At 52.6% G+C, this 69,963-nt stretch overlaps 2 protein-coding genes across 3 annotated transcripts; one reads left to right on the forward strand and one right to left on the reverse strand.

Moving 5' to 3' along the window:
- Window positions 1-25,286: 25,286 nt before the first annotated feature.
- DGCR6L (DiGeorge syndrome critical region gene 6 like) lies at window positions 25,287-30,516 on the forward strand. Its single transcript, XM_059139059.1, has 5 exons — window positions 25,287-25,487; window positions 25,567-25,727; window positions 28,467-28,567; window positions 29,352-29,492; window positions 29,974-30,516. Exons 1-5 carry the CDS (start codon window positions 25,378-25,380, stop codon window positions 30,055-30,057), a joined length of 597 nt encoding a protein of 198 aa, XP_058995042.1. The 5' UTR covers window positions 25,287-25,377; the 3' UTR covers window positions 30,058-30,516.
- Window positions 30,517-31,128: 612 nt separating this feature from the next.
- On the reverse strand, window positions 31,129-54,124 carry PRODH (proline dehydrogenase 1). Of its 2 annotated transcripts, none has more exons than XM_059139058.1 (14): window positions 53,909-54,124; window positions 48,402-48,610; window positions 43,034-43,068; window positions 42,384-42,533; window positions 40,818-40,882; window positions 40,537-40,653; window positions 40,003-40,082; window positions 38,551-38,632; window positions 37,784-37,876; window positions 37,543-37,689; window positions 36,508-36,683; window positions 35,254-35,352; window positions 31,810-31,898; window positions 31,129-31,735 (listed from the first exon to the last, which is right to left on the reverse strand). In XM_059139058.1, exons 2-14 carry the CDS (start codon window positions 48,557-48,559, stop codon window positions 31,548-31,550), a joined length of 1,479 nt encoding a protein of 492 aa, XP_058995041.1. In that variant the 5' UTR covers window positions 48,560-48,610; window positions 53,909-54,124; the 3' UTR covers window positions 31,129-31,547. The 2 variants fall into 2 exon arrangements, with proteins under 2 accessions (XP_058995041.1, XP_058995040.1); XM_059139057.1 differs by lacking the exon at window positions 53,909-54,124 and adding an exon at window positions 52,970-53,268.
- Window positions 54,125-69,963: the final 15,839 nt, after the last annotated feature.

Below are 69,963 nucleotides of genomic sequence, written 5' to 3' on the forward strand. Positions count from 1 at the left end.
ATAGAAAGGAAAGAAATCGAGGAGGCCTGGGACAAACAACTAAAAACCCAAGAGAATAGGCCCAGATTGATTAAATGTCATGAAACATCCCAAGGATATTGGGATCCTTGAGGGGATGGAGAGAGAAAGAGGACTAGAAGGTATGTTGAGCAAATCATAGCTGAGAACTTCCCTAATCTGGGGAAGGAAACAAGCATTCAAGTCCAAAAGGCAGGGAGGACCCGTCCCAAGATTAATGAAAACAGACCAGTGCCCTAGCATATAATAGTAGGATTTATAAATCTTACCAAGGAAGCCCTTCTAAGAACAGTTAGGGGGAATAGATTCCTTATATACAGAGAGAGGAACATTAGAATAACATCAGACCTGTCCACAGAAACATGGAAAGCCAGAAAAGGCTAGCAAGACATATTCAGGGTACTAAATGAGAATAACATGCAGCCAATAATACTATATCCAACAAGACTGTCATTCAGAATGGATGGACAGACAAGGAGCTTCCAGGACCAGCAGAAACTGAAAGAATATGTGACCATGAGAAGAGTCAAGATGTGGAGAAGTAGCAGGCTGAGACGACATCAGGTAGCAGGAGATCAGCTAGATAGCTTATCAAACCATTCCAAACACATACAAATCCAACAGGAGATCAAAGAGAAGAAGAGCAACAATTCTAGAAACAGAAAACTGACCACTTTCTGAAAGGTGGGACCGGTGGAAAAGTGAATCCAAAGTAACAGGAAGATAGACTGCGGGGGGAGGGGCCAGTTCCTGATGAGCAGCGGAGCAACAGAGCACAAAATCAGAATTTTAAAAGTCTGCTTCACTGAGGGACCTTGCTCCAGAGGCTAAGCCAAGGTAAAGTCCACTCAGGGAAAGCATGGTCTCAGGTCCTGTGGGGTCATAGAATGATCGGGGGAATCTGAGTGTCACAGAGCTCACAGAGCGGGGAAGCCAGCTACAAAGACAGAGCCAAGGAGTGAGCTCTCAACTCAGGGTTACTTTGAACCAGGATCCATGGCACAGGCCACTGCTCTGTGAGCGGGGACCCCACAAGATCCGGGGAGACCCCCCCTGAAGAGCTCAGGGATCTGTGGAGTTTAGAGACTCCAGGCGAAGTTGTGTGCCAGAAACAGAGATGCTTGGTCACAGGCTGGGTGAACTCACGCAGCCGGAGGCCAGGGAGATGGGGGTAATTGAGCGCTTTTCTCCGAGGACACACTGAGGAGTGGGGACCCGAGCTCTTGGCTCCTCTGGGCCAGAGTTTGGGAAGCTGCTATTTTCACTCCCATCCTCCAGAACTCTATGGAAAGCATTCAGAGAACAAAAGCTCTCGAAAGTGAATGCAGCAAGAAGATTACTTAGCCTGGCCCCTGGTAAGGGCGGTGCAATTCTGCCTTGTGCAAAGACACTCAAGAATCACTACAACAGGCCCCTCCCCCAGAAGATCAACAAGAAATCAAGCCAAGACCAAGTTCACTTACCAAGGAGAAACAGCAGAATTCCAGAGGAGGAGAAAGTAAAGCATGGAATTCATGGCTTTCTCCCCATGATTCCTTAGTCTTGCAAACTTAATTAATTTTTTTATCTTTTTTTTTCTGCTAATTTTTTTTAACTTTTACCCTTTCCTCTTTTAACATTTCTTAACTAGTTTATCTTAACAATAACTTTCATTAAAAACAAAAAATCTTTTTTGAAACTTCATTATTATACTCATATTTTATCCTTCATTGTATCTAACTTTATTTTTTTGTATACACATAGGGTTTTTTCTTCCAAAAAAAATTGGAGATACAACTTCTTCTAATAGATCAAAATATACCCTAAATCTAGCACAGGGCTTTTATTTACCCTGAGCATTCTCTCCACTTTCTTTTTCTTTATTCTCCCAACCAACTTATAAACTCCTTTTTTAGAAATTTTTTTAAAGATTTTTTCATCTTTATAGTCATATTCCATCCCTTCATTGTGTTTACCCTTATATATGTTTTTCATTCTTAAGACCAAAATACTCCCAAAATTAAGTGGGTGACCCTGTTCTTTCTAATCTAGTCTAATATATATATTTTTTTCTTTTTTATATATTTTCTTCACTTGTTTTCTTTTTTCAGTTTTTTTTTTCTGAACTTCTCTTTAACCCTCTTTCTCCCCACCATGATTTGGGGTCTCTTCTGATTTGGTTAAAGCATATTTTCCTGGGGTCTTTGCCACCCTTTTAGCATTTTATTCGCTCCTTCGTGTATTCTTATCTGGATAAAATGACAAGGCAGAAAAACTCACCACAAAAAAAAAAAAAAAAAAAAAAAAAAAGAACAAGAGGCAGTACCGAAGGATAGGGACCTAATCAATACAGACATTGGTAATATGTTACTTCTAGAGTACAGAATGACGATTCTTAAGGTTCTAGCTGGGCTTAAAAAAGGCATGGAAGATATTAGAGAAACAATGTCTAGAGAAATAAAAGCCCTGTCTGGAGAAATAAAAGAACAAAAATCTAACCAAGTTTAAATCAAAAAAGCTATTAATGAGGTGCAATAAAAAATGGAGGCTCTTACTGCTAAGATAAATGAGGCAGAAGAGAGAATTAGAAATATAGAAGACCAAGTGACAGAGAATAAAGAAGCTGAGCAAAAGAGAGACAAACGACTACTGGACCATGAGGGGAGAACTCGAGAGATAAGTGATACCACAAGACCAAACAACATTAGAATAATTGGGTTTCTAGAAGAAGAAGAGAGAGAGAGAGAAGCAGACGGTATATTGGAGAGAATTATAGTAGAGCATTTCCCTAATATGACAAAGGGAACAAGCATCAAAATCCAGGAGATGCAGAGAACCCCCCTCAAAATCAACAAGAATAGGTCCACACCCCATCACCTAATAGTAAAATATACAAGTCTTAGTGACAAAGAGAAAATCCTGAAAGCAGTCCAGGAAAAGAAGTCTGTAACATACAATGGTAAAAATATTAGATTGGCAGCAGACTTATCCACAGAGACCTGGCAGGCCAGAAAGAACTGGCATGATATATTCAGAGCACTAAACAAGAAAAACATGCAGCCAAGAATACTATATCCAGCAAGGCTATCATTGAAAATAGAGGGAGAGATTAAAAGCTTCCAGGACAAACAAAAACTGAAAGAATTTGCAAACACCAAACCAGCTCTACAGGAAATATTGAAAGTGGTCCTCTAAGCAAGGAGACACCCTAAAAGTAGTAGACCAGAAAGGGACAAAGACTGTCATTCAAAATAAAAGAATAAATAAACAGCTTCCAGGAAAGACAGAAACTGAAAGAATATTCCATTGTCTATATATACTACATCTTCTGTATCCATTCATCTATAGATGGACACTTGGTTTATTCCATATGTTAGCTATTGTAAATAATGCTGTTATAAACATAGGAGTGTGTGTATGCCTTGGAATTAGTGTGTTTCCACATTCTTTGAGTAAATACCCAGTACTGCAATTACTGAATTGTAGGGTAGTTCTGTTTTCTTTTTTTTTTTAATAATCATATACTTTATTTTTTTATTGTGTTATGTTAGTCACCATAGAGTACTTCATTAGTTTTTTATTTAGTGTTGCATGTTTCATTGTTTGTGTATAAAAACTGAGGGTTTCAGAAGGTAGTTCTATTTTCAACTTTTTGAGGAACCCCCTCAAATCTGTACTGTTTCCCACAGGGGCTGCACTAGTTTGCATTCCCACTGAGAATGCATGAGTGTTCCTTTTTCTCCACATCATCACCAATACTTGTTGTTCAAGAAATGTTTAATATGAAGATGATGGTTTAATTTGACTACAGGCCTTTGGTGACAGATCATCTGAAAGAAGTTCAGGCTCTTGTGTACATGGAATTGGTGAGTTTCTAATTCACACGTAATAGTCAAGGGAAACTTGCCTTTTGAATCTGCAGCTGGATTTTCTACAGGTAGGCCAGTGGGAGATACAGGAAATAAAGAACAAAAAAGTATATAAAGATACAATGAGAAATTAAGTGAATGTCCTGCAGGTTCTAGACTTTGCTGCTTCCTGACGGCACACGGGAGAGGAATGAGGCATAAACAAGTCAGTTGCAAGAGAAAGAGAGCAAGAGAAAGAAAGCTGTTCTACAACAGTAGAAAAGACTGTTGCCCCGAACAACTCTTCAGTCCCATTTTTATTAGATATAGACAGTAATCAACAAAGGAGCCAAAGAAGGCTACACATTTCCTTGTAGATAAACAAGAAGGAAGGCAAAATATATCTGGTCAAGCAGTATAAAGTTTATAGTTGAGCATGCACATTTAAAGGGCTCATTTAATTAGCCATAGGTGCTCTCATGAGGAAGGGTAGATAACGGAAAAATGAAGCAGGAGGCATTCCACCCTGAGCAAGCTGGGCATCCCCAGCTGCTCGGCTTCAAGGATGTATATCGTCCTCTCCCTCAGAGGCCTGTTGCCTGTATATGCTTTTCTTAGGGCTATATCTAAACATGCTTGGTAACTAGTATAATTTCTCATGGGTTATATGTTAAGTAATACATTGTTCTGAGGGACAGTTACAACACTTAAGGAGTAATTTAAAGAAGGAATGTCTAGGGGAAAATGAAACAAGATGAAACCAGAGAGGGAGACAAACCATAAGAGACTCTTACTCTCAGGAAACAAACTGAGGGTTGCTGGAGTGGAGGGGTTGGGAGGGGTGGGGTGGCTGGGGGATGGACAATGGGGAGGGTATGTGCTATGGTGAGTGCTGTGAGTTGTGTAAGACTGATGAATCACAGACCTGTACCCTTGAAACAAATAATATATTATATGTTAATAAAAAAATTTTAAAAAGAAGGAGTATCTGAGAACTGACATTGTAACTGCAACTGAAACTACTGGAATGCAGGCAGGGGTATGTGTATGGGTGTCAGGCTGGAAGTGAGTGGAGATAAAGGCCATGCTTAATTGTGTTGGTATGGTCCTGAGATCTATCAAAGATTAATCCCTGAATAAAGAGTAGAACCACAATTTAAGATTAGAGACTAGAGGAAAAGTAATTTTTATTTTGGAGAGGAATTTATTGGCTTTAGTGTGAGATGCATTTCTTTTTTTTTTTTTTTTTAGATTATTTATTTATTTATTTGTTTATTTGTTTATTGAACAGAGAGAGAGCACAAGTAGGCAGAGAGGAGGGCAGAGAGGGGGGTGGTGAAGTAGGCTCCCCTTCAAGCAGAGAGCCCAGGATCCTGAGATCATGACCTGAGCCAAAGGCAGAGGCTTAACTCACTGAGCCACTCAGGCATCCTGATGTATTTCATTTTAAGTGCCTGGTTAACATGCAATTATAGATGGCTCCTCAGAAATGAAATCCAGACATGAAATTTTAGACATTGTCACCATAAAGATAAAAGTGGAAAACTGGATTGCATGAGTTTTTCAGTCAGAAGTTTGAGATATCAAATAAGCCTAAGAAACATAAAGTTCCCCAAAGTTCCCCAAAGGAAGTCTCACAAGGGAAACATAAAGTTCTCCAAACCAACTGCTTTGGTTCCAAGTGGAAGACTGAGAAAAATTTATCCGATTTGATTATGGGAAGTAATGGTGTTGTCATGAAGATTTGTAAGTCTGCAGATCAAAATCCTCATGGAGCTCATCCTTAGCCCCCCAAAGGCTGAGGGAAGTCAGGAATTGTTGCTGGGTGCAGCTCTTTGGGTTCACTTGAAGAGAAGGAAATACACTGGGCATGAACTAGAGATAAACTGGTTCAGAGGAGGATCTGTTTCCAGAAAAAAGAGACTGAAGGAGTTTACAGAGTTGGATTGGGAAGAGGCTGGTAAAGGAGATTAGCTCCTAATTAATAATAAAACATTCTATAGAGAACAGGATAGAAGGGGCTACATTTGAGAAACTGGACTTATCCAGGGATAGATATGACCTTCAATGAGGAGGGATGCAGGGATATTTGTGGGTTCATGGCCATGAGCTGCAGCTTTGCTTCAGATGGTCTAATTCATCTGTGTAGTTGGTGGGGAACCCATTCTGAAAGTGAAGGAATGGGTGAGAATCTCTGAGATTCAAGACAATGTGAATATCTAAAATGCTATAAAGCAGGAAGAATAATTTAATTATCAAGGCCTAGAGGGATGCCATGTATTTATAGAATGTATTGGGGCTATGACAGATGCAGCCCTAAGACAGGGAGATATCCTGGTCCTCTGGGTTTGGGTCTGGACCAGCATGGGTACTGAGAGGTCATAAAGGCTGCGGATTGTCCCGGTGGGAGAGACTGATCTATGAACTGAGGAGAGAGATGGGGCTGGCTTAGGAAGTTAGGTCAGCACCTTGGAGAGTACTCTGTGGTGCGAGAAGCTGGGCACCTGGTGTCAGCATGTGAACGGTGAAGGGTGTGATAAGACCTTTCCCATCCCTGAGCTCTGTCCTACAGAGGTGACATATCCAGGGAAAACCTAAGTCTGGGACTCACCCTTTGGGACCAGCATGTTTGGGGATTGGAGATGCAGAGACAGGCAGAGCTGAGCTTACATGCCAGTTCTGTCATTTTCTAGACATGTGATTTCATCATTTCAATAAAGCTTTCTGAACCTAGCTCTTGTCCTTGTTAAAAGTATGACCAATCGATAACTAACAGGCTTATAATGAGGATTAAATGAGTAAATACATGTAAATCCCAATCAAAGGGTCTCAACACTACCAAAAATGGTTCCTTTTCTTGGTATTTCCCAGGTCAAAGGGTTATCATCTATGCCTGGTCCTGACACTCTAACAGTATTTGTCCATGCAGTCCATTTAATTATTAACATTGATTTAAGTAGCACTTCACAGTCCACAAGTGCTTTCAGCTACCACTTCATTAAGATATCTGAAGGAGTGAACACAATTTCCTCCCAAACTAAACTTCATTCTGTACTTGCCTGTCTGCCCCACAGGGATTGTGGTACCCAGAAGTAGACCCATGATGTTTGTCCTTCAGTTTCTTACCTATGCAAAGTCCTTTTAAAAAGTGCCTGATTTGCATGATGAGAGTCACCAAACCTCCAGCAAGAAATGAGTCCTTGGATTGTTCCTCCCACCATTAAATAGATCTAAAATAGCCTGACCATGTCCAAGGCTACGGAGGGCAGAACTGGGGTTGCTGTCCTGTTGCTGCCTGAAACCCACATGTGGACGAGCCAAGATGCATCCAGAGGGTAGGGGCAGGGCACAGCAGGGAGGAGGGCGGCTCCAAAGAACTAGAGTGGATGTTACAGAAGCAATGCATGTACATTTAACCAGGGATTATTAACTCAGAAATTCCAGAGTGAAGTCCTTACCTTGGAGACAAGAATCCCCATGTGACAAGTATAAAGGTTTCCTAGGATTTGGTGTTAATCTTAGAAATTAAGTGTTAATTGAATAATAATTTAGAACAGATCTAATTAAAGTATAAAACTCTATATATTAGTTTCCTGCGGCTGCCTGTAACAAAATGCAGTTGGCTGGATGACTTAACAAATATTTATTTCTCACAGTCTGGGGGCCACAAGTCCCAGATAAAGGTGCAGCAGATTTGGTCTCTCCTCGGCTTGCAGAGACTACCTTCTCACTCTGTCCTCTCATGGTCTTTCCTCTGTGTGCCCACACTCCTGGTGCCTCTTCCTCTTCCTATAAGGACACCAGTCCTATTAGATCAGGCCCTGCCTTATGACCTCATTTAATTTCAGTTGACTCCTTAAAGGCCCTGTCTACAGATATAATCATATGGAGGGCTTGGGCTTCAACATATGAAGTTTAGGAGGACATACTCTACTTCATACAAACTATGACTTTCATTTTGTTATCTGCACAATGGGGATATGAATGTTTTCCCTATATACAGAGTAGTCAATCCTTTCTTCCTTTTGACCCTGGGGAGAGGAGAGGCCTCACTCTCTGTCTGTCCCAGACCCTTCTGCGTATAACCTGTGGGTTGGGTTAGGAAGGGGTCACTCTAGGTGAATGTTTGTGGATTCAGGACTACCAATACTATCTATGTGGTCTTTTATGCTTTAAAAGACTGGATTCAGTCTTTTAGCTTCTTCCTCCTTTATCAGCTTTATCTGCTCAGTTTCCAGATGTTCCTGCATGAGAATGCAGAGGACAAGGGGTGACTGGGTTCCTGCCAATGAAATAATGAATAAGGACTTGCTCTTACTTCTGAGTTAATACACCTTTAGCCAAATGGTCAGGTTTTTTTGTGGGCCTGAATATTCTAAGCTCACCAAGGAAATGTCAATAATACCAGTTACATTCACCACCACATTAGCCATATGACAGGTCAGGGGCTGATGTGGAAATAATCTCTTTCTGAACATTTATGCTCACTTGTTCCATCTTCCATTAAGGTTATGACTTCACAGAACAGATAGGAGAGATTTTCTTCTTTCTCCCTTTTTTTTTTTCATCCAGCCCTTGTGTTCAGCAGAGAAATAATTCACCATGTCAGTGAATGAAGTGGCCTTGGGCATGTGGGGAACACAGAAGATAGAGATGAGTGAGAGAAGTTTCTAGACCAGTGGGAAGGCAGATGCTTCATCAGGTGAATCACAGGTGCTTGGGGGGAGGTTGTGCAGCCTGGAGGTGGAGGAAAGGGGAGAGGATGGACCAGAAGGAACCATAAGGGATTGTTTATCTACTTCCTCGGATTTTAAATATATTAAAATTTTTATATACTATACTCAAATATTTTGATAACTTTGAATAAGATAAATAAAATTCTCTTAACAAACTTGTTCACATCTGTTTCCCTCTGTTATTAAACTTTGATCAAATTTGAAAATTGAATACAATGGGTGCAGATTACTGTTGTTTTATTTTTGACTGTGCATTGAGGAGAAAGAGTAGAGTGGACAGAATAAAATGCAGGGTGCTGGTCAAGAAATGACAGACTATGGGGCGCCTGGGTAGCTCAGTGGGTTAAAGCCTCTGCCTTCAGCTCGGGTCATGGTCCCAGGGTCCTGGGATCGAGCCCCGCATCAGGCTCTCTGCTCAGCAGGGAGCCTGCTTCCTCCTCTCTCTCTGTCTGCCTCTCTGCCTACTTGTGATCTCTCTCTCTCTCAAATAAATAAATAAATAAAATCTTTTTAAAAAAAAAAGAATTCAACATATCATAAAATTAAAAAAAAAAAAAAAAGAAAGAAATGACAGACTAGGAAGCTCCAAGCCCCCACACCCTCCAGAGTAAAATCAGTAAAATAACCAGAATCTGTCTGAACCAGCTCGGGCCCAGGGGCCCAAGAAGTTGGGAGCCACTGCTTTTTGAAACATTTTCTACTCCCATGGTTGCTGCCCCCAGCAAGAGTACCAAAGTCCCCTGGGATGTGTGTATGTTTCTCTGTCTGTCTGTTTTTCCAGCTTTCTGCACAGCATCCCCAACCAGCCAAAATCTCCTCTATGGGTTTTGGGACTGTTTCATGAGAACAATAGTGATAAGCATGTCACTCATCCCTGAGGCCTCAGTTGGTCTCGTGTGCAAGAGCACATGAAGATTGTGTCCAGGTGCAAAAGGACTGTTGTCCCCTTGGCTTGTCCCCACCATGTGAAGGGAATGTCTTCCCATTGGGTAAGCGGTCCAATTCTTGAAAAGAGGACTATGGTGCAGTAGGTCTGGGCTGCTGGCCTCTGCTTTGGACAGCTGGGGCAGTGAGTGAATGACTAAGGGTGCCAGGTATGTGGGGTGATGCCAAGGACACAGGGAGTCCAGGCCTGCGGATTCAGGATCTGCCCACCCAGTTTGGCCCTGGGTCTGAGTGGAAGGAAGAGGAAGAAGGGCTGGGATGGGGCTGTTTGCCTGAGGCTGTGGTGGGCAGGGGCAGAGAAACAGGCAGGGTGGCCCACCTTTGTTTCTGAGGACATTCTTTTGCTGACTTCTAACACCAGGATCTTCTTCTTTTATCCCCATCTCTCAATGCTCCTTCACAGCACTGTTTGCAGTCATAGGCCCTGGGTTTTTAAGTTTGAAGTTCATGGGAGATCAACACTCGTCCTTATTCTTTTATAACTATGCTTTAAAGAAAAAAAAACTCTGATCTAGTCTACTTCTAAGGCCTTAATTATTAACTCTGTGCTTATAAAAACCCTAGATTTCTCATTCCATCCAGAATTCCTACATTTTCTGACTGAGATGTATTAACAGATATGACCTATTTTAAAAGTCCTACCAGGGGTGCCTGGGTAGCTCAGTGGGTTAAGCCTCTGTCTTTGGCTCAGGTCATGATCCCAGGGTCCTGGATTGAGCCCGGTGTCTCTGGCTCAGCAGAGAGCCTGTTCCCCACCCCCTACTCGTGTTGGCCATCTCTGCCACTGTCTCTGTCTCTCTCTCTCTCTCAAATAAATAAATAAAATCTTATAAATGAATGGATGAATGAGGTCCAAGCTGGGAAAATGAATAAAGGGAAACCTCACTAAAAGCAGTTGGACCGCCAGAAGGGGGAGCTCTCACGCCCTACCACGTGTGGCAAATTGGAGATCTCAATAGGAATAGATTCACCTTATATTTCCCAAAGGAAGAAATCTACTTTTCTAGCCCAGCAGGCAACAGCCCAGCCAATGAAAGACTATCACAACTCAGCCAATGAGGAGTCACTGTACTGCAGACTCCCAGTTTACTCCAGTGGACTTTTGTTTGTTTGTTTGTTTATTATAACAGACGTTCCCAACTCCTGTTTCCTCTATAAAATAGCACTCCTCCCCTTCATTCTCAAGACTTGCCTGTGGTTTTGCTGTAGCTTGGGTGCCCTGAATTGCAATTCCCTTCTATTCCCAAATAAATCCACTTTGCTGGTAAAGTAACTGACAGTTCTATTTTCAAGGTTAACAAACCCTTCTTCCGTGTCTTGGTGGTCCTCCTGACATCGCATCTAAATAGAATCTACCACTGTTCACCTAGCGACACCTAGCGACCCTGATCCAACCTCCCCAAACATTTATACATCCTGTATCTCCCCGTGTCCTAGACAATCCATTGTCCTCTCCTGTCCTTTATTCCTCTGATGCGTGTCTACAAACACTTCTCTCCATTTCCACAACTACCCAGTCGCCCACCCCTTCACCCAACTGTTCAACATTTCACTCTTTGAAGTACCTCTGTGTCATTTCCTGTTTGAGGGCTGTGATGAACAGAGTTGCTAAGAACATTCATGTCTGGGGGCCTGGGTGGCTCGGTTGGTTAAGCATATGCCTTCGGCTCAGGTCATGATCTCGGGGTCCTGGGAATGAGCCCCACATCAGGCTCCCCACTCAGTAGGGAGTCTGCCTGTCCCTCTACCTCTGCTCCTCTCCCTCTGCACAGCCCCACTGCCTGTGCACGCGCTCTCTCTCTCTCTTTCTATATAAATAAAATATAAATAAATAAATAAATAAATAAATAAATTATATTTATATATATAAATAATTTATATATAAATATATATTTATATTAATATATATAAATAATTAATATATAAATAAATAAAAATAAGTAAAAAGAACATTCATGTCCAGTATTTTGTGTGGACATAGGTTTGTTGGACTTGGGGGTGAGGTCCTCCAGACCACTTTTGGGTTGAATGCGTCACTCCCTAGAAAGACCCACGGTGGGTGGAGGGAGAGTGGTCCCTCCCTCTTTGGGAGCTTTGTACTATCTCTCAATGAACTTTGTTTTTCTTCCCACCACCCTTTATCTGGTCTACCTCTTCAATCTTCAAAGTGGCATGACCAAGAACCACGGACACCGAAGGAAAAGAAATTCTGCAACATAGTCATCCTGGGCCCCACACTGAGAAGTGCTACCTCATTTAGCCCCAAACACAATGACATAGAGAACAAAGGCAAAAGAAATGTGTTCATTTCTGGATTGGGGGGGCAGGGGCAGCGGGGAGAGACTCACAGGACTCTCACAGGAGTCCATGAAGGTGACTTTCTGGAGGTCAAAATGATTCTGCATGGCCCAAATCCCCTCTCCCCCACCACCACCACCGTAAGTCACTTTATTGGCTTCAACCATCCAAGACCCCAACATAACAAAGACACTCTTTTCAGGCAAGACATTCCAAGGGCTTAGAGATTTTCTCCCAGAAGCCAGGTGAAGATCAGACCTTTCTTTGGAATGTGCAAGTTCTAAACATACCAGACCCACTGAGTCAATCATTGACTGGCCTGAATCCATTTCCTTTCCTCTGGAATAGATGCCTGGGATTGAGTTTCTGGGTCGTACTTGCGTGTTTTTATCATTGTGGTTTGCTTATTTGTAGAGCTGGGGCCGGGGGGAGGGGCGGAGGGCGGGGGCCAGGGTGGAGGACCTCCTCCAGAGTAGCTATAATGTCTTTATACCCCTACCAGCAGTGCATGAGTGACCAGTTTCTCCACATCCTCACCAACATCTGAGACAGTTTTCCCACATTTTGTCCAAGGCATTCTGGTAGATATGTCATGATACCTCACTGTGATTTTAATTTTTTCATGTGCTCCTTTATCATCTGTATCCTCTTCAGTGACATGCCTCTTCATGTCATTTGCCCATTTTGTAATCAGACTGTTTGCTTCTCACCAGTGCATTTTGTGAGTTTTTGTAGCTTCAGATATCCACCCTTCGTTCGTGTGATTATTTGGTTGTGTAAACACTTCCCTTCAGGATGTACTTTGCTGTTTCGTCTTCTTAAAAGGATCTTTCATAGAACCTTGGTTTTTCCTTCTAATAAGCTCTAATTTGTCCATTTCTTTTGATGGGTCACACATTTGGTGTCAAGTCTAAAATCTCTTTGCCAGCCCTAGATCCCCAATTTTTCCCACAGACTTTTTTTCCTATGTTTTACATTTTATAAATAAGAGTTTTCTCTATTTGGTGCTAATGTTTGTATGAGGTGTGAGGTCGGGAGTTTCAGTGTAGTTCAGTTTGCCTGTGAGTGTCCCCTTACCCTATTTCCATTTGACGGAGAGACCATCTTTCAGCCCAGGAATTACTTGTGCATGTTTGCCAAAAATCAGTTGCACATACTTATTTGGGTTTCTACTGTTCCATTGATCTACTGCCAATACCACACAGAATTTATTAACTACATAAGAACTGTTAAGATACGGGAGATTTTATTCCTGATTTTCAAAATCGCTGTAGCTATTCTAATTCCTTTGCTTTTCCATGTAAGTTTTTTTTTAAATATTTTTATCTATTTATTTGGGACAGAGAGAGTACACACAAGAGCGGGGCGGAACAGAGAGGGAGAGAAAAGAAGAAAGAATCTGAAGCAGATCCCTCACACAGGGCTCAGTCCCACAGCCTGTGAGATCATGACCTGTGCTAAATCCAAGATCCAGCTGCTTAACCAACTGAGCCAGCCAGGTTCCCCCTCCCAAGTATTCTTTTACGTGCATTTTTTTTTTCCAAGAGAAGTTCTATTACTTGCTCTTTTCACTTAGCATGTCATCATCAACATCTTGTCAGTACCTCTAGATCTGCCTCTTCTAAACAGTAAAATTAAAAATAAAGTAAAACACAAATGCATGGTATTAATGTTCTGGAATTTACCTAACCTGGTCCCTCCAAAGGGCTAGTATTTTTCCCCCAGTTTTGTTATAATAAGTAATGCTGAAATCAATATCGTATTCTACATGTATTTGCACAAATGTTCCCCACCCCGTTGTCATTTGACTTTGCTTGTGCTGTGTGCAAAGACCTGTTTTGTTTAAACTTTGTGAGGTCAAGTTTATTGATCATTTGCTTTACGGCTTTCTGGCTTTAGAAAGATCTTCCCCACTCCATAATTATAAATGACAATATTCATCCATGTTCTCTAGGAGTACTTTCAACGCTTCAGTTCCCAGTCTTTGTTCTGCTAAGCCCCCCAAGAATGGACCAAGTCTGGTCCACCACCTGAGCACCACCTGAGTTGCTGGGAGCCTGGGCACCACCTGAGTTGCTCAGGAGAACCTAGGCAGCGTGCCAGGTCAGCTAGCCTCTCGGAGAAATGTTCCAAGTTCCCCTTGTGCTCCCAGGAGGACGCCCCTGGATACGTGGCACGCCCACAGCCCGCCCCTCCCCGCCGCCCCCGGCGGAGAGATGCGTGCCGGGGTGAGCCCTGAGGAGATGGAGCCTTTGGGTGGCGGCGGTGCACCCTTGCTGGCGGAAGATCTGGCGACGGCCCTCTGACGGTAACAACGGTTGTCGGGAGCCACCTGGCGGCCGCTTTTATATAGTTTTCCCCCGGAATACCGGAGAAATCGGCAAGAATGGGGTTTGGCCAACGCTCGATAGGCAGAACTCCAGAAGGCCGGTGGCGCTAGCGGAATCTTTTCGGTCCTGCTGGGTATCTGTGCTTTGGCGCGTCATCAGTTCGCCGGAGAATGCACAGGCAGGGTTTTGGGGGAATGACCATGTCGCTGTCCCCCCGGGTGCTGGTGTGGACCAGACCCTGCTGGTGCTCCTTCGCCCTCGAGAAGCAACCATAGCCACTGGGAGGTAATGAGAAAGCGTGTGACCCGGCCTTCGGGTCTTCATGCTATCCATTTTTTTTTTTTCCACTCTCCCTCCGGGAGGTGGGACCCGGCCATTCGGGGAGGACCGGATTGCTCATGGTAGGCTCAGCCGCAAGTCCGCGTGGATCCCAGCTGTCAGAGGCACCTGCTGAAATTGTTTTCGAAGCTCCCACTTGTAGTGGCATCTGGTAGGAGCCGTCTGTGAGGGACAGTACAGGGCCCTGGCTGCACTCAGTCCTTCTCGAGGTCCGGTGGTCAGAGGTGCCTCCAAGTTTTCCCAAGTTCCCCTTCAGAGACACGGACCGACCCTACCCACACAGATGGCCTGGAAGGTGTATCGGGGCCTGGAGGCGGGCCTGCGTGGGACCCCGTCACCGGACTTTCCCATCAGCTTTTCTGAGTCCCGTTCTGGAGGTGGGGACCAGCTTGAGCCGCACGGGTGAGTCTAGATAGGAGGCCCCATCCATTGTGCGTGTCTGTGTGGGACCCATTCTTCGGAACGCCCCCCAAATATTCCAAGTCCCTTCTCCGGAGCTGTGGCCTGGCCAGGATGACCGATACGAGGCCTGCGGAGGGCTTTACTGGGCCTCCACGTCTTGCTTCCCGTCATCTCGTCGTTGGGAACCGCAACGTGAGTCCAGGCTCACAAGGTTGGCGACGCTCCCTGGTGGTTCTGGGGACCCAGATCCACCGCGGTGCGGTCCACCTCAGTGGTACTGCGCCACCCCGCGGCCCTTTTATGTAGTTTACTCCCGGAGCTGGGGTTGAAAAAAAAGGTCGAGGGATCCTGACTGTGCTGCGATGCCCCAGGCAAAGCCCCGAGATACCATCGCAGAAGGCGGGGTCGCTCAAATGGCCTTCCGGAGCCGACTGGGAGCGAGCCCGGAGATTGGGCCTGCAGTTCTGGGAGGGAGTGCCCGTTCCCGCCACCCTCCCGACAGGCTTGCTGGCTTGGCGCTTTAAGGATCCACCAGCGCTAAGTGCCCTTCACCACAGTGGTCCACAGGCCCGGCCCTGTACTGCTGGACTCCAGTCGTTGGAGGCTCAGCTCAGAAAATTTTCCAAGACCCCATTCACAGGGCCGCCTTGAGTACTGGTGAAGGACCCCAGGTCAGAACTATAGTATAGCCTATAAGTTTTAACATTCTTTTTATAACCAGCTTATGCTAACTAAGAAACTGTGGCCAGCTGACCATAGATAAGGGAGTCAGCAAGCAGCATAACAGGATAACGAATAGCAAAAATCTGTGTTTAACCCAGCTGTTTCTGGCTTCTGTATAATAATGCTTCTAATGCTTTGCTAAGAAATGAAAAATTGCTTAAACCCTCGTTCGCTGTGTAATCAAATAAAGTTATACCCTTCCCCTGTTAAGAATTTCCCCTACTACTAAGTAAAATTGATAAGGGTTGCCTCCCGTACCAAGGCCGGACACGTACGGTTCAGCACGTACGCTAGCTGGAGACGTGCGGTTCAGCACATATACAGATAAAGGTTAGAAACGTGCAATTCAACACGTACCCTCTACTGTACACTACCTGAACGGTGACTGGCCAGAATGTATGGTTGGTTTTAAAGGATTGGCTACCTATGTGTAGGCCTTCCTATAATGCTTTGAAATTACTGGCTAGAAAAGTGAGGGCTCTGATGTAATGGACTGTAAAATTCTATATTAAGGCATTCCTGAAACAGATCGGGGCTCTCAGGCACTGACCCATCCTGGTCAAGTGTCCTTGGGAGTCCGAGCATGCCCGAATAAAATCCTCTTGCTTATTGCATCCAGTGGTCTGTGAGTGCGTCCTTGGGTGCGGGTCCTCTAGGGTCTTTCACTGGGAAGGGAACCCCCAGCGTGGCCACTGTCCCTTTTGGGGCCCGTTCTTCAGAGGCACCTTCTAGGGAACTTTTCCATGTCTCACTCCAGGGACACGGATCAGCCCTGCCCAAGGCAGTGAGTTGGAAGGACACTCCTTGCTGAGAAATACTGAGCTGGGCCGGGAGAAGCACTAGCATCCCTAGCGGACCCCGAGGAAAAATACATTATGAAGACAGGTGATTGAAGGGGTTTACTGGAATAGAGAATGGAAATCCTGAGATTTATGGGAATGACGATTGTTACTATTGACCTTACCGGCGTTCGTCATTATCGTAATTGTTACTGTTTTTTTCTGGTAAATCGTAGTTATAAAACATTGAAGTTTCTCCATCCAAGAAGACTGATTGACTTAAAATGATGAATCATGGATTCCGGTCCACGAATTTTTTTAAGAATTGAAATATAATTGACATGAACATTGTATATTAATTTCAGGTGTACAATGTACTGATTTGATCTTTGTATATTTTGCAAACAGATCACCACCATCCGGTTAATATCTGTCACCATACATACTTATAGGAATTTTTCCTATAATGAAAACTTTCAAGGTCCACTCTCCTAGATACTTTCATATAAGCAATATGTTATTATTAACTTTGGTCACCGTGGTGTACAATGCATCCCCATGACACTCACTTATATAATTGGAAACTTGTGTCTTTTGACTCCCTTCACCCATTTGGCCCTCCTGGAGCTCCCCCCACCCCACCATTCCCTCCTCAGGCAACCACCAATCTGTTCTCTATATCCATGAGTTTGCTTTTGTTTAGTTTTGTTTTTCTAGATTCCACATATTGTGAGATCCTGCAGTATTTATCTGTTTCTGCCTGACTTACTTCACTTAGTATAATGCCCTCAAGGTCCATCCATGGACCTTGCAGCACCAAAGGCAAACTTTCATTCTTTTTTATGGCTGAGTAATATTCTATTTGGTCCACAGAATTTACTTTTTTGTGTGTGTTAAGATTTTATTTATTTATTTGACAAAGAAATAGAGAGCACAAGTAGACAGAGTGGTAGGCAGAGGGAGAGGAAGAAACAGGTTCTCCACTGAGCAGGGAGCCCAAGGTAGGGCTCAATCCCAAGTCCCTGGGATCATGACCTCAGCCTAAGGCAGACTCTCCACTGACTGAGCCACCCAGGCACCCTGGTCCACAGAATATTCTAAATCCACTCAGGCGCCCAGGAATCTGCTTGCTCCAACTAGCAAGGCCTTGACCCACAAGCTGCAGCTCCCAGCCTGGAAGGTCAGACCACAGTCTCTGCAACAACTGGTCCCAAGTGGTCAGGTCTTGATCAACCCTTTCCTCAATATTGCTCTGTCTTCCAACACAGCAAATAGGAGAAAGCCAAATTTGCTCCGCCTCTCGAATCATGCCCCTCTTCTAGTGAGCCTGACCCTCCCATCAGGACATGCCTTCCTCTTTTTTTCCACCATAAATATTCCCCACTCCTCTGCCTGCCTTGGAGTGTCTGCACATGCTGGTGGCTGACCCCGGGGGCCACATAGGGCAAGCTCTGAACAAAGGGTGCTTGTTATCATTTGGGAGGTCTTCCTGGATCTCAGTAGCGGGGGCGGGGGGGGATCAGACAGAGAGTCATACCCATTCCCCAGGTGAACTATTTTTAAAAACATACATACATATTTATTTAACATCCAATTTTTAAAATTGAGATATGATCCCTATACCGTAAGATTTGCCCTCTAAAAACTGAGCAATTCAGTGGTTTGTAGTCGATTCACAAAGCTGTATAACTGTCCCCACTACCGAATTCCAGAACATTTCACCTCTCCAAGAAGAAACTGCCTCCCATGAAATATTTACATTCCATTCTACCCTCTCCCCAGGCCCTGGCAACCACCAATCTGTTTTCTTTCTGTATCTATGGATTTGCCTGGAGAGTTCATGAAAATGAAACCATACAATATATGGCCTTTATATCTGACCTCTTACACTCAGCATTGTAGTTTTGAGATTCATCTGCACTTTATTATAAATCAATGATTTGTTTGAACTAAGGATTTTACACTCTAAGCCATTAAGACATTTTCTTCCACATGCTACCACAAAAAAGTGGGGGGGGGGATTGCATATCATATTACATTTAGTTTTGTAACAATTTTTCAGCTTACCCTGCAGTGGCATTAAGTACAGCCCTTTTCCCCAGACCCAACCTGCCCTGCACACCTGGAGCCACCAGCATGCCCAGAGGACAGCCATCCACCCCAGTTACCCTGACTCAGAATGGTCATCCACCTGGACTAGGACCTCATGGGTGGGCTTTCCCAAGAGTATCCAAAAGGGGTGCTCTTAAAAGGGGAGGGACCCAGAGAGGCTCTGGGGAAGAGGGCAGCTCCCCCCACAGGAGGTCAGCCATGCAGGGCCTGGCCAGAAGGAGAAGGCTATGCCTTGAGGCTGGCAGTCCCCAGAGTATCCTCTAAGGTGTTCTCACCTCCAATCCCTGCCAGTGCTTGACCCAGCAAGAGCAGAGACAGATGCTGTTTGCAGCCTTTGGTAGGTACCTATTGGTGAGCCGCCATGCAGGCCTTCAGGATTTCAGAGTAAGGCCTGCAGATAATTACACTCCTTTTGAGAATCTGTTCTTGACCTGCTGCTGTGTCTCAGTAGAGACTGACTACTGAACTGTGACTACCAAGTCACCACGCACCCTGAGATGCCTGTCATGGATGTCATCTGATCCACCAAGCTGTAACAGGCATGACAGCAGCATCTCCTCATCAAGTGGAAGTGTACAGCTGTCATTGGGACTGATCATCCCAAAAGGCACAATAAGTTACATGAAGACATGGCCCGAATGCCCATGGTCCCCACTCCTGCTATAGCCTTCTCTCCCAGCCAGCACCCATGGCATGCATGGGGAGTTTCCAATACTGCTGATGCGGGTGTGGTTTCTAGGTGGTTCTGCACGATGGTCAGGCACCACCTGGAAATGGAGAGCAACATACTACAGACCCTCTCTGGGGCCCTCCCCGAAGGACAGTGGTAAAGGGAAACCCTCCCAGTGTGCAGTCCAGCAGTGCCCCTCATTGTGCATTTTGCTAGGAAGGAGAAAGGGTCAGATGTACCAGTACCAGTTCATGGGCTGTGGCCAATGGCTTGGCTGGATAGTCAGGAACTTGGAAGGAACACGACTGGAAAACTGGTGGAAAACGTGGGGAAAGAGGTATGTGGATACACCTTTCCGAACAGGCAAAAAATAAATAAAGATGAAGATACTTGTGTCCAATGTGAATGCTCACCAAATGGTGATGACCTCAACAGAGGAGTGTTTCATCATTGAGGGGACAGCATGATCCCTTCTCTGGATACCAGTCAGCCTGTTTGCCCAGCCACCCCTGTCATCGCCCACTGGGCTTGTGAACAAAGTGGCCATGGTGGCAGGGATGATGGTTATATATAGATTCAGCAAAATGGACTTCTACTTACCAAGGCTGACTTGGATATGGTCACCATTGAGTACCCAGTATGTCAGCATCAGAGACCAACACTGAGCCCCAATATTGTGCCACTATCCAGGGGTAATCAGCCAGCTTCCCAGTGACAGGTTGATTCCACTGGACTCCTTCCCCCATGGAAGGGGTGGCATTCTGTCCTTAATGGAATATACAGTTACTCTGGATACAGATTGCCTTCCCTACACAATGCTTCTGCCAAAATTACCACCCATGGACTTACAGAATGCCTTATCCACTGTCATGTATACCACCGCACATTGCTTCCAACCAGGAAACTCATTTCACAGCCCCAGAAGGGCAGTCATAAGCCCATGCTCATGGAATTCACTGATCTCACCATGTTCCCCACCATCCTGAACCAGTTGGCTTGACAGGATGCTAAAGTGGTCTTTTGAAGACTGAGTTACAGTACCAGCTGGGTGGCAATACCTTGTGGGGCTGAGGCATGGTTCTCCAGAAGGTTGTATAGTCTCTGAATCAGTGACCCACATATGGTACTGTTTGTTCAACAGCCAGCAGTCATAGGTCCAGGAAGCAAGGGATGTAAATAGGAATGTCACCACTCCCATTCCCCTAGGTCACCCACTAGCAATATTTCTGATTCCTAGTCCCACAGCCTCATGTTCTGCTGGCCAGAAGGTCTTAAAACACAAGGTAAGAAAAGCTCCCACCAGGAGACACAATGATTCCATTGACCTGGAGCTTAGGATTGCCACTCGGCGACTTTGGTCTCTTTATGCCTCTGAAACAATAAACAAAGGAAAGGAACTGTGGTGTTGCCTGGAGTAACTAATTCTGACTACCAAGGGAAAATTGCACTGCTACTCCATGATAGAAGTAAGATACAGTATGTCTGGAGTACAGGAGGTCCTTTAGGGCCTTTCTCAGTTTCACCATGCCCTGCGATCCAGGTTAATGTAAAACTACAATGACCCAAGTAACAGGCAGGAATGAAGGGTTGGGTCTACCCACTGGGTAAAGAACAAAACCAGCTGAAGCGCTCACTAAAGGTGAAGGGAATATAGAAGGGGAGAGAAAGAAGGTAACTGTAGGTACCAGCTAACAGCCCCATGATTGGTTACGGAAACGAGGACCATAATCATGAGTATTTCCTCCTTATTTTACTATTAATAAGTTTGTGTGTATCTTTTTTACCCTCTCTTGGGCTCTTGTCATGTAGCATAAGATGTACCAATTTTTATCATGGGATTGAAGTATGGCCAATTCCACCTCATTGTGTTTAGATTACATGATACCTTCTGAGGAGAAAAGTAAACATCACTCAAGGACCTACCTCCTCTTCTAGGGAAAGAGTTAGTGCCTTTTCCATTGTGCAAAGGTTATATTACGTTATATTACGGCAGAATCATGACCTCTTGAGATGTGTATGGATGTCACGTTGACAAGGAGTAGAACTGTCATGGCTAATTTTATGTGTCAACCTGACTGGCCACGGGGAGTCCAGATTAAACAATATTTCTGGATATGTCTGAGGGCATTTCCAGTTCAGAGCAGCAATTCCATTGAATCAATCGATTCCAAAACATATTGCCCCCCACCAGGTGTGTGGCCCCCATCCAACCCACTGAAGGCCTGAATAGAATGAACCAAAAGGGGAGGAAGGAGGAATTCAATCTTTTTTTCTTTGACTTGCCATTTGAGCTAGAACAACTCATTATTACATCTCTTGCCCTCAGAATGGGATTTACACCATCAGTTCCCCCATTCTCGGACCTTCAGACTCACACCAAATTACACCATCAGCTTTTCTGGGTCTCAGTCTTGTAGACGACACACCTGTCAGCTTCTATAATAACATGAGCTAACTCTCCACATACTAACTTCATGAAAATCTACAGCACACACACACACACACACACACACACACACACACACACACACACACACAAATCTACAGCACACATTGACAAACCAATCGCATGTTTGTTCTTGCCCCACACACCAAAAAGGATGACAAGGAAATAAAAGGGCCAGAAGCACAGCACAGGTGGTGGGACACCCCAGCACTGAGAAACCCATTCCTCGTGGCAGCAGAGGGTTTTACCAGCTGCAACTCTGTTCTGAGTGACTGGGCAAGGAGCACCCACCTCAGAAGAGCCCCTAGGGAATCAGGGGGTAAGTGACAAGCGGCCTTGAAAGAGGCCTCTGCAGGCCTCCTCCAGTGTTCTAGAAGGATCACAAATGTTCTGCCAATACTTACACCAGCTATGGTTCATGCCTTTGTCTGCATGTCCCATCTACATGCCAGCCCCCTGTTTCTGCAGACATACCTCCCAGGGTGTCAACACCACCAGCCCTAGGGATCCAGGAGTCTAGGAGCTAGGAGGGTCAGACCCTCCAGACCAGACCCCCACTGGTGACCCAGAGGAGGCCCAGGAATCTGCCAGCTTTGAGTGACCCATGACCTATGTCCACACTAGGGAGGGGTGCTGCTAATGCAGGTCAGGCCAGGGTTGCCAGAGTGGGCCTTCCTGCTCCAGCAGCAGAGCAAGGCTCTGGAGCAGCTTCCAAATCCAGACCTTACTGACTTTGCCCACCTGGACTTTCAGGATTTGGAGCAACCAGGTACACCAAGCTTGCCTGGGCAGAGGAGCTTTGGGGTCACCCACTTGGCCAGAGCAGGCTTCATGCGGGTGCCCTTCAAAGAAGGGGAACAAAGAGGTGGGCCCAGACTGAAATCCCAGCACCTCCCGCCATCTAGATCTCCTCCAGGACTCAGGTGGGCAGCCTCACCCAGATGCTGTGATTGCCCACGGCCAATGAGCTCCAGGGAGGTGACAGTGCCCAGGCCTAGACTCAGTCCGTTCCTGCAGCCACTCGCAGCTGCTCAGCTCCCCTATGGCAGCTCCGGCTCCTGTCACCAGTCAGAAGTACAGTGCAGGGTGCCCGGGTGCTCTCCGCTGTGGCTTGTGCCTGCTTGCCATTCATTCATTCTACTCATTCCTGGCTCCAGGCCCAAAAGGATCACAAGAACATGTGGGGAAGGGAGAGCCAACCCTGCCAGGACTGAGGAAGCACCCTGGAGAAAACTATGAGGACCATGTGGGGACTTCAGTAGAACCTCAGATGGCTCTAAAACCCTCCCATCTCCGTGTGCTGCCCTCCTTCCACCCGTCCCCACTTGAAGCCCTGTCACTTCAAATCCCACCATGGTGGCTGCCGAGTAACTTGTGAAAGGCAAATTTGATCATGCCTATGCCCCTAAACCTTTAGATCTCCCTATTGCTCTTAGGGCAAGCCCTCAGGAGCCTCTGGAACACGTACCCCAATACACTCTTCCTTTGGCTGCTGCCGCCCAGCCACATAAGTCCTCTTGAGTAGGGGGACAAAGAATTTGATCAGTTTCAAGGTCAATCAGATATCAAGGGTAAGGGTTTCTCTCTAAACTGACTTAACAGGATTCTTGCTACAACTGGACCAGGCAGGCTGAAGACAAGGCCAAGTGATATAGGAAAGAACAGTAGTGTTCAAAGTCCACGGCCAAGAAAGAATTCTTGAGACATCTTTGGTGCATAAAGGTGGTTTTATTAAAGCATGAGGACAGGACTCGTAGGCAGAAAGAGCTGCACTAGGGTCACGAGGAGTGGCCCATTATATACTTTCAAATAGGGAGGAGCTTAGGGATAGCGTTAAGCCTATAAAGAACTTAGAAGCAAGGCTTCCAGGACCTTGAGGGGGCCAGCTATCATTGGGAAAATGTCATTTATTACCTCTAATAAAACCTCGGTCATAAGACCCTTCAGATGTATAGCATCAGGTCATATGCTTGGGCCAACATGTACCTGGGTGGGGGCGGGCAGTTAGAGATAAAGGAAATTTCTAAAGGAATTTTTGTATGTTAAGTAGACTTACAGGATCCAGGGGCCGGGCGGAGGGAGGATTGGGCTAGGATTGGTTTTTGCCCCTTAGCAAAATATTAATATTGAGGCAGTTGAGTCCCTCTGTCACTCTGTCACTCTGCATGTTTCAAGGACTTGTCAATAGGCTGTAAGTAGTAAGAAAACTTAATTTTCGTCTGCCTTTGTTTCCCACATCATCAAGCACCAGGCCTAGTCAGAAGAGCACTCAGAGGAGCGTGCCCAAAGTTTGGTCAACGAGTCTTCATCAAGGGATCATCCTGGGGAATGACTTAAGTTAGGCTGACTCCTCTCCGTGGCCCTGACCCTACAGAGCCCCCAGGGGTTAAGCATGCCCTCTTCTCCAGAGGTCTGGGCTTTCTGTCCATGGCCAGTTGGATTTGTTTGCCTCAGTTAGCCACACAATCCCTCTTTCTGGTTGTCTTCTTCAGGAGTCTACCTACTTTTACATTTCGCTATACAGCAGCCCCATCCCTATTTTTGGCAGCACTGAACACCCTCCTCCCGCTGAGATGAGAAAGACACAGTGCGAATCCCCTGGCCCCACGAGCCCAGCAAGACATTCAGCAATGCAAACTTTGTAGATTTTTGTGGCTTATGAAAACCGTGATTGGGGCACCTGGGTGGCTCAGTGGGTTGAAGCCTCTGCTTTCAGCTCAGGTCATGATCCCAGGGTCTTGGGATCAAGCCCCACATCAGGCTCTCTGCTTGGCAGGGAGCCTGCTTCCTCCTCTCTCTCTGCCTGCCTCTGCCTGCTTGTGGTCTCTGTCAAATAAATAAATAAAATCTTTAAAAAAAAAAAAAAAAAAGAAAAAAGAAAAAAAAAAAAAAAAGAAAACCGTGATTGTGGATTCCAGGAAACTTATCTCAAGGCCGGACTGAGACACTGGGCCAGGTTTTCTTTGACATTTCACAACACTGATGGAGGCACAGGTGAGGCGGGGAACGGCATCCCCCCGGAAGGTGCTGGGGTTGGGAAAGGCAGTGGAGATCAATCCCCGCAGAAGCCAGGCGCTTCCTCAGCCAGGCGCTTCCTCCAGAGCGCAGGTGCCGCTGCTGCTGGAGCTCCCAGACCCCGCGCAGGTGTGTGTGTTTGGGGTGGGGGGGCTTTCTGGAAACGCAACACAGACAAATGTCCAATGAATGGAAAACAAGGAGACCGGCGCCTGAAGGTGACGAAAATGGCTCAAGGTCACACCGCTTGTATCGGCGGAGCTCAGCGATCAGTGACTCAAGCCCTTTTTGGAAAAAGCAAACGGGAGGAAACAGATTGCGACAGCAGTGGCCACCCGGCGCCCCAGCAGGGGCAAGCGCCGGACGGGGCCCCTCCCTACCCCCTTTTCCCCCCCCCAAAACAGGGGTCTACACCGGCTCTGCGCGGGCAGGGCGGGCTTCTTTGAGATCTCGCGATTTCAAGGCTGTGGTGTCACGCCCCTGAAGTCGCGAAGGCAAAACGGCACGGTAAGAGGCGGGGATAATGAAGGACCCTCCAAGGAACCTCGGGAAAGGGGCGGAGAGAGCCTCGTTCTGGAGGGCGAAGAGAGTGGCGGCGCTGTGCTTAACTGTCGTAAAAGGGGACGGGACGTACCGCGTTCCCGACGGACGTAAAGTGGGCGGGACGCGCCGCACTAGGAACGGACGCAGAGGGGCTTCACCCTGCTCCGGCCGGCGGCTGGCGGCGCCGGGGCACTATGGAGCGCTACACCGGCGCCTTCGAGGAGGCGGTGGACGGGGCCCGGCAGCAGGAACGGCACTACCAGCTGCTGTCTGCGCTGCAGAGCCTCGTGAAAGAGCTGCCCAGGTGCGCGGCCGCGGGGCGGAACGGGCGGCTGAAATGGCCCTGGGTCCCGCCCGCGCTCACCGCGCCCCTCTGCCCGCAGCTCCTTCCAGCAGCGCCTGTCCTACACCACGCTCAGCGACCTGGCTCTGGCGCTTCTCGACGGCACCGTGTTCGAGATCGTGCAGGGACTGCTGGAGATCCAGCACCTCACCGAAAAGAGCCTGTACAACCAGCGCCTGCGGCTGCAGAATGAGCACCGAGGTGCGCGGGGGCGGCGGGACGACGCACGCTTTTCCTCCGGGAGCTTAGCTCTCGGTCTCTGTGCAGGCCGAGCCCTAACCTGGGTGTCGCCCAGATGATATCCCTACAATTGACCAGGTCAAGGGCTTGGAGACTGCTAGCGGTTTTTGTGTGTGTGTGACAAAGGGGTTAAGGCAGTTAAATTTTTTTCATTTGCACAGCCCCTTGTTATCATAATATCCAGACACTCCTTGCCCGGACTTTCCTGTGTCTCCACCCTCCTCCAAGCAGGAAGGCCCAAGGCCTCCCTGCCTGGTCAGTCCACCGACAGATCCCCGGTAGTGGCGGTCAGCGGTAGAGGTTGACCACCCCCAGTGATGTCCCAAAGTGTTGACAGCTCTGCCGTGCCCTTTAGGGTGAGTTCCCCTTCGGCAGCGCAGAGGGCCACACCACCACCTGCTCATTGAGTTCCCCTGCGCTATGCCCTGTGGCACCCTTGGGACCCGAACCACACCCTAAGCCAAAGCCTCCTGAGCCTTAGCCCCGCCTAGGCATCCCTACTCAGGGGTCTCAGGGGTCTCCGGGAGCACCTTCCTCCAAGGTGTGTTGGGCATCTCTCCCTGCCCCGTCAGTTTCCCACCTTTGTTATTTTGTTTTTACCCAACTTATTTATTTAAAAAAAAGAAAAAAAAGTTAAAACATTCAGCTAAGTTGGAAGAGTGGTGTATACCTGTATCCTCTCCAGCCAGATTCAGTAATTAACATTTTGCCCAAGCCTTAATACCCCTAAATATATGTAACACCCTAGGGCTTCACCTTGAGTTTTCAGCATCTCTCTGGACTGAGGATTTCAACCGCAGCATTGCTATTTGTGGCTGAACAAGTCTTAATGGTAAGACAGTGTCTTGTGCATTGCAGGCTGTTTAGCCAGCATCCCTGGCTTCTACCCACTAGCTGACAGGGGTGTATTCCCCCAGTGACAAAGAGAACTCTCTTCATGCATCCTCGGTGATCAACCTTGGCCCAGGATTGAGAACCAGTGCTCTAGATCACGAACACTCTCCTATGTGAGCCCGGTGAATAGCATTAACTTAACCATTCCAGGGTGTCTTCTGACCTTCCGTCCACTGTCCTACTGTCCAACTTGTCATAAACTCGCTTCGTGAGGCCAGTGTGGGTTTATGCATTGTAGCTGGTTACTTTGGTCTCTGTGCTTCTGGAATAGTCTCATTCACTATGGTATTGACTTTTTGAAGAGTCTGGGGCACTCTACCTGTAGAATGTCCCCATTCTGGATCTGCCACATTGCTTCCTCGTGCTGTCATTTAACCGTTTCTCCACCCTCTGTGTTTCCTGTAAACTGGACAGCAGGTCAAGACACAATGATAGGCAGCTTAAACGTTTGTGGCAAAAACTAGTGTTTCAGGAGTGGACATTGGGTTTTGTTGCATCCCCTTTTCAGCATCTCTGGAGATGGGCACATGGCTTTTTGGTTAACTCTGGTCAGTTACACTCATTTGGTAATTCCTGGGATAAACTGCATTCCTGGGATAAATCCCACTTGGTCAGGATGCATTTCCCTTTTTGTTTATGTTGGATTTGATTTGCTAAACTATTGTTAAGAATATGTGCCTCTGTGTTCATAATGGACATTGATTTGTAGTTTCTTTTAATGTCTTTGGATGGGATATTAGGGTAAGGCTGGCTTCATGGAGTGAGTTGGGGAAGTGTTCTCTTCTGTTTTCTAGAAGAGTTTTGTTTTGTTTTGCTTTGTTTTGCTTTGTTTATAGAATTGGTATTACCTTTTTTCCTGCCTTGGGAATGGCTGTCTTTGTAAATATTTCTGGTGAGGTGTGGGATGCATACAGTCACAAGTCCAAAGAATATAGCTCATTATTCTTTGTAATGCTCAAACCGAGCCACATTTGGTCAGTGGGAGAGCTCTTGGGCTGCCGCCTCTGTCCTTTTGATGTGCCCCCATCATTCTTGGAGTACCTCCTTGCTTTCTTGTATAAGAATGTGTCTGGGATCATCTTTTCTTCTTCTTTCCCTGCCTCGGCCCCCCTCCAGCTTCTCCAGCAGCCTCCCGTCAGGATGCACCTTCCCCTTTGGCCACCGTAAAGCTTTCCTGCTTCCCGCTTTCCCAAGTCTCCTACCTGTGCTTGAGTCTCTGCCAAACACAGGCATGGTCACCTACTGTCTTACTGTCAGTGAGTAGTTCTTGTTCTCCTGTGGGTGATCTATGTTTATATCCACAGAGGAGTCCTTTTCCAGACTTTGCCTAGGTCATCTCCTGGACATCTCAGTGAATGTCCCATGGGTGATGGGCAGCTCACACCCAGGACTGCTGGCCTATGGCCATCTGAACCCAGAAGCCTCTGGACTAGTCTCCCACTTCTCTTAGTCTTCTGAGCACTGGCTACAGCCCTGGCCAGCCTGCCTTGTCTCACCCTCCTCAGTTGCCTTGCACCCTCCAGAGGAGTCCCCTGGACCCTTGCTGCTGGAGAAAGGCCCTGCCCTGGGTGAAGGCAAGACTGAGTGAGCCAGGGGATTAGACATTCCCCCAAACTCCACCCCGTTTCTAGTATAGAGTTTCATGCAGGCTGGGTCATCAGGCAGGGCTTCATCTCTGCACCTTGGCTTGGCTGCCCCATGGTGGGACAGCCAGGGTAGGTGCCGAGGTGAGACGTGTTCCCTGCCCGCCCCTCTCCATCTCACCCCCACCACCTGCTGGACTTCTCTGGTCTCCTCTCCTCCTAGTGCTCAGGCAGGCGCTGCGACAGAAGCACCAAGAAGCCCAGCAGGCCTGCCGACCCCACAACTTGCCCGTGCTCCAGGCAGCTCAGCAGCGTGAGCTGGAGGTAGGGGTGTGGGCCGGGTGGGTATCACCTGGGCTGTGCTGACTGGGCTGTGGTAGAGAGCTGCTCTGGGCCTCAACTTGGGTGGTCCATTGGAGGCCTGATGAGTCCCCAAATGTGGCTCTTTGCTGTGGGGGTTGGGATGTGGCAGGATCAGGTAGAGAGTGTGATTCCTCTGCGTCCCAAGACCGTAGCTCTTTAAGGGCTGGGCCTGTTCAGGGCAATTGTGGGATGGTGGGGCCAGCCAGCGGAGACCCAGTCTGCTCCCAAGTTGCTCAGGACAACTAGGAGACCCATATGTAAGCAAGAAACTATGGGTGGTGGGGGTGCATAGAAAGGCTTATGCAGGGTCCCAAGCAGCCTGGAGCCAGGATGCACAGGGAAGAGGTACTGAGCTGGGATTAGCGGGCGGCCTCAGTGGGGAGGGAACATATACAAAGGCCCAGAGATAGTTGGCAACTTGATGGTAAGCAGAAGTGGACCTGGCATCTGGCCAGCTCATGGTGGTCCCGAGCAGTCCTTGCTGGGCAAGGCCTGGCCCAGCAAAGGGAGGACACCTGGCTGGGGGTCCTGGAAAGGAGAGCATTCCGTGTAGGGCAGGGTAGCCCTTCTGCAGGGTTCATTTAGCCAAGAAGGGAGCAACCTGCATGCAGTAAGGGCACCATCAGTGGTCTTGGAGCCAGTGGGAGTGTGGAACGGTTGGAGGAAGTGGCAGGCCACCAGTGTGTGTTTGAGGTAGTGTGCGATAGGCAGGGGGCTGACCCCCTGAGCCGCCCTCACTGTGCAGGCAGTGGAACACCGGATCCGTGAGGAGCAGCGAGCAATGGACCAGAAGATTGTCTTAGAGCTGGACCGGAAGGTAGCAGACCAGCAGAGCACACTGGAGAAGGCTGGGGTTACTGGCTTCTATGTGACCACCAACCCACAGGTCGGTCCCTCGGGCCTGCCCTGGCCCAGCCCAGAGGGTGCTGGTTCCCAAAAGCCCAGTTCCCTCTAGGGTTTTATCACTGGCCCCTGGGGAGCCAGCCCCAGAGTGTGTGAGGAGAGGGGAGGAGGGAAGAATTAGTAAGGCAGGGCGCACTGCCTCTGCCGATAAGAGGGCAAGCCAACTGGCTGTGGGGGTACTGCCCGCCTTCCCCAGGCCTGCTCCTCACAGGACCCTCATGTGCTCCGCCCCTGCGTACACCTGTGTGCACCAGCCCAGGGTACCTGTGGGCCCTGTTGCAGGCTGACATCCCTGCTTCTGTCCCTTTCTGGCAAGCCATGGCCGGGAATCACTGGCAGGTTCACTTCCTGGCACTCTGTAGGCCCCAGTATCTGCCTCTGGGCCCCAGGGAAAAGGGGGCTTTTGCCAGGGCAGGAGAGACCGGGTGGCATTCTGGTGTCACAGCAGCCCTTCTGCGTCCTAGGAACTGACACTGCAGATGAACCTGTTGGAGCTCATCAGGAAGCTGCAGCAGAGGGGCTGCCAGGTGGGGAAGACAGCCTTGTGACCAGCAGGGCTCTCCACCAGTCACCTGCCGCCCATCATGGCTGAGAAGACAGCCCTGTTCCTGTCATCACAGGCAGCACAAAGCTGAGAGTGGGACTTATCTTCCCAACATCTGGCCACCACCTTCCCAGCTGCCTGCAGGAGAGGTCAACCCTCTGAGGAGAGGCCAGGGGGACCCTGGCTGCACCTGCCATCCACTTTTTTTTTTTTTTTGGCCCAGAGCTAGGATGGTGTGGTAAAGGAAGAGTGCGTCCATTCTGCTGGCTGGCCGCTCCAGACTCGGGAGAGTGGGGCTGGAGGTCCTAGCATCTTCTCACTCCACCGGACACATCCCCCCTTTGCCATGCCCCATGTTCTGGCCTCAGCCCCTTCCCTGGCAGGTGCAGCCTCAAACTAAGTGGGAGACACTGCAAGCGCCAAGTCCTGTGAGGCCGAGAGAAATAAATGTACCTCAGCTTGGCCTGCGTGTCACTTGTGTGCTAGCTCTTTGATATCTGCCATGACCAGGACCCAACTGGGGCCCTCACCTTGTAGCTTGTGGGGAAGAAACAGCAGATGCACCCCGCCCCACCCCCTTTGTCATGGAGGCTTCTCCCAGGGGCACCCCCTCTGGAGCTCCCTCATGGAGCTGCAGGCTCAGCAATGCCACATTCCCCCCAGGGTAAGCCCCAGGATTCTAGGACCACATCTAATCCACTCTGGGAGGTTGGAGGTGGGGGCAGGCAGCCATGAGTTTGCTCTGGTCAGAACAGTCGGAAAAGTCTGAGGGAGAGAATCCCCAGGTAGAGAAGCACCAAGCCCACCCCTAGGAGCATCCTGTCTGCACTGGTCCAAGCCCAGGGACCCTCCTGTCATCTTGGGTTGTGGAGTTGAGGGGTGGGAGTGTCTAGCACCCCACAGAGCCAAACCTGTGATAGAGCCTGAAGGAAGGGATTGGTGGGTCCACCCCACCCACGGTGGGCCTGGTCCCCAGGGACACATGGTGCCAGGGAGGCAGACCCATCAGAGCCACTCCATCTTTGCTGCTGACCCCACATGACGGTGCAAGGGAGAGGGCACTGCAGGCACAAAGTTAAGGGCTACAGTAGTGGTTTATTGACCAGGCTGGCTTTCCCAGCCTGGCGACTGCCCGCCTGTGGGGCTCAGGGGAACGTGGGTTGGATGAACCCTGGCAGAAGGTGGTACTTCAGGTCCAACGTCATGGGGGCAGGCAGAGATGGTCGTGCCCACTTGGTGAAAGGCAGTTCCTAGCAGTTCACGGTGGCTCTAGCAGGCATCAGACACAGCTTGAGCACCCACATCCAGAGCTGGGGCCAGAGGAGCCCTGAGGCCCCACTTCCAGCAGGTCTCAGTCAAGGCATGAAAAGTGAGTCCATGTGAGGTTGGGGTTGGGCTATAGCAGTGGCAATGGCCTGGGGCCGCCCAGAGCCCCTCCCAGGCCAGGGCTGGAGGCCAAGTGTGAAGGTAGATGACGATGGTTGCCCATGAACTCTAGGCTGGACGGTGGAAGAGGCTGCCTGTGCAGACCCTCCGCTTGAGCTCCTGCCACAGCAGCTGTCGCTCCCGCCGGGCGCCCTTCATAACACCGCTGTTCTCCATGGCACGGCGGGACAGGTAGGGTAGCACCTCCATCACAGGGCCATAGGGCACGTATTTGTACACAGGAAAGCCCGCCTGGCCTGTACACGGGTGCAAGCAGTGAGTCCCGGCCCCAGACATCCCCAGCCCTGCTCCCCAGGAAGGCCTAGCTCACCCAATGGGAAGCTGATCTGGTCGCACATGCCCAAGAGCTGTCCGAAGTACACCTGGCGATCCGCAGGGTACAAGCCCAGCTCCTCCATCCTGCAGATAGACGATGTGGCAGGTGAGCCCCTTCCCCGCCACCAGCCACCTGGTCCTCATGCATACACTACAGCCTCCATCCCCTGCAGTACGGGCATGGCTGTAGACGGCGTGCTGCCCAAACCGAGTTACCAGCCCTCCTTCCCACCTCAGCCCATGGCCGCCAAGTTCCCTCTTCTCCATCCCACTACACTTTCTCCCCCTTCCCTCTCTTCTGCCCTGACCTCTGTTCTGGCACCCTGACTCAGCGAGGCAAGCCTGCCCAGGCTCTCAGAGGCCCTCCCCTGCCCCTTTTTGAGCCTCTCTGCTTCAAAGCCACATCCTCAGTCTCTCAGCCTGACCCAGTCTCTTGTCCTCCTCCTGCGGGCTGCTCTGTCCCATAGACCAGGATTAGCCACTGCCTTTGGGCAAGCCACCGTCTTTAGAAGTCGGCTTGCCTAAACTGAGAGGGGCTGTAAGTATCCCACACACGGAATTTTGAAAACTGGAAAAAAGAATACATTATTTTTCTGAAATGCTGAATATAGGTAATATTTTGGATATGCTGGGCTAGCTGAAGGGTATTATTGAAATTAACTTTATCTTTTTTTGTGTGGCTAATGGAACATTTAGAATAGATGAGGCTCGTGTTTCTGTTACTGCTGCTCAGAATCTGGGGTGGATGGCCCCCAACCCTGTCCAGCATCCCCTCCTGTCCTCATGCCCCCTCGTAGGATCTTACAGAAATTCCCAGGGTGTGCTGAGGATTCCCACATTTTTACCTCCAGCTTCCTGTATCCACATGTCCAGACTCCACATATCTGCACCAGCGCTCTGGAACCCGCCCTCGTCTTTCCACCTCCTTCCAGGGGCGTGTTAGCCTGGGCCATCCTCACACACACACACACACCCAGGCCGTCGGCCACGAGTGCGCTTCACTGTCTTCAGGGTCCCCCTCTTCTGTCTCAGGCCCCTGGCCCTTGGACCACTGAGGACACCTCACCCTGGCATGAGGGACATCCCACAAGCCCTTTTCCTCCTTCCCACAGAGTCTCACTCCGATGTTGGGGCAGGGGGGAGCACCCAGTATAAAGCAGGCCACAATCTCTACCATGCTGCCCTGGTCTCTCGTTTAAGTATCTTTGGTCCTCACTGGAATGTGAACGTGAACCCTGTTAGAGTACAGCTGCCACTGTATTGCTGCCCACCTGACTACGGTGGTGGGGACCTTCCGGTGGCTCCCGCAGTAATGGCTGCTGACCCCTGGCCATACCCTGTGCCATGTGACTGCAGTTTCTCCCAGCAGGTGGGGGCTTGCCACTTGCCATCTAGGCTGGGCCCCCTGAGTTCCTTTGGCCAACAGGACAATAGCAAATGTGATGTGGGCAGAGCCTTGCCCTCTCCAGGGCTTCTGAAAGCCTGAGGCCACCATAAGGCAAAGCCTGGGCTGGCCTATTGGAAACTGGCCACGTGATGCAGTCCCCCTTTGCTGCCCCTGCCAACAGGGGGAGCCATTTTGGTCCAGTCAGGCCTCAGCTGACCACAAATGCAAGAAAGACCCCAGGCAAGGCCAGCAAAAGCAGCCCCAGCTGAGCCCAGCTCACACTGCTGGCCCACAGAATACACTGTTGTTCAGAATACACTGTTTGGGTTGCTTTGCCACATGGTCAGGGCTGACCCAGGCTGTCAGACTGAGATCCCTGATGTGGCATCAGAGACCCACGATAGTGGCATCTGTGGAGCCTGGCCTGGGCCTAGGAGGCTAGGAAAGGACAGCATGCTCAGCTGGCAGTCCAGGGGGAGGTGGGATGACGTGGTCAGGGCAGGAAGCTGCCTCTGCTAAGACATGTCCTGGGCAGGAACATTCAGAAGACAGGAAGAAGGAAGCCTTTCTGGGGACAGGTTACAGCTTTCAGGGTTCCACTGCCCTCTATGTAGCTGGGGTCTGAGTGGACCACCCATGATCCCTCCATTAAATGTGAGTGGCCAAGCAGAGCCTGCTGAGTTCGTAACAGAAACCTAAGAGGGCACCACCTCCCATACCACTGAGCCACACAGGGGCCCAGCATTGTGCAGGGGTGCAGGTCCCCAAGGGCTGGGCCAGGGGTGCAGGGTTGCTCTTTGTGTACATCGTCTCATGGAGGACCCTGGTGCCTAAGGGTTCAAGCTTTGATCAAGTTTCCATCACCGTAATATTTTTAAGTCTAAGGGAAAACCAGGTTTTAAGAGTTATAACTTTACCAGATGTTTGTTTTAAAAGTCAGCCTAGAAAAAAAAAACCTTTTTTTCTTTTGCGCTGAGCACAAATGGTGCCCCTAGCCCTCTGACATCCAATGATAAGGATGGCGCAGCCGAGGCAGGAAATGAGCACCTGGGAAGGGCCTAGGGATAGAGTGAAGAAGGCAGAACAGTCCTATCCAGCTGGGACTCCACTCTGCCCCCCACCCACCCTACGGAAGCAGTCAGACCTGACCCTGGCAGGGACTCTGGGCCGGAGGACTGGTGGGGGTAGAGGGACCTCGGTCGGTGGCCTCAGCACTCTCGTCCCCAGCCTGCTGGCCCTGACTGCTGTGCATTAGAAGTCATGGTTTCTGGCTGCAGTTTCGGGCTGTGAAAAAGCAGCGCCCTCATAAGCCAAGAATCAGTGCCTCATCCCTGCCTGAGCTGGGGGCAACCAGAGTCAGCTCGTCAGGCAGCGCCCCACCCTGGCTGCTCCCCCGTCCTCCTGCCTAGAGCCCAGTATAGGCCTTGGGCGCCCTGCTCTGCACCTGGGAAAGGCCAGGGCCAGCCAGACCGGGGCCAGCCAGACCGGGGCCGCTGTGTTTTCTGTGGGGCCTCAAGCCCAGGAAGGTGGCAACCAGGGCTAGAACCCCCCCATATGATGCTGCTTTGGTTGAGACAGAACACACAAAAACAGGGTAATGACACTGGGACACTTAAGAATTTACTTCACCTTATTTCTCTATCTGATTTGTATGGATTCTACCAGAGTTTTCCTCCACAGGACAGGCGTTTAAAGAGAAAACAGACTATATTAAATTCCAGATACAGTTTAAGGCAGTGAGAGAAATTATTTAGAAACAAGGTGACGCACCAGAGGTCCCCCGAGAGATGCGGACGTTACACGCTGTATTTGTGCATTTCAGTAAGCTGTTTACATCACCTAATGAAATTTCAGTTTCGACTTTGCAACTTTAATAAGTCAGGTATTAATTTTATAAACCAGAGGAACTGCAAATAGCCTTTTTGCCACTGCAGCGCCAACACCCAGCGGGCCATGGGAGGCAGGGTCCTGCAGGACACTGAAGCCGGCGCTCCTGCTTCCCGGGCCTCTCCCCCACTGGGGAGCATCAGACAGCTGGAGGGGGGTGCCTACCTGCGCAGCGTGAAGTGGACTGTGTCCTCATTGTGGGAGGCCACCATCACTTTGGCCCTGGTGTTGTGCTTCAGCTCCTCCAGGATATAGTTGAGGCACCTGAGGGGAGTGCCACGTGAGCCCCCATCTGCAGAGGCCGCAGGCAGGCCCAGGGCCATCTGGCAAGCCCGCCCCTCCCAAGCGTGGCCACAGCAGTGGAGCCAAGGCTGTACTTGTCATTCCTCAGCACCTCGTAGGTACGAGAGACAATGTGAGCAGCACCCAGGGCTGGACACATTTGACAGGGGACTAGCCAGGACAAAGGCGCCCAGGCACCCGTGATACCTGCAGCTTCGCTTCTGGGTAGGAGTCCACAAGGGATTGGGGGGGCCCTCCCTCCGCACACAGTGTGAGGGTGCTACCATGTGGCAGCCACGGTGCACATCCTCGGGCCCAACAACCCCACTGCTAGGAATGTGCCACGGCTGTGTCCCTATGAGCACTCGGGGTCCAGGTGTGCCATAGGCCACCACCTTAATGACCCCGAGGGGCACGCTGCTGGCTGTTGTGCTAACACCGTGGGCCTGCACACAGACACGGGAGGATCCTGATGGGCGTCACGTAGAAAAGCAAGGGCCACGGGGCTGAATGCATGATGCCAAAGCTGATGGCGCACATGGCCACTGCGGAAGCTCTGGGAAAGTAGAGGGCCCCACCAGGGAGGAAGCAGGAGCCAGGCAGATGCTCGGGGTCTGAATTTGCAGCACACACAACCTCCTAGAGTGAAGGCACAGGCCCGGCCGGTCCCTGCTGCATGGCAACATCAGCCACACACGCACACCCAAAGCAGACACAGAATGTCTGGATTACCCCGATGCATAACAGGAAAAGCAAAAGCTGTATACAAGTCAGGAGGGCCACTCAGGGCTTATCCCTCCCTTGTCCTAAGTGTCAACAAGAGCTGGCTGGGGGAACTGAGCGAGTTTAGTTTTATTCAGTCGGCTTTTCTGTGCTAAAAATGTACCTTAACAGTTTTGGAAAAGGGAAGAACAAAAGCAGGGGATCCAAAACAGAAACAGTAAATTAAAAAGCAGAGGAGCTCATCAGTTCTGGTCTCAAGCATAGGTCTCACTCCTGCAGAGGCTTCTGATGTGCAGGGCTGCTCCCCCTCCAGATGGGCGTCATGTGGGGTCATCACCAGCACCCCTACCCTGCTTTCTCATTCCCCCGCCCAGGAAGCCATGAGGCCCTGAGGGCCAAGGAGGGCTGGCGCACCTGTGGTACATGGCATTGGTGGCCTCGTACGTAGGGTGGATGGGGTCCTCATAGCCAATCTCTGCAGCGCGGCTCCGCTCCTGGGCCATATATGCCCCCCGCACCAGCTTGGCCCCAAAACACCAGCCCTCGCGGCGAGCCAGCTCCACATCCAGGGTGATGTTGTCATAGGCATCCTGGGGGACCAGGGCCAACAGCTGAGGAGGACCGGGATGAGGCCCTCTCCAGCCTGTGTCCGCTGAGGCCCAGGTGCTCACAGGGTACAGTCACCGTGGGACACCGGGGCCAGCAGCAGCCACCTGACCTATAGGTGCTTAGGGGAGCCGGGAGACAAGCAGGGATGAGGAAGGCCCCTTGATCTGTTTCTTAGAAATGGGGATTCTTCTGTGCAGCCTGGGACAACCCTGTTGGGGGATAGGTGACATGCCAGTAGCCACGGTGCACTCGAGAGTCTCCCCTGGACCGACTCGAGGGCAGGGGTGCTGCATGCTGTGGACACTAGCCTAGACCCCACCCACCCACCCACATCCCCGCTCCCCCAGAGCCTTGACACCCATCCCACACCATGTCTTCCAACCATGGGACCATGCTCTGGTCCCAGAGCAACCCAGGCTAGGTCTGTGCTCAGCAATCCCACCCAGAAGCACCCCGGCTGCCTCCGGTACATGCAAAATTCTGAGCAAGTCTTTTTATAGGGAGGGGCCAGAGCTTTCATCTATCCAATGGGACCCAAAGTAAAAGAATGGCAGCAAAAACCAGTGACTTGTGAGGCCTTCAAAATCTGGGGCTTAAGGCACATCAAGCAGACTGTAAAAAGGCTCCTTCACCTTCCCCCTACCACTTAGACACCCCTTCTGGGATCCAAGTCCCAGAAAAGGGGCTGGTACACAGATGGGGACAGGGCCCTGGGCCTTTCTTCCTGCTCAGAGTCAGTCGTACTCAGGTAGAGGCCTCTCCCCACACCAGCACGGGACTTAGACAAGGGGCATCCCCCCAGCCAAGGGCTGGCAGGGAGTTGGCGGGCAGGGACTGTACCTTGAGGTAGCACTGGTACGTGTTGAAGATGAGTGGCTTCCCCACATTGAACTTGCGCTGCATTGCCATTGTCAGGCGGCTGATGGCCGGCTGGAAGTAGGTCTGCTCGGCGTCCACCATCAGCCGCACGCCCATCTCGGTGGCTCTCTGAGAGGCACAGGAGTCCGACAGAGGGTTTGACTGGGGTCAGGTGAGACAGGTTCCCCACCCCGCGCTCTGTGCACATCCCAGGGTCCTCGACCTTGGCCAGGACGTCCATCCTTTGCAGCATCCTCGTCATCTGCTGCTCCTCCTCCATGGTGAATCGTGACAGCAGTGGCTCCAGCTGTCCTGTCTGGGGCAGCATGGAGTCAGGCCACAGCAGGGCTCCAAGCTCCCACCTCTGAAAGCCACCACACCCCCAGCCCCAGGGCACCCTCCTGCCCATGTGTGCAGGTCCCCGCCAATACCCAGGGCATGGTCCCCAGGACCAGCAAGGCCCCTCATCCCCACCCCTTCCCTCATCTGTGCCCTGACCTGAGGCCACCTGGCACCATGGTACCCCAGAACCTTACTGCCAGCCAGCACCCTCTGACTCACAGGGCTAACTGCCCCAGGTCAGGCCTGCACCCAAGGTATCTGTTCCCATAGTGGGACCCCTCCGCAATGACCCCAGCTCCCACCACCCTCTGAGAATGGCAAGGGAAACCCTGAGCTACAACCAGCCAGCTCATCAGTCCAGGACTGTGATGGGGGATAACAGGATTACCGCCATTTCAGGCCACTGAGGTTTGGGACGACCCAGCATGCAAAGACAGATGATGGGGTCCTCTGTCCCCCTGTGCAGGGCACTCGAGGATCTGGACTCTTCCTCTGGACTACAGGGGTGTTGTGCGGCCAGGAAGGATACTGGTCTCAGCCAACTGGGTCCCTGGCAGCTACCCCCCAGGGTAAGGGACAGGGAACATTTCCCTTCTCAGCCCTGCACTGCAATGAGACAGGACATAAGAGTGAGTCGTGGTCAGTCACCTGCATATTCGGGACCACCAGGTGCTTGGAGAGCTCGGTCCTGCTGTCAATGAGGCTGCTCCAGTCCAACAGGTCCACGGTGCTGTGGGAGAAGCTGCATCAGCTCAGGGGCACTAGGATGTTGGGGGGCCCAGTTCCCAAACCAGCCCATACCTTAAAAGAGTTCCGCAAGCCCAACCCCCACAAAACCCACCTCAGTGTTGAGTTTTAAGACAGATAAAAATGGAGGTGCCTGAGTGGCTCAGTGGGTTAAAGCCTCTGCTTTCAGATCAGGTCATAATCCCGGGGTCCTGGGATCGAGCCCCGCGTCGGGCTCTCTGTTCAGTGGGGAGCCTGCTTCCCCCTCTCTCTCTCTGCCTGCCTCTCTGCCTACTTGTGATCTCTGTCAAACAAATAAATAAAAATCTTAAAAAAAAAAAAAAAGACAGATAAAAATGGAAACCAAAACAAGAACCTTCTTGCACTGGGGCAGCAACAGCTATTAAAAACCCAGCATTGGGGGTGCCTGGGTGGCTCAGCGGGTTAAGCCTCTGCCTTTGGCTCAGGTCATGATCTCAGGGTCCTGGGATCGAGCCCCGCATCGGGCTCTCTGCTCAGCAGGGAGTCTGCTTCCTCCTCTCTCTCTGCCTGCCTCTCTGCCTACTTGAGATCTCTGTCAAATAAATAAATAAAATATTAAAAAAAAAAAAAAAAAAAAAAAACAGCGTTGAGAGGCATCTGGGTGGCTCAGTTGTTAAGCGTCTGCCTTCAGCTCAGGTCATAATCCCAGGCTCCTGGGATCGAGCCCTGCATCAGGCTCTCTGCTCAGCAGGAACCTTGCTTCTCTCTCTCCCACTCCTCCTGCCTGTGTTCCCTCTCTGGCTGTGTCTCTCCCTATCAAATAAATAATAAAATCTTTAAAAAAAAAAAAAAAAAAACCAGGGTTGAACACGAAGAACACCATGGGCCCTGTCAGGCTTGGGAAAGAGCCAAACATGGGAGGCCAGGATGAAGACAGACCCTGAATGTAAGGGGACAGTTGCTACCACCCTAAGGGCCCTGGTGATCTCAGTCCCAGCTTCCAGACCCCTCGGGATAAGGTGTGGGCCCCTGCAGGATCTCAGCTGTCCCAACCTTCTGCCGGCCTACCATGTGGGCCCCGGGGAGAGCCGAGTGTGGCACCCTTACTCAGGAACCAAGCAATTCTGTGAGCAGCCCTGCTAGTTCAGGGGCACTCCTACCCAGCTATAGTCTGGACCAGCCCCGGGCTGGCTGCAGCCCCGGTCCCGGGGACTCCAGGCTCCCTGGTCAACTCCTGTGCGTCTCAGGGAAAAGGTCCTTCAGCATTATCACCCCAGGCCCATGCTCTTCAGGAGGGCAACCAGGAGTGGGAGAAGCCATTGGGGCTCTGCTGAAACCATGGCTGAATCAGGGCAGATACTCCCAAATTCCTGGCTTGGGGCCCACTCTTACCCAGACACGCCCAGGGTCTCTGCAGTGAACCAGTTCTTAATCTCCGTCCTGGATGCAATGCCCATCTTGGCCACGCTTTCCTTGGGAAGTAAGGAGTTGCCAGGCCCATGAACCCGCCCCAGTCCCGTTCATTAACATTTCCTACCCACCCCTACCCCAACCTCCATACGTCTCTGTTGCTCTTTTGACTTTATTACACCATTAATGTGAACGGGATACAGTCTGGGTGTTCCTGCCTCACAGACAGGTCTATTCTTACCCATTCCTGGTGCCCCTCCCTGGACCCATAGCTCTGCAGTACTCTGAAAGGCAAACCCTTCTCCCCGAACCCTCCCACCCAGCATGCCCTCAGCCTGTGTTCAGATTCCTTCCCAGCAGCCCCCAGCGTTGTGCGGGCGGGCAGGGCGCGCTACAGGTCTCTGGAAACCCACCTCAAACACTTCCTGGCCAGTTCTTCCTGGGCAGGGCTCCCCCCATCCCCTCAGCCCCAACAGTGCCCACCCACTCACACCCACCAGGGCAAGGCTGTCCCACCTGTAATGCAGCCACCTCCAACTTCGTATCCACGGCAGCTACACCAGCCTTCCCCTGTTCTGCAGCCATTTGGTGAAAGAATCGTCTCCACTTGGTCAGCACATCTGAGAACTGCAGCTACGAGTGCAGGCCTGAGCCATCGTCTCGGGCACATGCCCAGCTTCCTACCCCCAAGACCCCTGCAGAGCCCCTGGGCCCCCTCCCAGTTCCACCTATGTGCCCGGCTCCCAGCAACCCCAAGTTCTTAACCAATTCTGCGGGTGGAAGGTTCTGGCACTTACCAGAAACTGAGGTCTCCCCAGTGCAGTAAGCTTGATGGCTGAGAAGCCGTCCTCACTGGCTTGGCCTGTCAGAAGCCACACCATTATGGCTCTAGATGGGGCCGGGGAGGTCCAGGAGCCTGGGCCCAGCATCCGAGCCCCTCAAGAGTTAGCTCTCACCAGACAGGTGATGGACTGCGAATAGCTGGGCATGGCCCCCTTCCTACCAATCAGCTGCCACATACACAGTACTGGGTCTCCCTTCCAGATGGGTCCCAAGACCGCCACGGTGCCTTGAATGATCCAGTGGTCAGACTGCTAACGGTGCCAAGGCCTCAGCAGATCACTCCTCCCTTCCTCACCCGGCCCTAGCAGGGGCTGCGGCCGTGTCCACAGCAGCCACACTTCCTGAACAGGCCTTCCTACCCTCCCCAGAAGCAGCCCTAGTGGGAGCTCGGCCAGCTCAGGCTAAGGTTGAGGGGCACCAGGGGCCCCTCCCAGCCACCACCACCCCCCACCCAGCCTTGAACATGAGGGGAGAGCCCAAGTGGCCAAGTATCTTGGGTTGGCTTCCTAACCACTTATAGACAGAAGGACGATGTTCCTACTGAGCCCATAAATACATGGGTGCACCCCACCTCAGGCTGGAACAGGCAACTTGGCAGGGTTGGTTAGCCACATGGATCCCGGAAGCCAGTGGACAAAGGAGCCAACAAGACTGGGTCATTCTGCCCCTGCCTCAAGTCCTCTCCCATGATACCATCCACCCAGGCTGCCCATGGGGCTGGGGGGAGCCCTAGGGTTCACAGAACCCAGAACCACCCAGCAGAATAGAGGGTGGACACAAAGGGTGCTCAACCACACTTGCCTCTCTTCTCCCTTTCAGAAACCCATGACCTGTCTTCACTTCTCTGATGTCTGCTTTAGGCAGAGCGGGCACAGAGGAAGGAGGCGCCCCCCTGCTCGGGACCCGCATAGCCAAGTCTCTGCCTGACCAGCCGGCATCTCCCCAGCCCTGCTCGCACAAGGGCGCTTCTGAGCACCACTCACTCCCACCCATTCCAACATTCAGCAGGTACAGAGCCCACTGACGGAAGGGCTGCTGGGGCCACGCGGTGGGGCTGGGGCATGCCCACCTGACTGTCTCCTTAGGCAAGCACCCCTCCCAGAGGTGGGGGCAGGGGTGGGGAAGGAGTCCTCCCTGGTACCAGCTCCTGGAACAATGCTGCCACTGGCAAACCCAAGTGCCACATGTGGCTAGGTTCGAGCCCCTGACCCAGACAGAAGGCAGCTCAGCCGGCTGACAGCCTTCCTGAGGTTCCCATCCAGGCACTGGGAAGAGGCAGGGGGTGCCGAGCTCCTTGGACAGGGCTGGACTCAGGCGTGACCCCGGTATGACTGTAGCCTAGCCTATGGCTCCCCCGGTGTCACCCACAGTCATCCCCATGACTGACTGTCTAGGCCACCCAGAGGGGAAGCCCCAGGCGAGTGCTCCAGCCTGGCCTCGCTTTCAGCCATCAGCATCTCCACACATGGGGGGTCAGCCCTCCCTGGCAGGTGTCCAGCCAGCAGAGAGGGGGGCCCCACCTGCAGCCTCAATGCAGGCCAAGAACGTCTCCATGTGGCTGTCACACTTGGCTTCGTTGGCATAGAAGTAGGTTCGGGCACTGATGACTCCGTCCCTGCGGTCTCCAAAGGCCGGGTGGGCCTGGTACTGCTTCTCTCTCTTACTTGTACCTGGAGGGGCAAGCATGTGGCCTGAGCACACACGGGCTGCATACAGTGCTCTCGGTCCCACCCAACTCTGGGCAAACACAGGGCTTCCCCGGCCTCTAGCAGGACCTGCTGATGGCCCCCAGCCCCCTGCCCTCGGGACTGGCTCCCCGGAGGCCATGAGGCCTCCCTGCACCGTGTTGCCCATCACTCCCTGCTTCTACGCTCACTGTTCCTTCTCCCCGGCTGAGCCCTAGTCACATGGCAAACCTGGCCAAAAGGGCAGAGGCCAGACCCCCCAAAGGCCAAGGGGACCAGGACCCCTGGGAGCGTCCTGAGTATGTCAGCAGATTCAGGGCAACAGCCTGGGAGCGTACAGGGAGAAGTCACGCGTACGCAGGGAGAAGCCTCGGCCCCCAGTCTCGCCTGTGCCCTTGAACCAAGGTCTCCCAGGGAGAGGTTGGGAACAGGGGAGGGGACAAGTAGAGAGAGTATTTGGTCCTGAGCAGCCTCCTCTTACTCACCACTGCCCTCCCTCTCTACAGCTGACGTACAGGACCTGTGGGAAGGAAGAAGAGGGTGAGGGTGGGTCAGGCCACCTCAGGCAGCAAGTGACAAGCACAGGTTCCCTCTGAGCAGGTGCGGGTGAGAGGAAGCCAGAGGCTGAGCACTGAAACTGACCCAACAAGGAGGGCTGGAAAAGAAGGGCTGAGTTAGCCCAGGCAGGTTAAGAGTGACTCACGTGCCCCACCTTCCTCCCCACACACGCAACCCAGGCCTGCAGGGTCACCTCCCTGAGCAGGGTGGGGCAGCAGCCTCATAGACCCACTGGGCCTACAAGCCCTACACCCTGGAGAAGCCTCAGATTCCTCGTGGGTAGGTGAGGAGTGAGTACAACTAGCTGACAGCCCAAAGCATGGAACAGGTGCTTGAAGAAAGCTAGCTGTGGCGGCATTCCTTCTCAAAGAAAGATGGAGCCTCGGGGGCCAGCCAGCGCTGAGAAGGCATGGACCTGAGCAACCACCAGTGCACAGAATTCCCAAAGGTGAGGAACAAGGCTCCTCGTTTTGCTCTATGCCCCTTACATCCAGGCCCCTCCAACCACCAGGAGCCCTAGGCCCGGCTCTGGACTCCTGCCTGGGTGGGCCCACAGCTAGCTCCACCTCCGGCCAGTACCTGACAGCCCCCTGCTTCATTCTTGCCCCTCCAGTGTATCTTTCAAGCGACAACCAGAATTTTTCTTTTAAAATGCAAGCCCTCCCATCATACTCAAATAACACCCCCCACCTTCATGAGGACAGGACAGTGAGGCCAGCCTGAGACCATGGCTCCTCTGCCCAGAACTCAGGCTCAGCCCCGCCACCCTGGCCTCCCTGCAGTCCCTCAGCTGTGCCCTCACCACCCCCATCAGGCCTGCCCCTGCCCTACGGCACCCCGATCCTGGACCCCTGCCAGAATCACAGTGGACACTGTCCACCCTTCAGCGGTCCTGCTGTCTGGGACAGCAAATGTCCCGGCTAAGCCCACCCAGAGGAAGGAGCAGCTCACCATCACTCTTACCCAGGCCTGGGGGGTGGCATTCGAGGGGCTTCATATATCATGTGACTTTGTATTTAAAGGCTCTTAAGTCAGTTCCCACAGAAAGAGCTCAGCCAAAGCCCTGTGGCTATCCAGTGACCTCTCAGAGGCTCAGACCCTGGGGTCCCTGAGGCTCTGCTCATACTTCACAGGAAAAGGAGACCTATTCCCACCTGCCCCACCCACCCACTTGAGACAGAGGTAAAGCTAGCGATGCTGCTGAGAGATAACCACACCTGCAGTGGCCTCAAGTCAAGTCAAAAAGCCAACCTAGGCAGCTTTTGACCTCCCTACTCCTACAGCAAGTCGGGGGCAGCTGGCCACCCTCCAGAGAGCCCTCCCTTTGGACCCTGGCTCTTGCGTGACCCCAGTGCCCATACCTGGCAATTCTGAGCCAGGATGCCCCAGGTCAGGACCCAGGACTCCAGGGGCAGGAGGCCCCCCACACCCTGCTGCACAGCCCACAAGGCCGTAACCTGGGGATGGGGAACAGGAGCCACTTCATGCCAGCTAGACACACGTGCTTGATGCTCAGAAGAGAAGAGGGTGAGGTATCACTGTGTGACAACATTTGACTCTATAACATGAGAGAGAGGTCGGCCCCATGCAATAACATCTCCACCGGGAACAAGGGGCCCCATAAGAACAGCCCCAGGCTGTTGGCCCAGGTACAAACAGGCAGAAGCATGGCTTGAGCCCCATCATCTTTGGAACCACACAGCCCATGGCTCAGAGAAACACAGGTATTCTTCTCCAAGGTTCCTGCCTTGTAGGCAGGGCCGCATTCCATTCACATGGAAAATCATTATCTAAAAGGCCCCCAGTAGCCCAGCACTGGCCTGCCCACCCTCCAAGCCCAGCCAGGCTCCAAAGGCACAGGGGAGCACTGGCTACTCCCTTCCTCGCCGCCAGCAGGCCCAGCGGCAGGAAAGCAGAGGCTGTGGCTGCTTCCATCAATGAGCCTCCCGGGCACAGACCAGACAGGAAGCACTTCAGCAATGGACTGAGCAGGAGAACCGGGTTGGCCGCCTTGCCGTGTGGTCAGAGGGTAGCGGCCTATATCCAAGCAGATGGCACCAGCAAGGATCCAGGCCACACTCTCAACCGGGCCTGGAGGGTGGGTCACGAGAAGACTAAGATGGCAGCTGCCAGGCGCAGTGGAGGGGAGAAGGGTCACATCACCAGGGGAAACTCGCAACTGTGCACACACACACACTTGCGAAGCCCAGGATGTGAAAGAGAGAAGAGAACCCAGTCCAGGGGCAGAGCGCAGAGGAGGGTGAATCCCAGGGGCCCAGGGGACAGGTGGCAGTAAGGCCTGACCGTCCATCCCCCTGGCCGCCTCCAAGCTCCACCTCCTACACTGGGGGATGTGTTGGTCGGATGCCTTTTAGAACAAAGCAAAAAGTGAGGAGAACCCTCTCTGGGTCTCCGCTGGGGAATGCAGGTGACCGGAGGGAGAGAAGCACAGAGAAGTCCAATGGGGCTCCTTCCCATCTGCACACCTACCTCCCTGGCCCCCCAAGACCCTGACTCTAGGCAGCACCCAAGTGCTCTGTGCACCCTACACCACCAGCCCCGGGGAGAGCTGCCACTGCTCTGAGCTGCCAGCTAGCCCTGGGTCTGCAGAGCCACGACAGACACACCTGCGGTCCACACTGTCCCTGGGGGTCCTTCTCACAGCCACTCATCGGGAGATACCCTAGCCCCTGTTCCCCACAGCTCTCAGCCTGCTGGGGATATTCTGCGGGGCTCTTCTAGAGCCAGGGCCCAGGCCGCTGCCTTCTAGCAGGTGTTCTGGGAAACACCTTCCCACCCCAGTCCTAGATGGCTACTCTCTTTGTCCAGCACTTACAGCCTCCCATCTCCTGCTTCCTGGGCCCCCTACTCAGACCCTCGGGGAGGCTACTGGGCACCCTGTGCATTCAGACATGTCCATCCTCTCTGTGCGTTGCATGCTCATGCCCAGGGCAGGCCCAATGCCACCTGTGCCCTCCCTTCCCCAACTCCTATGGCCTTAACTTGGGGTGGTAGCCTCTCTATCACTCCCCAGAGCAGGGTCTATGGGCCTCAAGACAAGACTATCGAGACAGACCTCTGCTCCCTGCCCTACCAGGGCACAGAAGCAATTCTCCGCATGGCGGTTGTGTGGATGGGGACTGCATGGTTCGGAGCCCCTCCAGAACAGAAACACCCAGTAAGCCAGGCAGTTTGACAGTATAGCTCTCCAAAGGCACTGAGCTACCTGGCAGCAGAGCCGGGTGTGAGTCTCTGACACCTGTCACCAACAACGGATGGTGGTCCACATTCACATCCCAAAGTCCACCAAGTGGGGATTCTTACAGCATCAGAGGCACAAACATCATGGTCGCCCTGGGCCACAGGCTCCTTGGCTCCATGACAGGGCAAGGCCGGCCCACCTCCCCATGTTCCCCCCGCAGAACAGGCAGCCAGCCAGCTGGATTGCCCTGGGAAAGGAGCCTTCCTACCAAAGGGAGAAAATCCCACTGTGAAACCACTCAGCCCTCAACCCAGACACAGCAGGGACAGAGAACTCATTACTCATTCAACAGGCAGCCCCACTGAAGGCAGCAGCCCCACAAGGAGTACACAGAGGGGTGCCAAGCTGGAGAACCCCGCCTTTAAGACAGCAAATGGCAAGGCAGGGGCTGGGCTCCCCAGGCCAATCGGCTGCTGCTTCTGCTGCTGCTGCTTGGCTTGGACATTCCGTTCCCAGGGCAGAAGCCTCATGTGATGCCTTTCTCCTTACTCCCCGCCTCTCTTGTCCCCAAGCCAGAGCAAACACCCCAGCCTGAGACAGGACAGGTTACTCAGCAGGTTTGTCCCAAGCCTCACGTGATCAGGCACAGCTGCTCTCAGAACTAAGGGCCCCAAATGCAAGCAAAGGCCTGACATGGAGGGGTGCAGGTACCAGCATAAGAAATGGGCATTTTGCAAAGAGGAAGGGCTGGTCTTGTCTGGATCTCCTGTGCGGCCACCTCTCCAGGAAGCAGAGGGTGGCCTTGTTCTCTAATTTTGTTCTGTGGCCCAGAGGGTCGGTCAGGGAGGTACCTATCTGTCCCTATGCTCACTGCACAGAGAACAGGTCCTGCAGCAAGTTGGTGACCTCAAGAGGAGACCCTAGGCCAGCCTGCCACACTGCTCCTGGCTGCCTTTCCCTTCTGGGACCCCTGGGTACACACCAGGCCTGCCAGGCTCCACACTCATCAGGCAGAGCCCACCCTCTGATCAGAAAACCCTTCCAGAAGGGGTGCCTGGGTGGCTCAGTTGATTAAGCACCTGCCTTTGGCTCAGGTCATGATCCCAAGGTCCTGGGATAGAGCCCTGCATTGGGCTCCCTCCTCAGTAGGGAGTCTGCTTCTCTCTCCCTGGCTCATGCTCTCTCTCTAATAAATAAGTAAAGTCTTTAAAAAAAAAATAAAGTCTTTAAAAGGGGCAGGGTGGGGTGGTTGGGTGGCTCAGATGGTTAAGCATCTGCCTTCAGCTCGGGTCATGATCCCAGGGCCCTGGGATTGAGTCCCACATCAGGATCCTTGCTCGGTGGGGAGCCTGTTTCTCCCTCTCCCTCTGCCTGCTGTTCCCCTTGCTTGTGCTCTCTCAAATAAATAAATAAAATCTTTAAAAATAAAATAAAAGAAAATTAAGAAATCAAAGACAATTTTTAAAAAAAGAAGAAGAAGACAGAAAGGAGCTAGGCGAGGCTGAGGCAGTGGGCCCCTGGTCAGCAGGTCAGCGCTCCCTCTGAAGAGATGTTTTAGGAACAGGAAGCCAGAGCTCCTCCTAGGCCAGAGTCAGCAAACATCTTTCATAAACGCTCAGGCAGCATCTATCTTCAGCCTTGTGGGCCATATGGCACCTGCCACAGCTACTCAACTCTGCCCCTCTAGAGCCAAAGTGATTTGAATTTCAAATACTTTTCACGTATCACAAAATATTATTCTTGCTTTGTTTCAATCATTTAAGAAAAAAAAAAAAAAAACCCATCTCAGCTTGCAAACTGCACAAAACCAGGCAGGTAGGCCACATTGGGCCCTGGACTGTGGTTTGCCTTCCCCAGTCCCCGCCCCTCCTCCAGCCTTGTGCACAGGAGGCCTTTTGTGAAAGCCCACAGCTGTCATTCTCACGGCACAAAACTGCCAGGACCCCAGGCAGAGCCCGGGCAGAGCCCAGGCAGGCCGCTGGTGAGTAGGCTGACCAAGCTCTCCCAGCCTTGGGGGGAGCCTTCTCCCAGCCCAGCCCCAGCTGGCCCCAGGATGCCTCAGGGTAACGACCAGATGCCCAGGTGCGCCTTACTCCATCTCCTTGCGCTCAGCCTCCTCAGGGCTCAGATCCTCCTCCACCCCATAGTCCAGGATGGAGCCCACTCCGAATGCCCTGTTGTGCCGGATCAGGGGGCGGATGGACTCCTGGTCCTCGCCGGCCACGAACTGCCCATAGAAGGTCATCTTCATCAGCTTTTCGAACAGCCTTTGCCCCAGAAGTCTCCTGGCAAGATGGAGCAGCTGCAAGGCAGAAGGAGAGGGCTGTCCTGGCTGCCCGGCTTACCCTGTCCCCAGCAGGACACACTTGCTTCCCCCACCCCTTTCGCTCCAACCATAAAACCTTGGCACACTCTTCCCTGGGCCAAACTCGACTCCCGGCCTTGGTTTAGCAGTGGACACCACTGGCAGCAGCTCGTTTCTCCACCTGTAGCTACTGTCAATCCACTCCTCATGGAGGAAGAGGTCCCAGGGCACGCCCCCCAGCCCCGCCAACAGCCACTCACCTCCCTGCCCTGCATGCTCACAGGTGACCCCAGCAGCACCCAGCGGGTGTCTGACCATCACTCAGTGGATAAAGAAATGAATAGCAGGTCTCTCTGGGAATCTCAGTGCGCGTGTTCATCCTAACATTCTTTGTATCCACACCTCAGCGGGTTATGCCGGGTGGGAGGAGACTTTGATACAGCTTCCTAGCAGGCGAGCACCCAGATTTTTCAATGTTTTGTTCACTGCTTATTCCAAGTCCCTAAAACAGTGCCTGGCAAGGGGCCAGCCCTCCAGTGGTTGCCGAGCAGAGGAGCACAGGCTAAATTCAGAAGGAGTCTAACTTCAGCTGGAGTGAGCCCTGGGCTAACAATAAGCCAGGTGAGCATCTACGGAGTCTGGGAGATGGGAGCCCACTGTAGGACCAGTTGGGGACTCAGTACCATCATCCAGGGCCACAGCAAACCCACAGCTCGAGTGGACATGCCCCTGAGGAAGACAGCTGCCCATAAACCACTCAGCTTTCTCCTCTAATCACGTTTTGCCACATCCCCAATTTCTGCTGTCATTCATTCCAAGTCCTGAGCCGCTGCTTTGTGCCCAGTAGGCTAAACAAAACAGAAAAGGAGCTTATATCCCAGCAGGGGAGGAACCTCGAAGAAGAAAGTCACCTCCACAAAGTGATTCAGAACAGTGGTGAGGGCATGATGGGTGGGAGATGTCTGCTAACTTAGATCCAGAGAGGAGGGCTTGCCAAGACACAGAAGTTGCACAGATCCCCTGCACTGGGATAGCCAGGGCAGGAAGGAATGAAGACAGCGGAGTCCTCTGAGGCTGGAAGGGAAGGCTAATGGGAGAGCACATCTGGGAATTCCTGTGTGTCCACTGTCCCCCAGGCTTAGCTCTGAGACAGAAAAAGCCTGAGGTCTGCCAAACCCAATGGATAACAGAACCCCTTTTGGGACAATCCCTTGTCTAAAAAGAAGTATGCGCAAATCCAACACCTTCACACCCAAACCAATCCTTAGCAGCCCCACACTAGCCAGAGGGGAGACATGCCTGGAATCACAGGTTGGCACTTGGTCGAGACCCTTAGGAATAAACCTGAGTCTCCAGGCCATCCCCTCTGCTTTGCCACAGCCTCTCTGTGTACTCCGTTCCACTGCATCTCACTGTTTTTGTAAAGAGGATGAGTAACGGAAAATGAGAGACCGACTAGGGAGAACGGAGAAGACTGCCTTGGCCCCACATAGCCCAGGCCAGAGGTCAGGGAATCCATGGGCCACAACAGCCTGGCCAGAGGAAAAGCAGGGTCTTGATTATATCAAAGATCACCCCAGTGGTAGGTGGGGCACAATCGGACACCTGAATACCATCACCTGGCTATGGTACGTGTTAGTCCTGAGAGGGGTCAGGAACCACCCCATGCAGAAACAGGCCAGCCGTCTACTCTCGGGCCAGCCAAATCTCCTGTCCAGGGCCACATGATAAATAACGTAGGCTGTGTGGGCCCCACGGTAATGGTCATAACTACTCCACCCTGCTAGTGAAGCATGAAAGCAGCCACAGCCAATGTTAATCAAAGAAGCAGGATCCAGGCAGATGTTGGAATTTGGCCCAGGGGAGCCCTGGGCTGGTAACCTCCCACTCCCACACCTTCCCCCGCCCCCACACTTTGCACTGACCAGCTCCCCAAGGGGAGGCGGGCTCAAAAGGAATGGCAGGGAAGGCTGCCCAGGTCACTGATCAGGTCACTCACCCTCCCACCCTGGCAATAGGAAGCCAGCCCATCACAGAAGGCTATGGAAGCACATGGGGTGGGGTTGGCGATTCCAAAGCTAACTCCAGAGCAAAGCCATCCCTTGAAAAACTTCCTAGCATCAGGTGTATCCCTGGGGGGCACAGCCTGAGAGGAAGGCAGCCCACACTCTTCTCCAGATGGGGCATCCTTCATGGGCTTAGAAACTTGCCCTAGGAACACATATACTTGTTCTCACTGAAAAAGACTCAAACAGGTGTGTGCAGAGTAAGGAGGGCTAAAGCCGGTTCTCTCTCCTCCCTGTCCTCCAAGGCCACCAACACCATCCAGGCTGTCCCCTTCCTCTTCTTTTACCCCTGTCTGCACTGGCTTACACCCAAGCACAGGAGACTTCGTCATGAAAGACCTGAGTTTTCTGAACCTTTATCTTCTGGCAAAGGAGGGGGTCCCAAACCAATGCAGCAGCTCAAACAGGGCTGCTTTAGGCTGACACTCCCTGGGAAGAGATTTGATGATTCCCCAACTGCCCCCCTCCCCAGGAGGTCCACAGACCCATGCCCCTCAGCAGGAGGAATTTCTACCCCAGGCCAGAGGACAGGGTAAGTAAGTACTGGTTCTGCAACCTGCAGCCTGGTGTCTGCCCCATTGCCCCATTTCCTCCAGTGCCAGCCACCAAGGCCACCGACACCAGTGTGACCACTGGCAATGTTGGGGTGGAACAGGTTTTCCAGGGGGCACACAGAGCACCCTTAGTGGGCTCCCTGAAGGTGTCCTCAGGGCACAGGTGGGATGGGAGGGGAGCCTGGGAGAAGCCTTCCCACACCTTCAGGTACCCACCAGGGTCCCTGCACTCCAGCACTTTCTGGCCCTTGGGCAGCGGTCACCCACAGTACCCAACAGTCTCCAGCTCTGCTAGCTTCTCCTCTGGCTTTGATCCAAAGGAAGAATGCTTGGTGCTGAGATGGGAGAAATACGGCCTGGATGGATCCAAGCCTTCACTCCCTCCCTTCCAGCCACACGATGGCAGCCCTCGCCATTCCTGCCCCTTGCATCGCAGTCCCACCCAGCAGTCCCATGACACCTCAACTGAGGAGCCAAGTCCCTGCCCTTGCCCTCCACAGAGACCTCACAGCCAGCCACTCCCTCTCCTAGGTGTTCCCACCCCCCAGCCACCTCCTCCCTCCTGACCACTGCACCCCCAGAACCTGCTGCTCCTTTCAGGCTGCCCCTCAGACGTTGGTGCTCCCCAGAGGGTTCTCATCACCTTCACCACTCCCCCAGCCAGGTTCCTTGACCGGTGAGTGTCCCTTTCCACCCTCCTCACCAGTTGGCCTGACACTCCACAGCCACCAGTTTGCCAAAGGGCATCCGCGTCTACCACAAACACAGATGGCTTCCCAGAAGCCTCTACCTCTCCAGTTCTATCCCTTCCTCCTCCACATTCCCCTTCCACTTCCACTACCATCAGTCCCAGGTTGCATCAGAGTACAACTTCTGGAAAGAGCCAGTCCAACACTCTGCTGGCCTCACCATGCCCTCAGACTCTCCCAACTCTGACTCTGACCTGTACCCTCACCTCCCACCCACTGTGGTTTCATCTTCACCTAAGCCTCAAGTGTGGCTTGGTGCTCTTCTTTGGTCCAGCCTCCCCAGCCTTCTCCAGGGGCCAAGATAGGCAATACCACACACTCAGCACAGTCTCACTTGAGGAAGAGCCTTCCAGACCCTTAGCACCAACAACAGCACCCTTGCAAACTGTTCCCAGGATCCTGAAAAACTGCCTTTTCCATACGTCCAGACTGACAGTGGCTAAGACGGTGTTCTGCTTTTTACTTCCCCAAAGCCCTCACACTTTCCACAAGTCACTATGTTGAAGTAATAAAAGCTGTAGTTCAAGTGGCTTCCCATTTCCCCCAACACTGTTCGGAATGGCTGTATCTAGTGAACTCCTGAGTCACATCTTCTGAGAACTCTGGGTTCCCAGGCCATGAACCCTTTGACATCACCAAGATTTCCCTTCGGGCCACACGGAAGACACTCCATTTAAATTTCTGGTGACAACTTTGCATTACTGCAAGCAGCATATACCTTAAAGCTTCAGAAACTGGTCTTTGTTTTTAGTTAGTAGTGACTGGAATATAGGAAAATTCACGAGGCCCAAAAAGGAATGCAGGAAACACCTCCCTTCCTGACTTCCCGGCTACAAGCGATGCTCAAGGGGCCCGCGCTTTACAGTAAAACTTCATGAAGTTTCCGGCAACACACAGAGGATCCGGCGCGTGTCCCTGTTTGCACGCCGTGGTGCGCACCTGCCCACCTACCCACCTGCCCGCCCGCCCGCGCGCCCGCGCACCCACCTGCTCGTGGTGCGCCAGCAGCGCGGACGAGGCGCACAGGCGCAGCACCAGCAAGCTGCGCACCAGCTCCCAGCTGCGCCGGCTGCGGTACGCTTCTTGAGTGTTGCCGAAGTCCACGACAGGCACCGGCGGCCGTGCGGCCTCGGCAGTCCCGCATCCTGGCGCAGCCTCCCGGCCTGCGGCAGTCTGCTCGCGAGCCGCCGGCGCGGTGGACAGCGGGGCGATGCGGGACGTGCCGCGGCGCAACGCAGAAACGATGCGCCTCACAGCCATGGCGGGGCATCCGTTCGCTTCGCGACTTCTTAAGTACTTCCCTCCGGCCCCGCCCCTCCCCGCCGGCTCCGCCCCGCTCCCAGCCACGCCCTCTCCTCGAGAGACCCTGCACCGCCCCAGAACGCGCGCCCCCATCCTGAGCCACGCCCTCCCTCCTGTGGACATCCGCCCCACGCCCTGAGCCACGCCTCCTCGTTGGGAGGCCCCGCCCCATCCCTGGCGCAGAGTCGTCTAGCGAAGTCCTGCTTCGCCGCAGAGCCCGCGCCTTGGGTTGGAGAAACCGCGCTCTGTCCGAGAAACCGCGCTCCACACCCTGAGCCGCGCCCTCTCCTCGGGAGACCCCGCCCCGCGCCCTTGAGCCGGACCCTCAAGTCTGGAGGGCAGAGCCGCTCGGAGTCGCGCCTGCTGTAGTGCGGCCCCGCCCTGCGCCAGATGCCCTGCCCCAGATCCCCTACCCACTGCTATGAAAACCGCGCCCAGCGCCCCCAGCCGCTAGGTCTCCTCGGGAGGTCTTACCCCGCCCCGCCTTAGGACCACTGCCCTCCGCTGGGTGGCCCCGCCCCGCGCTCCAAGCCGCGCCCCCTTCCTAGGAGGCCAGACCCCTGCGAGTTCCCGAAGGGAGCGTGTTCTGCGGCAGCCTCCGCTACCCAGCGGCGCCAAGCTCACCTGAAACCCTCCTTCTCAGCCTGTGGCCACATCCCCGAAAGAGACCCTGTCGCTTTGGCTGCTTATTCCTGATTCAATATTTCCCCTAGGAGACCCCGCGCCTCCTGCGACCGGATACGCAACCAGTCATACGATTTCCCTCTGGGTATGCCAAGTCCTTAGGCTGGCCCTGTGGGTCCGGAGCCCGCGCATTTGCGCCATCGCGCACCTGCACACCCGGGCTCCTCTGCTGAGGCGGGGAGGGTGTAGAAGCCAGCAAGGCCGGAAGGCGGTGCCGCTTCTCCCATACAGGGGCATTTTTGGAAGCTGTTCTTCCTCATTCCTAGGCCTAGGGCGCGAGGGGAAGGGGGCTCCTTAGGGACTTGCGCAGTTCTGTTCTTTCCGTCTTCCCAGTCCCACTGCCCACCCAACGCACAAGCATGGACCTCCAGGTTCCCCTGGAAACCCCTGCAGCCCCCACGGTTCCTAGCCCCACCGCTTCAGTGCTGCTGCGCATGGGGGCCAACAGCAAAGCCTTAGCTTTGCCACCTCCCTCAGGCCTCCCTTCACTCCTAAAAGCCTCCCCCCCTCTCTGCCCCTCTGCTTCTGATGTCCTCCCTTCCAACATCGTGGGTGACGTGCCAACAGAGCTCCAATATCATCTCCTGGGAGGGACCTGTCTTGACTGCCAACCAGAGCGCCCTCTTCCCCATCACTCGCCCCTTGGCCCCTCCTACATCTCATCAGGACTTTCGGGCACCTGGGCAGGTGCTGGGTCTGACTGTAGGTGGCAGCCTCGCTCAGCCTCACTTGCCTTGTTCGACAGGCTCACTATATGCTTCATGCATTTCAGTGCATTGGATGTCATTGGGCACTGTTGACATTTGGGGCTGAATAATTCTTTGTTGTGGGGCAGATCTGGGCACTGCAGATGTTTATCAGTGGCCTCTACCCACCCGATTCCTCCTTCCCCCACACCTTACTCAGGTTCCTGGGGGACAGTATCATCACTGCTCTAGGTTGAGGGAGGCTTTCTGAAGTAGTCATGGTTTTTCTGCGCACTTTTGCTCCTGCTGAGGTTGGAGAGAAAAAAAGCAGAGACAAAAGAGACAGGTGAGTCAAGACCTAGAGGCAGGAACTCAGGGATCCCTTCAGCAGCTTAGAAACTTAGCTCACCAAGAGCAGGTCAGCCTTGGCAGCTGGGGGTGGCCACCGGACTCCCCCTCTTTCCTTTCAGGGATGATCTTCCCTCCTCCTGAAAACCCTTCAGGGCTTCCCTACTGCCATCATGGCAAAGCTGCATGGCTCAGTCTGGCTCACCCATCATCAGCAGCTGGGCCCCTGCCCACACCCTCCATCCCTCTCTCACCCACGCTGGTCATTTTGCCAGCCCCCCCAACCTCCTCCCTTGAGCTCAAAGCCACTGTTTGCATGTTGCTCTCAGGTACCTGTCCTTCCCCCTGCACCCCAGGCTCCTCCCTTCTACTCCTCAGGGTCCGTTTGGCAGGCATGTCCCTGGCTAGGCATCGGCTTGGCTACAACTCCCTCTTCTTGCATTAGTTGCAGGCTTTAAACCTTAAAAATAAAGCTTCCAGTTATTTTGCCAACAAAAAATAGGTTTATTCTGGAAAAGCAGAGAATGGCAATTCGGGGAAGGGAAGATGGGGCAAAACCATAGGCAAGTCTGGAGAGAACAAAGGAACGGAATACTCTTTCATAGAGGAGAGAGGGCAATTGGGAAGGAACGGTTATGAACAAAGAAGTCCTTTGAAATAAACAGGGAGTCTGAAGTATAGTGGCTGAGTTGCGACACTCTCCTTCCCTGGGCGTTGGTGGAGGAGGAGAAAAACCTCCTACTGGGGTACTGAGGCAGCTAAAGCAGCCCAGCCTTGCAGGAAGCTCCTCTTCCTGTTGGGTGTGAGAGCGCCCCCTGCTGGCCTCCTGACTCCATTTCTAAACCACTTTCCGTTCATTTTATTTATCTATCTATCTATCTATCTATCTAGGTCATTTAAAAAATTTTTTTTATTATTATTTGTTTCTTATGTTAGTCACCACACAGTACGTTATTAGTTTTTGATGTAGTGTTCCGTGATTCATCGTTTGAGTATAACTCGCAGTGCTCCATGCAACATTATTAATTTTCACATTGGTGACCCTGCCTGCCAAGCCCCAGCCAGCTGCCCTGTTCCCCACACTGCCTTTTAATGTGTCCTTATTGAATGAAGGAGGGAGCGAGCACGTATGACGTGGGAACCTTGACCCTCTGGCTCTAGGCTGCTGGCTGTGGGTTTGAGATGCAACTTCTGGGCCTGCCCTGACCCCTGAATCACCGTGGACCAAACCCAGCCCTTGCCCAGCATCCTGACTCCTGCTTTCCATGCAGACATCCCTTCGATGTTCCATTCTCTCCTCTGTTGTGATACCAACTGCCCAATGTGCAGTGTTCTCCCAAGAGCATCTGTACCCAGGTACCACATTGGACCCAGATTCTCAGCAATCAGCCTCCCGCCAGGCATTGTGCATCAGGGGAAACAGTGCAACTGAGCAGGAGGCACAGTCTTGCCTCATGGACAGGTGCACACACCAGTCAACACTGTCCATGAGGCAAGACTGTGCCTGCTGCTCAGTTGCACACACCAGTCAACACTGGCGACATGCTGCCAGCAAACTCGGGGCAGGAGAAGGTCCCTAACCCTAACCCTCCCCACCAGGAGTCAGTACCATGCTCAGCCCATTTGGGGAATAATCCTGTTGATTCTATCTGCTCCTACCCAGGGAGCAGGACAGGGAGAAAGGAGTACCTTGGTACCACCAGCTGTGACACCTGTCACTGTCCTGATAATGGAGAAGGCTCATGACCATCCGTATCACATATTCTTTTGGCAAAATAATTGAGCACATGAAATGCCCACAGTCTAACGGTCCCATGCATCTCCCCCAACATGCCAGGCATCTCCACTCCTGCTCTGACTCAGGAAATACCAGAGTGGAATCTAAGCCAAAACAAAGTTGACAAGGTCAAGGCTAGGTCCAGGCAAAACTCACAGATGAGGTAGCCATTGTCAGGCGGTGGTCAGTGGCAGGGCCCATCCTGGCACCAGCACCCTAGCCACCTGGGACAATCCCTAGGCTTACTCAGTCCAGCCTCATGCAGGTGGAAGATCACATTGGATTCATCACCTCACGCCTTACAGTAAAACATTCATTCTGTAACCTATGGCTCAAAAGCGAAGGATTCAAAGATGGTGGCAGCAAAACAGTGGAGTAGGGAGCCCCCAGGAAGTCATCTTCCCAATGAATGAACAACTGAACTGTCTCAGGCAACTATTTTGGGACTCTGGAGCCTAGTAAACCACTTGCAGTCTCCAGGGGACAGGTGGATGAAGAAGCTGGTAAATTTCAGTCCATTTCAGTCAATTTCCACCTTCTTTGCAGCATCTACCAACGCCTCAGCCAGGGGCAAACAGCCTTGGAGACAGTGACGAGTAATTCCGGCTCCTGGCAGCACGATTCACAATAACCAAAATGTGGAAGCAAGCCAAGTGTCCACTGATGAGCGAACAGAGAAACAAAGTACAGCACATTCACACAGTGGGGTGTTACTTGGCCAGAAAAAGGGAATAGAGTACTGATGCATGTTAGAAACTTAGAAAACACTATGCTAGGTGAAAGAAGCCAGATGCAAGGGCCATGGGTTATGTGATTCTATTTACATGAAGTGTCCGAATAGGCAAGTCTATAGAGACCACAAGTAAATTAGTGGTTGCTACTAATAGGTATGGACTTTGGGTATGAAAGGTTCCCGATCTCGATAGTGGTGATGTTTGCTCAACCTGGCAAATTATATTAAAAACCATTAAGCTGAACCCTTGAAATGGGTGAGTTGTATAGTACACAAATTGTTATAAAAGGGAAAGTGTTCACAGGGCATTTGCTTCAAGGAAGCCTGTGAGCTGGGGAGAGGGCACAGAAGCAGGACACATGGTGGTTGGTGAGATGGTCCGCTCACCTCCAGACTGAGGCAGGGTGGGGCTGAGCATCACCGTGCACCAGGTCCCCAGGGCGGTTGATCTACCCTTCAGTGTCCCTGCAGAGACGAGGCTGGCCCTCAAGAAGCCAGCTGAATATGTACATAAATAAAACAACTGAGTTTTTCACAGGTGTTCAGCCAATGCTAAGACACCAATTCTGCTGGGAATGGTGGCTGGCATATTTTGAAGGAAGGAAGGCCCCCCGTCCAGAGATCCTGGTGGGAGTTTGCGTGGGGGCAGAGGGCTGGGCTCCTGTCCTCCAGCTCTGAAGACGGAGATGGATCCAAGAGGGCCAGACTTCAGTGGATTCAGTCATGTGGCAGTCACCTGCTGATCACCCCGCCCCATCAAGTTTGAGCCAGCCAGCAGGTCCAGGGGTTCCCCGGGGAGGAACCAGCCAGGAGACAGACCTTAGCAGGCAGCCTGCCCAGCCATCACAGGACACTTACAGACCCCCCTTTTGCTGCAGTCATGTGCCATCTCTCTTCCCCGACAGCCCTCCCTCTGAACTCCTCCTGTGTCTTGTCTCATATGGATACTCAGTAAAATATTTGTTTTCACTTCAGCCATGAATTTGACATTGGAACTCTGTCAAAGTTATGATTTTGCTGCATGCCTCTTACCCATATTTCCTGAAACATCCGTCTACCCAAATCGTGGCCCCCGCATCAGAATTCAGTCTGATTTACTGCATTTCGCCACTTGCTCTGTACCCATTTTTACTGATATATTTGCTCTGTCTGCTCGCAGAGGAATTCATTCACATTTGTTTAATTTGGGGCTTGTTTTCCCGTTATCGGCCTGCACCAAACACAGGCCAGTATTTGCTCCCCTGTCGTGTAAATTCCCTCATCGGCCCATTATCCCCTTATCCACTCCACGCCAGAATTCGCAGACTCTGCTTGAGCTTTGTTTGGCTAAGGGATGTTATTCATTGTTTTCAGAGCTAGTAAAACATGATTGTGTTTCCTGAAGTTAAGATTGTCTGCTGGATCCTTTGTACTGTGTTTATATGAACGCAGTCCCCTTCTGGCACACCTGCCATTTTGCTTGGTCACTTTCAATGCCTGAGTGAGAAAAGGCACTTGGATCCCAGCCGGGGAAGCAGGAATGTGGGAGCCCTGGAGGGGCATAGTCCTTGAGAGGGGGCCAAAGTCAGAGTACGCTCAGCCCCTGGCAGCAGAAGGGAAGCAAAAAAATGATAGGGTTGAGGCTGGATAAACATGTATGTCTTTGTGGTAAATGAAATAGAATTTGCACATGAAAAAGGGGGGCGGGTTCCCGGCTCAGGATGCCTTAACAGGATAAAGTAGGTGTGCATGCCACAGGAAGACTGCAAATAACAGCAGTGGCCACCCCAGCTCCCATTATGACCCAGGCATAACCCTGCACCCGGAGGGCATGGATGACAGAGCTGGGCTGCAGCTCAACATCTAGGACCAGAGAGAGTATGGGACTTCTCATGGGAAGTGAGAACAGGAACAGTACCCATCTGTACCCAACAGTACCCAACAGTACGCATGGGAACCGTACCCATCCCTTGGGGTCATTGCCAAGAGTCGATGGGCCAAGAAGTGTTTAGCACAGGTCTGGCACCCACTAAGCTCCTGACAATCTAGACCCGTGTCTTTGCCACCTGTGTGGGGGCCTGAGAGGTGCAGGGAAGCCTCAGGAGACCAGGGTCCCCACAAGCTGGGTAGAGCTTCAGGGGAAAGCTCGCTGCTGCTTTGGAGAGATCAAGGCAGGGTTTGAAATTGAGCAGATTAGAGCTCAGGGGCCCCACGTGGAAGAGGATATTTGCTGCCGGCCCTAGACCTGAGGACAAGAAAGTGACAGAGCCCCCACCCTCAACAGGCTTCTTATATGGTGGCTGGTTGCCTGAGGGGAGGTGGCAGGTCACCAAGGACCTGGACCTTTGTGACAGGTTCTGGGCCAAGTCTTGGAAATGAAGCTATCCTAAGGAGTTTGACTTTGGCCTCCCTGCAGCCCTTTCTGAGGGGCCCCACACAGAGAGAGAAACTGTAGATCTGGGCAGGATGTCACAGACATGCCCCCATGGGTCCTGTGGGGTTGACCAGAAGCTGGTATACTCAGTGACAGTGGGCCAGCCAGACCCTCTCAGCTTCAGCCTGGTGATGGTGACCCCAGCTCAGGTGGAGACTTCCCCAGGGAGTAGAGCCCTGGGGACACACTTGACCTCTCCCCCAAAGCCACGGGGCAGGATACAAAAAGACGCCTGTGGCAGGTTGCTCTGGTGGGTTTGTGCCTAAGCCCCGTCGGGGGGGGGGGGGGTCTCCTGGGAGTGTGGTGGGACAGAAACAACCACTGATTACTTTACATATCTCTGTCTACCTTTTTTTTTTTTTTTAGGATTTTTTTATTTATTTGTCAGAGAGAAGAGGAAGAGAGAGCGAGCACAGGCAGACAGAATGGCAGACAGAGGCAGAGGGAGAAGCAGGCTCCCTGCTGAGCAAGGAGCCCAATGTGGGACTCGATCCCAGGACGCTGGGATCATGACCTGAGCTTAAGGCAGCTGTTTAACCAACTGAGCCACCCAGGCGTCCCTCTGTCTACCTTTTTTTATCCCAACAAGCATGTGTGACTTCTGTGATAAAATATATGTACTGTGCTTAAGTAACAGCCATAGAAAGAAAAAGCAAAGCAGTGGCTTCTGGCTGAAGTCCTAGACGCTCGTGAGAGGCTGGCCTGAGTCTGGATTACGTGACCAGACTTTCATAGCTTTGGATACTGGTGGAAATGGCCCTCGCCCAGCCAGCTGCCTCACATAAGTAGAATGTCTTACTCCCTGCCCATGGCAGTCTGTCCTCCCAAGGCAGGTGCCCCCTAGTGTACAGGGATAAGCTTTTCCTCTTTCCCCAGGGCCAGGCCTGGCTGTATATGCCAAGCTGGCAGGCAGCCGGGGCCTCAGTGCTGGCTGTGTTTCCTGGGAACCATACAGTGACTGGAGGGCTTCCTAGAGGCAACAGCTGAGTTGAGATGCGGAGGACTCTGGCTCGGTGAGGGAAAGCTGGAGCCTCAGGGGGTCACAGTGAAACTTGGAGATGGAGAAACTGGTACGCCCTCCGCTACCACCAGCCAGACTCCACCTGAGCTGCCCCTCTAGGGAGCAGAGTGCCCCAGGGGGGTGGCTCACAGTCTCGGCTTTTGATTTTTGACCCTTTGCCATGGGTACCCCATACCCTTCTTCTCCCTCCAACCATGTAGGGATGAGCCCACCTCCAGCAGTCACCATCAGTCCCAGCTTCCAAACTAAGGGTGCCAAACAGACCTCTTGTGGTGCTCTGGGCATAGTGGGGAGGCAAGGGGCTCCCTACGCTGCCTCCCCAATAGGTGCATCAGGACTTTCACGAGGATCCCTGACACGGGGCTCCTGGATAAAGTAGGGATGGAAAGGAGTTGTACACAGCATGGCTGAGGCCTCTGATCCAGCCTGCTGCCCCAGGGGCTTCAGGCCTTCTGTAGGGCTGGCTCCTTGGCTGCATGGGAGGCATTTCACCCCAGGTCTGGCTGAGGGTCGCTCAGAGGCCAGGGCAGAGCAAGCCTGGCCCACTGGGTCCTTGGAGCGGGGGGTTGGGGTTGGTTTGGACCAGGGACTCATCCTGTACCCCCTGATAAAGATGGTTCAGGCCATCCCTAAATGTCACCACTGAGGGCGCCTGGGTGGCTCAGTTGGTTAAGCATCTGCCTTCAGCTCTGGTCGTGATCTCGGGGTCCTGGGATCGAGCCCCACATCAAGCTCCCAAGATCTACGCTGAGTCAACTTCTCCCTTGGCCTCTGCCTCTGCTCCTCCCCACTTGTGCTCTCATTCTGTCTCTATCCCTCAAAGGGATAAATAAAATCTTTAAAAAAAAATAAAATCAATGTCACCGCTGGGGTTAAAGGTCAAGGGGCATTGTGGGGCATCCTTTTGATGAGAACAAAAGGATGGGTGTCAGCCTTGTGGGCACGTGTCACTGATACACAGGGAGGGAACACCCTTACAAGGGAACTCGTGTGTCCGTAAAGGTGGTGGGAAGGGAGGAAGAACACAAGAACTAAGGAAGGCAAGACATGACCCTTTCTTTACAAAGGTAATAACACCATAGAATAACCCTACAGCTTGGTTTTTAACATGTGATCATTCAGATCAGTCGGAGATGTGGGGTCACCAGGCAGATCCCAAGCAGGTGCCCTTCAACCCAGGCTCTCCGTCCCTTATCTGTGATTGATTGGTTGGCTCTGTCCAGGATGTCTTTGGATGCTATTCAAGGCCTCTGGCTGATCTCTGGGAAACGCCCCAGTGCACAGTCAGCACTTCTGCTCCCTGCAGAAGCCCGGCCACACCCAGTAGGTGGATGGGTTCTCCCAGGGTGGTTCACTGGCTGCCCCTTCTGCAGGGGCCCAGGGTCCGTGGAAAGGTTCTCAGGGCATGAGGAGCCCAGGCTGGTCTGGCACCCCCCTCTCCATCTGCACCCCACCCCCCGTAACCCCACCCTCCCCAACCCACCCTACCCCCGCTCCAATTCCTGCACTAGCGCATCTGAAGCCACGGTTAGTCTCCCAGCCCAACATCGATTTACATTCCTCACGCCAGCCACACTCTGATGTTGGTACACACTGTGCCTCCAGGTGCTGAGCGACAATGACCTTGGCCCCCTTGGCCCCAGCAGAGCACACGGCTGACGTCCACCTGTGCATCCGGGCACTCTCCCAAAGAGGCTGCAGCCAGCATCCACGCATAAGACCCGTCCCGCTGGCAATCCATGTTAGACTCTGTTATCACAGAAACCAGAGCAGTTCCCCCCTACACCCACCATTAATGTTTAAACACACATGGGGCAGGAAGGGAAAGCAGGAGGAAAAGGGGAGGTAGAGGGAGGAGAACTGCGTCCCCGGCCAGCCCAGAGCCCGTCAGCTGGTGAGGTTGAAGGGAAAGCAGGAAGCCACAGTCCCACCCATGTCCTCTCAGGAGGCTGAACCTGGGGAGTGACAGTGCCCACCCCAGGCAAACTCCAGGGGCCAGGGGTGGGTCTGGAGGACTGGGGTGGGTGTCTTAGGGCAGTGTGGGGCTGTGAGGCACAGTGGGAAGGTCCCACCTCCGGGCCATAAGAAGGTCAGCCAAGAGGAGCCCTGGCAGAAACTGGCAGCCCAGAGGTTGTAGGGTAGCTAGTGGAGAAATATAATATAATTATAGATTATATAATACATATATAATATATAGATATATAATATAATCTATAATTATATTATATTTCTATAGAGAGAGAAATATAATATACAAACACACGGTTCTAAAACAGAGCCCTGAAGTACCACCCCACTTCAGCCTTAATCTCTATCCCACTTTCCAGGGACCTGGTGCTGGATCATCCAGGCCTCACCCTCAGCCTCTCAGAGGCCTTGTCTTGCTTTGAACCCCCGCCAGATGTTTTGAAAATGCTCATTTCCTTTCTGATTATAGAACTAGCAGGTAGCTTTTTGTAGACATCTTGATAAATAGACAGAAAGGCAGTGGACACAACGGCATCGTCTGGGACCCCAGCACCCGAGGTGGGAAGCCAGAGCTGAAAAGCAGGGGTATCTCTCACCAATCTCTTTTCTTTGCAGGCATGACATACATGCATGCACACACATCGTGCATGGACGTGCACAGATCCACTCACACCTGCCTGTGCCCACTCGACACACTCACCCCACATCACGCATGTGCTCACATGTGCACACGTACCTTCCTTTCTGGGACTTCCCACCCCTCCTGGCTCCCAGCTCCTGTGCTCCTGCTGCTTTCATAGCACCTTGTCCTCACGCGGACCTGCCTGCTACCCAGAACAAGCCACAGTGGGAGGGCGGCTCCTCCATTTAGACCGCAGCTCAAAGACCAAGAATGGGGAGCCGTTGCACAGAGCAGACAAGGTGACTGTTTCCTGTCCCCAGGCTGCGGCCACTGAAGAGGTCCTGCTGCTGCCTCTCTTCAGAGGGCACATGCCAGGTGGCCCCTGCGGTCTGCCAGAGAGAATCCATCCTGGTGCTCCTGGTGGGAGTGAGGCTGGGTACGGGGCTTAGCACAGGTTCCCAGCCCCCTCAGACCTCAGCAGGGCCTGGGCTCCAGCTTCAAGGATCCAGTCCCACCGTGGGTTGAGTCCCAAGCCTACAATGGCACATCTGACCAGCAGAGGGCAGCAGAGGGTTATGTAGCCATCAGAGCAGAAAGCCCCCAGCCCGCCCCCAGCCCCACCCCTGCCCACTGGGACCTTGCCCTTCCTCCGCCACCCCTAGACCCTGACCCATGGCTGCAGGGAGATGTCAAGGCTCACCTTTCCTTATCCCCATCCCAGGCAAGCTGTTAGCCTGGGGACTACCTCCCCTTTAGGCCGTTCTGCTGCCTGCCTCCAGCACCAGGCTCTTGGGATCCTTTCTCCACTGCCTCGCTCCCCCATCCCATACACACATATGCACACAATACGTATGTGTTGTGTACGTATGTGTTGCGCACACAATGCGCGAATCACCCTCCTGGACACTGTCCTGGCCAAGCCTGGAGCCCCACTCAGGGTTTTCCTTCTCCACTCGTGAGCCCCAGAGGGTGGGCTGAGTCTCAGAATGTTTCAAGTGGTGCTCATGATAAACACATCCCAGGGGCCGTACCGCCCAGCTAGGTTGCCGCTGCACCACACATCCCGAAGAATGTAACTTCCAGAGCCCAGAGACCTCGGCATGGCAGGTGAGCCGGTGGCACTCACAGTGGTGTTTATAGACAGACACCTGGTCCTCCCCCTTAGGCAGGGGCGCAACTTCGCAGAGCAGCCTCAGGGAGGGTGTTCCAGAATTTGCTGTTAACAGCCTCAAGCCCTCCTCCTCCCTGCTTCCACCACTGGCCCTGCCTCAGTCCCAGGCCCTTCCCTTCGATGTCCACCTTCTTTCTGTGGCAAACACATCCAGTGTCTTGGCCTTAACTAGGATCCACCACCAATACTAGCGAGGTCCATGGCCCTCTCTCTAGCCTGGCCACTCAAAGGACCCACCCCTGGGTTCAGTTGGCTCTGCACCTGACTCTTCTAAAACTAGCCCTGGCCCTGTCCTCCCTAGCCACTCAATAGCACTACTGGCCCTAGAGATATTTCCCCCCATTCTCCTTCAATCACCCCCTCTTCTGCCCCCCCACACCCCCTCCACATTTGGTTGGCTTCTGTTCTGGACAGAAGCTTCTAACTGTCCTCCTGCCCCCACCTATGTCTGAGGAACTTCCCAGGGCCACCTGTTGCACTTAGAATGAACCTCAGCTGCCCCCCTGCCAACTGCATCAGCACCATCCCTTCCCTGCCTACAGCAGTTGGGACGTAGCTGGGCCTGACCCTTTCCTGGTATGAGGACCAGGGCCTGGCTGGCTCAGCTCATCAGCACACACTTGTCCCTGCCATAGCAGTTGGTGCAGATCAGGTGACCCAAGACACTGTGTCCTGCCCTGGGTGTGGTGATGGTCCAGGTTGGTGCAATAAGAACGGAGCCCAGGGTGGCTACTGGATGGCTAGGTGAGAGATAGAGACTGAGGGTGACTGGGATGCGTTGGGCCCATAGGGCAACACAGCTGAGGGGAACCCAAGGAGCAGAGCTAATTAAGCAGAGCCTTGATCAAGCATCACCTGAAGCCCAACTTGCTGCAAATCCTCCCAGCTACATAAGCTTGCAAGTTCCTTTCACCATCCCACTCAGTTTGCCGTGAGTTTTCTGTTCTTTGGAGCCGAAGACTCACTGTGGATATATCATCACCATCCACTCCCCCGCTCCTGCCCCATCGCCCCTACTCCAAGACACAGCTTCCCTCTGCAGCAGGCCAAATGAGTTCCAACTCCACCTGCAACTTTTTGCAGTTTTTATTCCTGTCTGGAGTGTACCCGAAGACCCTACTGCCTCTATGCCCACTGTCCCCTGACTCTGGCCAGGATCTTTGCTGAGTGCTGGTCCCTCATTATTGATCTCTCACATCCCTTTCAAGTCAGAGGTGGCCAGGTTTGCCCTGGGTGAGCCACGCCCCCCAGGAGGTAGAGTGAGCTGGGGCATTATGCCCCCACCCTGGAGCCCTGGGGTTTGCAGTCAGAGGAACCCGCACCCATGCCAGGATTCACCACACTGGTCTTCTGTTTTCTTGGGGGCATGGGGGGGGGGTGTTGTGACAGTTCAGGGGAATCATATTAGGGGCAGGGCACAAGCATTCCTTCTGTTTTGATAGGAAACTCGTGTTTTAGTTTTTCCTCTTCTGTTTCCCAACTAGGAGTGAGGAGGCCCAGGAGGGAGTGTGGCTGCTGGCCCTATTGACCTGCAGGATAAAATGCAAATATCCCCTTCACAGACAAGGGGCGGTTCTAGGCCATGGTGAGCTCTGGGTTAAGGACCACTGTAGATCTCAGAGAAAGAAGAGAGTCCCCAGGTATCTGCTCTGCCACACCTCAGTCGCCAAGAAAAAGCCATCTCCCTAGGTTGACAGTGGTACACCAGGGCTTCCAATTAGCTGTGGGGCACAGCAAGCCACTGAATCCCAGAGTCCCATTTCGGGAGGACGCACGCCAGCGCTTGGTTCCACGGGCCCGCCTCGTTAAAAGCCTGTCTTCCCAATTATCTGCAGCCCGCTTGCCTTGGGGATAATTGGCTCCCCGCAGCTCTTTTCGAGGTCCTCTGCCTCCAGAGGAAACAGGGGAGGGGCGGGTTGGGTGGTGCCCACCTGAGAACAATCACATTGGCCCACAACGAGCCCCAGAGGTGCCCATTGGCCCCCAAAGGCCCAGTGCCAACCAATAGCGATGTCCATCCGGAAGTCATTGCATAGAAGAGGAGAATGCCCCCAACCCAGACCCTCAGGTCCAGACTCTGGAAGGACCCCTAACGTTCCCCCCATCCTGCTCCATTACCCAGGGGAGGCTTCCCCTCCACACCCCTCTGGCCGTATCCGCTGCCCAACCCCCAGTCCACACCCTCCTCCTCAAGGGCCCACAGCCCCACAGCACATTTTGTCCACCCTCGTGAGCGCACACCAAGAGTTTGCAACCCCCTACCCCCCCATGGAGAGCACCAGGGTGACAGGCCAGGCCAAATGTGCCTTGTGTGTGGTACTGGGTCTCTGGCTGGGCAGGTCAACAGAGCCGTGGCCTCGGCTGGGTCTCTGATGAGTTCAAGAAGCTGGTCAAACCTATGAGGTCCCTCTGAGAAAGGGTACAAATAAATCCCGAAGCCAGCCTCCCTCCTCAGGGTGTTGGGATTAATACCCTCACCCTACATGGGGTTCCTCGGCAAATGTTTGCAGAGTAAGTGACAGCCCATGGTGGTGAAAGAGCCTTGGGGTGCACCTAGGGGCCCAACCCAGACCCCTGATCCTGGTGACACCAGGATTTCAGTCAGCCCCATGGAGTGAGGGCTTGGCAGGATGGTCACTTCAAGCCTTCTCCACAGGGAACAGGTCTAACCCAGCTTCACTTTGCTCCATCCAAAGCACAGTGTTTTCAAGGACAAGGGCATTTTGTAATGAAAGCATTTGATGAGTAACAGAAACAACTTCTCACTTGCAACAAATTGAATAGAGCCCCGCTGCAGGCTCTGTGTGCAGACAGAGGCCTCCTACCAGGCTCTGCTCCCGGGAGGGGGTAAGGGAACCTTGCTGTCCCCCCTGCCCTTGGTGCCAGCCTTGGTTCTCTTATCCTGTCGCTGGGCTTCCTGGACCCCTTCCTCTACTGTCCTCCTCCACGGCCCCTGCTGACTGGGGACTCTGGCTGGTGTGGGGCACTGGCCACGGTCGCCCAACAGCCGAGAGCATCTCCAGGCAGTGGCTTCCGGGAGGGTGGAAAGGAGGCAAGACGGCCCACCCTGGCAGCCTGTGAGCATCCTCTCTGGGGGTGGAGGTGTGAGGGGTCTGCAGCTGAACAAGAGCGACTCTGGCCACCCAGAGGCCAGCCGGGGTTGTGGCGAGCCCTGGGTGGCTCTGATGGGGACACTCCCCACCACCGTATCTGTAGGTGGGCAGGGTTCCGGCCTCATCACAGACATGGCAAGAGAAAACCCTCAGTGGGGATGGGAGAAGCGTGGATGGGATCTGGGGGGGGGGGGGGGATTGACGGAGGCGACGCACTTGGTGGCCACAAGCCTTTTTTTCTGAGCATCAAGAGGAGCTGGGCTTGTCTGGGCTGGGGCCCTGCCATGGTGGGCAGTGGCTCAACTGGTATACACCATTTGTTGCCACCAGCAGTGTGGTTTGGGGAACCAAACCTCTAGGCTCCCTGGGCTGTAGGATCCCATCTTTGGAATGAAGAGGCGGGTGCTCTTCCAGACACAGTGCCCATGGGGAGGATAGGCTCTGGGCTAGCTTCCCAGTCCACCTTGGCCATGCTCTTCCCCCTGTGTGCAGGTCTGTGCTCACTGAGCCTGTATCCCGAGGCCTGTCGGCTGCCTTCTCTTCTCCCTTTCTCTTTCATCCTGCCTGGTCCCCTGGAGCTCTCCCTCCCCTGCCTCATGGTTCAGACCCCAAAGTCAAACACATGAGAGACCAAACTGACCCACAGGAAGGGAGGCAGCCTAGCTCAGCGCAAAGGTGGGAGTGGAAAAGTGTTATCTCCAAATGTGATGGAAAGAAACCGCTCCAAGTGCCTTAAATTGCCTGAGGCTGATGTCTGGGGAGACAGGAGTTGGGGAGAACACTGTGGAAGGTACCAAAAGCTTAGACGGGCCACACGGGTCTCAGGCTCCAGGCTCCAGGCTCCCCAAAGGACTTGCAGCTTCTCAGGAACCCTGACGCCAGGTCTCAGGCAGAGCATTTCCTACAAGCCCCTCTTAAGCTCCATGATTTGGCTTGTCAATAAGCTCTGAAGGCCGTGGGGGTGGGCACCCTCCCACCTCCCTCCCTCAGATCAAACCAGAAAATGTGTGCATGGCTCACCGTATGGTTGGTTTTGATTTCCAGTGTGGTTCCTCCGATTTCACAAGATAATACCCCAGCAGAGACATTTACAAGGAAAGGAAATGAGACTGTTGTCGGTGGGTATGGGGGGAGCATCTATGGGGTTATGACACTCATCTGAAGTAGTCAGGACCCAAGGTACCCTCCCGGTGCCCAGGACCTCTGATGCCCGCAGCATGGAGCCAGTGGCCAGGTGTGGGGGAAGGACAGGCAGCAGTGGGTAAATCTACCTCCTCTCACTCCTGCCTTTCCAACACTGTCCTGACGCAGGGTCCTCACACTACCAGTTCTCCTGCTCTTATCTGGCTCCTTCTGATCTCTCTTCTGAGAGATCCTTCTTCAGTACCCACTAAAGCAGCCCTCCCACCCCCCAAGTTCTGTTTCTGTAGCATCCCATTCACTTGTATTTCCTCACTGCCTGCCCCTGCCCTAGCACCTGGCATGCACCTGCCCTAGCACGTGTGCCCTATAGTGACTTCAGTGCAGTGGAGAGAGGGGCTCCCTTCCTCCTGGGGGACCTCTGGGGTCCTCTCTCAGGCTGCGTGCACAATGGACTCCATTTGCCCATGTTCTGTCCTCCCAACAAGACAGAGTATCTCAGTGGTGCTGGGAGGGTGCTGGGTCAGGGGCCTGGCTATGGGGCGGAAAGCACAGCCTCAAGATCTTGGCCTAGCTATGGGTGTGGGCGCAGCCCAGCTCCCCGACGCTCCCACCCCATAAATAAAAGATTCCCTTCCTCCTTCTAGCTTTGCGCAGCCGCTGCCTGCTTGTTGGCCCGGCCCTTTGTGCCCACGCGTTGCCATGGAGACAGCAATTCAAAGGCCTGGCACTTCAAGGTTTCCCTCCTCTCCTGGTGGGCCGGGCTGGGGCAGGGGTAGCCGGAATGGTTGCGGATGCCCTCCCCTTTCTCTGTCCAGCTAGAGGCTCAGCCCTGACGGGGCTAGGGCACCCACTCCCTCTCGCTCTAGTGCAGGTGGCCGACTGGCCCACCCAGGAACAGGTACGCTCCTACAGGGACCTTATTCAGAGTTGGCTATCATGGGGAACCTGAAGTATGCTGAGCCCCAGTGAGACCTTGCTCCCCTTGGTCTCTCTGCAGCTT

Source organism: Mustela lutreola, chromosome 11 (assembly GCF_030435805.1).
Source record: "Mustela lutreola isolate mMusLut2 chromosome 11, mMusLut2.pri, whole genome shotgun sequence".
Classification (NCBI taxonomy): Eukaryota; Metazoa; Chordata; class Mammalia; order Carnivora; family Mustelidae; genus Mustela; species Mustela lutreola.

What these genes read in the sequence shown, in the direction of transcription:
- DGCR6L (XM_059139059.1), top strand. Translation starts at nt 25,378, where the DNA reads ATGGAGCGCTACACCGGCGCCTTCGAGGAGGCGGTGGACGGGGCCCGG. An exon ending in CTCGTGAAAGAGCTGCCCAG is followed by an intron (nt 25,488 to 25,566) that starts GTGCGCGGCCGC and finishes CTCTGCCCGCAG; the next exon opens with CTCCTTCCAGCAGCGCCTGT. An exon ending in GCTGCAGAATGAGCACCGAG is followed by an intron (nt 25,728 to 28,466) that starts GTGCGCGGGGGC and finishes CTCTCCTCCTAG; the next exon opens with TGCTCAGGCAGGCGCTGCGA.
- PRODH (XM_059139057.1), bottom strand. Translation starts at nt 53,242, where the DNA reads ATGGCTGTGAGGCGCATCGTTTCTGCGTTGCGCCGCGGCACGTCCCGC. An exon ending in TGGGGAGACCTCAGTTTCTG is followed by an intron (nt 40,654 to 40,817) that starts GTAAGTGCCAGA and finishes CTGCACTCGTAG; the next exon opens with CTGCAGTTCTCAGATGTGCT. An exon ending in GGATGGACGTCCTGGCCAAG is followed by an intron (nt 37,690 to 37,783) that starts GTCGAGGACCCT and finishes TGTGCCTCTCAG; the next exon opens with AGAGCCACCGAGATGGGCGT.